This window comes from Acomys minous (genome assembly GCF_964271855.1).
Source record: "Acomys minous genome assembly, chromosome: 6".
Taxonomy (NCBI): Eukaryota; Metazoa; Chordata; class Mammalia; order Rodentia; family Muridae; genus Acomys; species Acomys minous.
Genome location: NC_140487.1, coordinates 49,498,926 through 49,571,014, shown reverse-complemented (window position 1 = coordinate 49,571,014; position 72,089 = coordinate 49,498,926). Strand labels below are relative to the sequence as shown.

General features: G+C 38.5%; 1 protein-coding gene across 1 annotated transcript; it reads left to right on the top strand.

The window, feature by feature from the left end:
- The first annotated feature begins 22,598 nt into the window (after positions 1 to 22,598).
- MMRN1 (multimerin 1) lies at positions 22,599 to 69,778 on the top strand. Its single transcript, XM_084786979.1, has 8 exons — positions 22,599 to 23,373; positions 32,716 to 32,835; positions 35,407 to 35,513; positions 46,636 to 46,737; positions 48,450 to 48,623; positions 54,705 to 56,681; positions 67,440 to 67,592; positions 68,607 to 69,778. Exons 1-8 carry the CDS (start codon positions 22,790 to 22,792, stop codon positions 69,026 to 69,028), a joined length of 3,639 nt encoding a protein of 1,212 aa, XP_084643105.1. The 5' UTR covers positions 22,599 to 22,789; the 3' UTR covers positions 69,029 to 69,778.
- The last annotated feature ends 2,311 nt before the right edge of the window (positions 69,779 to 72,089 follow it).

Below are 72,089 nucleotides of genomic sequence, written 5' to 3'. Positions count from 1 at the left end.
CCCGTCCCTCATCCTATCTCAGTCCCAACCTCCCACCCCCTTCTGCCTTTCCCCCTCCCCTTCTCAGAAAAGGTAAACTCCTACCCCCACCAACCAGCCCCATCACATCAAAGTCACGTCAGACCTAAGCACATCTTCTTCCACTGAGGCCAACAAGACAGACCAGCTAGGAGAGAATGAGCTAAGAGCAGGCAGCAGGGTCCATATCAGAGACAGCCCCTGCTCTAACTGCTAGGGGACTCTCAGGGAGACCAAGCTGCTCATCAGATACATATGTGTAGTGGACCTCTGTCCAGTAACTGCATGTTCATTGGTTGGTGGTTCAGTCTCTGTGAGCCCCCATGGGTGTATGTTATTTCATTCTATTGGTCTCATTTGTCAGGTTCTTGTCCTCTCCAGGTCCCTCCGTCCTTCCCTAACTCTTCCACAAGACTCCCCATGCTCTGCCTAATGTTTGGCTATGAATCTCTGCATCTGCTTCAATGGTGCTGCATGGAGCCTCTCAGAGGAGAGTTGTGCAAGTCTCCCGTCTGCAAGCACAGCAGAATATCATTAATAGCATCAGTGGTTGGCTCTCTCCCATGGGGTGGGTCGCCATGGGAGACTAGTTGGGCCAGGCATTGTTTGGCCCTTCCGTCAATCTCTGCTCCATCTTTATCTCTCTGGACACGTTGTTGGCAGAGTAAATTTGGGTGGAAGGTTTTGTGGGTACGATGGTTTCCCCCTCCCTCAACTGGGCCACTTCAGTCTTCAAATTCCCTGCTGCCGAGAGTCTCAGCTAGAGTCACACCCATATCCTCCTAGGAGCCTGCGCTACCATAGGTCTCCAGCCTGTCAGAGAAATGCCATTCTCATCAGTTTCCCTTTCCTCTCTAAGCCCTCTCACCCTCAACACTTGCTTTCCCCTGACCTGATACCCATCCCTGTACCACTTTCCACCCCCTCTCCCACCCAGTTCTGTCTGTACATCAAATGCTGAAGTCTATTTTATTTCCTCTTCTGAGGGAGAGTCACATATCCTACCTTGAGCCTTCCTTGTTACTTCATTGAGTCTGTGCATTGTAGTATGCCTATCCTGTACTATATGGCTAAAATCCACTTATATGTGAGCGCATACCACGTGTGTCTTTTTGAGTCTGGGTTAACTCACTTGGGATGATCTTTTCTAGTTCCATCCATTTGCCTTCAAATCATGATTATTTTGTTTTTAATAGCTGAGTAGTATTCCATTGTGTAAATGTACCACATTTTCTTCTGTGGTACATGTGTGCTCACATTATTCAGTTGAGGGACATCTAGGCCATTTCCAGTTTCTGGCTATTATGAATAAAGATGTTACAAACATAGTTGAACGGATATTGTTGTGAAATGGTGGAGCACTTTTTGCCATATGGCCAGGAGTGGTATAGCTATGTCATGAGATAGAACTATTCCTAATTTTCCGTGAAAGGACCAGATTAATTTTTAAAGTGGTTGTAAACATTTGCACTCCCACGAGGAGTGGAGGAGTGTTCCTCTTGCTCCAAGTCCTTGCTAGCATGTGCTCTCACTTAAGTTTTTGATCTTAGCTATTCTGATGGATATAAGGTAGAATCTTAGAGTCATTTTGATTTGCATTTCCCTGGTGACTAGGTACATTGAGCATTTCTGTAAGTGCTTCTCAGCCGTTCAAGTTTTCTCTGTTGATAATTCTTAATTTAGCTCTGTACCCCATTTTTTATATTGCATTATTTGTTTTGTTGGTGTTGGCTTTCTTGAGCTCTTTATATAGTTTGCATATTATCCCTTTGTTGGATGTAAAGTTAGTGAAAATCTTTTCCAGATCTGTATGCTGCCATGTTGTTCTATTAACAGTGTCCTTTGCCTTACAGAAGTTTTCCATTTCATGAGATCTCATTTATTATTTGTTGATCTTAGAGCCTGAGCTATTGGTGGGGTTTTTTGGTTCTGTTGTTTTGTTTTGTTTTGTTTTTGGGGAAGTTGTCTCCTGTGCCAATGAGTTCAAGGCTATTCCCCAATTTCCTTTCTATTAGATTTAGTTTTCTGGTTTTATGTTGAGGTCTTTGAACTACTTGGACTTGAGTTTTTTTCAGTGTGATAAATATGAATCTACTTTCATACTTGCACATGCAGACATCCAGATAGACCAGGACCATTTGTTGAAGATATTGTCTTTTTTCCATTGTATTGTTTTGGATTATTTTTGGCCAAAAATCAAGTGTCTGTAAGTGTCTGGTTTTATTTCTGGGTCTTCAGTTCTATTCCATTGATAAACCTATCTGTTTTTATTCTAATATCATGTGGTTTTTATTACTACTGCTTTATAGTAAAATAAGGGATTGTGATACCTCCAGAAATTCTTTTTTTGTATAGAATTGTTAAGTTATCCTGGGTTTTTAATTTTTCCATATGAAGTTGAGAATTGGTATTTCAAGGTCTGTAAAGAATTGCATTGGAATTTTGATAGGAACTGCATTGAATCTATAGATTGCTTTTGGTAAGATGGCCGTTAGTACTATGTTAATTCTACTGATCCATGGGCATGGAAGACCTTTCCACCTTCTAACATGATCTTCAATTTCTTTCTTCAAAGACTTCAAAGTTTCTGCCATACAGGTCTTTCTTTTGCTTGGTTAGAGATACACCAAGTTATTTTATATTGTTTTTCACTACTGTGAAGGGTATTGTATTACTAATTTCTTTCTCAGAGGATTAATCCTTTGTATAAAAGAGGGCTACTGGTTTTTTGGAGTTAATTTTTTATCCAGCCACTTTGCTGAATGTGTCTATCAGCAGTAGGAGTTCCCTGGTAGAATTTTGGGTGTCACTTATATATTCTATCATATCATCTGCTAATAGAGATACTTTGACTTCTTCCTTTCCAATTTGTATCCCTTTGATCTCCTTTAATTATCTTATTGAACTAGCTAGACCTTCAGTTACTATGTTGAATAGATATGGAGAGAGTTGACAACTTTGTCTTGTCCCGGATTTTAGGAGAATTGCTTTAGGTTTCTCCTATTTAATTTGATGCTTGATATTGCTTTGTTATATATTGCCTATATTGTGTTTAGGTATGGGCCTTGTATCCCTTATCTCTCCAAGACTTTTATCATGAAGATGTGTTGGATTTTATCAAAGGCTTTTTCAGCATCCAATGTGATGAGCTTGTTTTTTTTTTCTTTCGGCTTTTTTATATGGTGGATTACATTGATGGATTTTCATATGTTGAGCCATCCCTGCATCCCAGGTATGAGACCTACTTGATCATGACAGATGATATTTAAGATGAGTTCTTAGATTCAGCTTGCAAGTATTTTATTAAGTAGTTTTACATCAATGATCATGATGAATATTGGTCTGATTTTCTTTTTCTTGTTTGAATCTTGAAGTGCTTTAGGTATCAGGGTGATTGTAGATTCATAGAAAGAGCTTGGTAATGTTCTTTCTGTTTTATTTTGTAGAATAGTTTGAAGAATATTAGTATTAGCTTTTCTTTGAAAATATGGTACAATTCTGCATTAAAACCATTGGGTCCTATGATTTTTTTGGTTAGGAGGCTTTTAATGCCTGTGTCTATTTCCTTAATGGTTATAGGACTATTTATGTTGTTAATCTGATCTTGGCTTAACTTTAATAAGTGGAATCTATTAAGAAAATCATCCATTTCATTTAGATATTCCAGTTTAGTGGAGTACAGACTTTTGAGTAAGACCAAAGACTCTTTGGATTTCCTCAGTATCTGTTGTTATATTAAATCTTTCATTTCTGATTTTGCTAATTTGGATATTACCTCTCTGCCTTTTTGTTAGTTTGCTTAAGGGTTTGTCTGTCCTGTTGATTTTCTAAAATAACAAGCTGTTAATTTTATTGATTCTTTGTACTGTTCTTTTTGTTTCTAAATTGTTGATTTCTCCCCTAAGTTTGATTATTTCTTACCATCTATTCCTTTTGTGTGTGTTTGCTTCTTTTTGTTCTAGAGCTTTCAGATGTGCTATTAAGTTGCTAGAATAAAACTTCTCCAATTTCTAAATGAAGGCTCTTAGTGCTATGACCTTTCTTCTTAGCACTGCTTTCATTGTGTCCCATAAGTTTGGGTATGTTGTGCCTTCAGTTTCATTGAAATTTAGGAAGTCTTTAATTTTTTATTTCTTCCCTAAATCAATGGTCATTTTATAAAGAGTTCCCATGAGTTCCCATGAGTTTGTAGGCTTCCTGATGCTTCTATTATTGCTTTACTCCATGGAGATCTGATAAAACACAAGGGGTTATTTCAATATTATTTAATATTCAATATTTCAATATATCTTGTATCTCTTGAGGCTTGCTTTGTGTCCAAGCATATGGTCAATTTTGGAGATGGTTCTGTGTATTGCTGAGAAGAAGTTATATTCTTCTGTGTTTTGGTAAAATTTTCTGTAGATACCTGTTAGGTCTATTTGACTCATGATATCTGTTAGCTTCATTATTTCTCTGTTTAGTTTCTGTCTCTTTGACCTGTCCATAGGTGAGAGTGGGGTGTTTTCCTATGTTTCCTTGAGTATAGTCACCCACTATAAATTTATGGGGTCCAACGTATAATTTATTCTTTAACAATATTTCTTTTATGAATGAGGGTGGCCTTGACTTGGGCCATATATGTTCAGAATTGAGATGTCATCTTGGTGGGTTTTTCCTTTGATGAGTATGAAGTGTCTTTCCCCATCTCTTTTGATTACTTTTGCTTGAAAGTCTATTTTTATCAGATACTAAAATGGCTACTCCTGCTTGTTTCTTGGGTCAGTTTGCTTGGAAAACTTTTTTCTAGCCCTTTACTAAGAAGTCATGTCTATCTTTGGTGCTGAGATGTATGTCTTATATGCATCAGAATGATGGATGTTGTTTTTCATTCTATTACCTTGTATCTTTCAATTGGGAAATTAAGTCCATTGATGTTGAGAGATATTAATGACCAATGAATGCTGATTCCTGTAATTTTAATGTTTGTGATAGTAGTATGTATGTGTGTGATTTCCTTCTTTTGGTTTTGCTTGTGGAAAACTATTTCCTGTGTTTTCTTGGGGTGTACTTACCCTCCTTGTGTTGGAGTTTTCCTTCTAGTATTCTCTGTAGGTCTGGGATAGTGGAAAGATATTGTTTAAATTTGGTTTATTTCATATAATATATTTTTTTCTTCATGTATGGTGATTGAAAGTTTTGCTGGATGTCATAGTCTGGGCTGGCATTTGCAGTCTCTTAGGGTCTGCACATTATCTTCCCAGGTCCTTCTGCCTTTTAAAGTTTTTGCTGAGAAGTCTGAGGTAATTCTAATAGGTGTGTCTTTATGTTACTTGGCTGTTAGTATCCTTTCTTTGTCCTGCACCTTTAGTGCTTTGATTACTATGTGGTTGGAGGATTTTCTGTTTGATGTTCTTTAAGCTTCTTTTGCGTTTGTAGCCATTTCTTCCTTCAGGTTAGGGGAAGTTTTAAATATGAATTCATAGTCATTCCGGAGTAATGCATAAGACCTACGCAAGCTGGAGGAAAACAAAGTCTCAGTGTTGAGAAGGAAGGTGGGGCCAATGTTTGACCTTGAGTTAATGAGATATTTGAAACTGATGGCTGGTGGGAAGCGAAGGGTCATTTTTCTCTAAGAAGCCTGGATACTTATTTTCAACAGTGAATAATGAGCTCAGTTGGACAGTTTCAGTTTTCAGAGGAAATCAATGTACAAGAAAGCAAAATGCAGTGGAGAACTCAAACTGGAAACCAGGACTACCTTGATCTCCTGAAGGAAACAGAGAGTCATAAAATGGTTACTTGCTTTGTGAAAGGCCTGAAAGACCAGAATCTTAGTATTGAAAGAAAAAGTGCAACCCCATCCATCCCAACAGCTTCCAGATCAGTTTACTCAGCAAAATAACTGGCAAAGGTTGGACCAAGATCCAAAACAACTGCATGGGCTAACAAGATGGTGCAATGCCAGACATAGCAGAGAGGAGTAGGGGGGCAAGCGGGGGGAAGGGAGGAATGGGAGGATACAAGGGATGGGCTAACAACTGAGATGTAATATGAGTAAATTAATTTTTAAAAAAGATGGTGCAATGCTTAGAGTACTAGTTTCACTTCAGAAGACACAGGTTCAATTCTCAGCATCTACTTCTGTTCCAGAGGATCTGACACATAGACATACAAGCAGGAAAAACACCCATACACATAAAACAATAAATATCATAATAAATAACTTTTTAAAGTAACAGCAAAGGAATGTTACTGACAGAGCCCACGGAAATATCTCCAGGATTGAGCAACTAGCTTCCTACCTACTTAAACATGATCTATATGAAACAATAGCTGTTTCAAGATAGGGACATCAATTTTGGAGATTTTAATTGTGAGTGATGGCCACCATGGTAAGGCTTCAGGAATGTGACCCAGGGTTAGAATAACAAGTGTAAAACCCAGAGCTAGAGCTCTGGCATCTTCTATTTGTGTTACTCGCTCTCAATTGAGCAAAATCAATAACATAAATCTTAATATGTAAGACTTATATCTACTTTCAGTTCTTGCTCAAATGTTATTAACAAATCATACTATCAGGTTTGGGGGGAGGGGAATCTGCCAAGCCTTGAATTATTCTAAGCATGAGGCAGCCAAACCTTCAGTGTGGTAGAGACTCAGCCACACTGAAAGGACGTAGTGTGCCAGGTCAGTGCCTTCAGGCTTCCTGGTGTCTACATCTTTGCACTTCTTTGCTAGTCACTCACTGAAACAATAAAGGCAGCTCCTGAAACCACAAGTTCGCATCCCAGAAATTCCCCCTCTTTACTTCTGCAAATGAGTCAAAGCTTGAGGACAGCTGATAGAGAAAACTGCAGAGGTGGCTACTTGTCCACATCATTCTATATCCATTAACATTTTGCCTAATGTTTTAATAAAAATGTTCCATCATTTTTATAATAGGATTATGGGTCTATCATAAACAATAACCATTTGACATCTAATGAATACATGCAATGACTGCTTTAAAAACATTAATATTTGGCTGGGCATAGTGGCACACGCCTTTAATCCGAGCACTCAGGACGCAGAGGCAGGTGGGTCGCTATGAGTTCGAGGCCAGCCTGCTCTACAAAGTGAGTCCAGAACAGCCAAGGCTACACAGAGAGACCCTCTCATGAAATAAAATTAACATTCTTTAAAAGTGTATATTATTTGTAATCATGGAAAATATGTGCATCACTGATTTTCTGACAGAACTAAGGAGACATATTTGTGGTCTGAGGAGGCCCAAAGTGGTTATCAAGTCTTTTTGGCCTAGGGGACTTGAAGATGATAGGTTGGATCTAGTATTATACTAAATCAACAAAATTTGTACCATGCAACTTAATCTGGAGATGTGTACACTGTAAAAAGAAAGTTCAGAGTCATCGCCATGTCTCAGAGTTGTATTTTGGTTGAGGCGTTATAGCTTAAGGTCTGCTCAACTGATTGCTTAGCACAAACTCAGCTCAGAACAAGTTAACAATTACTACAACCCGAGTAGGTCCTGAGATGAGAGACACACTCTGAATAATTAGGATTCCAGTCTCTGTGATACAGAAGGCTTTCCGATGTAAGAATAAGAATAATTGCTGTGAGTAAGGAAGAAGTCCATGGACTGAGGGGATGGGTGTGTTCCAAGCCCTTGCAGAAGCAAAAAGAGGGAAAACACAATGATAGATATCTTGTCATTATCTTTTAAATGGAAAACAGGCCAGAAGTACTAAGTAAAGGCCTTTTGCGTTTTTGAAAGGTGTCAAGATGACCTGAAACTCTTTCTTAAAGTGAGTCCTGGACCGCATCAGTCGAGGCTCAGCTGTACTGCCTCAGAGGCTTACCTGTTATCTGGTGTAGAAGTAGATGGTCACCAATTCCTTGATGTCCTATCAAAGACTGTGTGCAGAGTCCTTTTGTATGTGGTCACCTTTCAATTTATGGCTGAACTTCTGAGAGCCAAAGACTAACTAATGAAAGAACAGTGAGTGGTGATATAGGTGTCAAACTCAGATTATTTTTGATGAAGGTGCGGTGCTTTGTAGGCTGTTTTATATAGTTTTAAAATCTGTAATACTAATTTTCAGCATCTGGGTTTTTTCTAAATTTAATACTAATGAGAATAGATCTAAAGAGAAAAGCTCTATATTTACACTGTGTCTGTGTAAATTTAATTATTAGCTGTCTTCTCATTTCTTTAGGTAAACAACTCAAAAAAGATGAATTTAGGCACAATCCTTTGTTAATAAAAGAATTATACTTTAATTTAGTTCTTATAACGCATTGCTTCGCTTCTTTCAGGTTTTTCTCTCTCAGATGGCTTTTGCCATTGTACTGGTTAGGGTATTTGTTTGTTTTTGTTTGTTTGTTTGTCTGTTTTTGGTGAAGGTGACACAAGATGCACTCACCTGGGAAGAGGAAATGTAAACTGAGAAAAAGCTACTCTCAGACTGGTCTGTAACAAATCCATGGGGGCATTTTTCTTGATTCTTTGTGATTGATTGGGAGGATTGAGTCCTCTGTAGGAGATGCCTACTCTGCTGTTGAGGCTCAAACCTGGGACAAATGGCTGAGCTGACTATTTAACATATCAAAGTAGACCTGGCCTCTAGGTTCTTCCAGCATCCCTCAGGCCCTACCTGTTACAGGGTGTGGCTGGCCTAACCATCCTACCCCCTCCTCAACCCCTGCCCTCTACCCTGGGACATCAATGCTGGTCTTCTGGCCTGAAAAACCAGCTATGATTACCAGGAGAGCAGCATCTATCTGGGAAGTATTTCCTGGGGTCAGCACACAGACCTTGTGGTTGAGAGGAGGCCAAGACTTTTTCTTGAGCTGGATGTAGAACTTGGTAGAGTCTCCCACATGGTGCTGGTTTTGTAAGCCTGGAAAGCCATGGAAAGCAGCTGAGGCCTGGCACCATGTGGCAGCGTTGGAGTCACTGAAGAGAAGCCAGGTGAAGCCACTAATAAAGGTGCAGCCTCAATGGCAGTGCAGGCTACAGGACAGTGAAGATTAGATAAGCCAGTTTCATCCCCGATTTTGACAGTGCCATTTTTGTGGAGCCCTACTACCCAGGCTTCCGGAGGGCCATCTCCACTACAGTTTTGATAAGACATTTGGCTGTAATTGCTTCACTTTGCTCGACTAACTAAATCTACTAAATAATCTTTTTCTTCATAGGATGCCATTTGGACAGCTCCTTTTGTGATGTGTCTTATTAGCGCTTTTGACTACCCACTAAGCGGACTAGTAGTGTGTTTGCATGCTGTTGATGGGGTAGTTTGTTCAAATCCTGCAGCTCCTGTTTTTCTGATTACTGATAAGCTTTTTCTTTTTCTTTTTTCTTTTTTTCAATACCAGCCTTAGCATGCCCAGCTGGGACCCAAGCATCTACACACCCAGCCCCAGACTGCTCATTTTACATTTTCCTTTCCTTGAACTGGTATTTTAAAATTTGCAATTGTTTAGTGTCCACTTTCCTAGTGTTTCGTGCAGTACATGTCTCACCAAGAAACTCTTTACCCACACAAAAATAATAGATCTGTTCTCTTCCTCGCTCTTAGGAGTTGGTGGTTTTCATTTTTATAGTCTGTGCAAATTAATTTTGGAGTTTGGAAGACACTAAACATGGAACACATTCCACACACAAATTCGTTTTTAAAACACATGTTTATTTGTTGAAGAGCTACTATATCATAGACCATCTTGCTGACTAAACAGACTTGATGCTTTTATCTAATATTGCAAATACTGCTTTGGTTATTATATGTAAGGGCTTAAAGTCAGATCATATGAGCTACCCACTTGTCTCTTGTGGTACTTATTTCCCAGCTTTAGATCTTTTGGGGATCTTCTGTATTTCATGTCAGGTGGTGGTTTGACATCACACTATAAGTATGGAGAACTCCGTGGAGAGCACACTTAGCAGCAGTGCTGTTTGCCCGCTTTTGACACAGTGCTGTTCTCCACTTGTTCCAGTGTTGTATTGATTCTTTGTTGATGTCTTGATTCATTGCTGAGTTTGTAACACAATTTGCTTTAGCTCTACTCTTAGCTTTGATGATCCTTTCGATGCTTCTTGGGCACTCAAAAAAACCATTGACATTTCTGTGGCTTGGTGCTAGTGTGTAGAAAAATTTAGATAGACTTAAAATTATATAGACTTATTCAAATGCATATAGACTTATTTTTCATGCGTTAATTTGCTCAAAATGTTTTATTAAGTAGTATTTGGAGGGTTAGTATCCAAAAGAACATTACATACCACATACTATACTTTCTTTCCCAACTATTCCACTCATTGCCTCGTTGCATTGGCTAACACTTCCACATGGAACTGGGCTGTCCTTCACATCAGGGAGCACAGCTTGTCATCACTGTGGACAATGCCAGCTGTATGTTATGGTGGCCTTTCTATGCCACTAACACAGACTGCAGTATGAACTAGTCTCTGATCTTGACCAATGCCTTTATCTACCTGGGACTATACACATGCATGTTTCCTTCCCTTTTTTTCTTTCTTTTCATTGATTCTATGTGGGAAGGTATGCTCTATATGCTAAGGTAAGCTAAGATTGAATTCTAGGACCAGCTCTCGGGGAATCAGACATATTAACCTTCTGCACACCCTATCATTCAGTTCACTGTTTTTGCTTTTATGCTAATGAAGGAAATATGCTAGTTACATCTCTGCCTCTGTGATAAAAACAGCAGAACAATAGCAACCTAAGGCAGCAGCATTATTTCAGCTTATGTATGGCTCCAGAGGGCTAAATTTCCATAGTAGTGGGAAATGCACAGCAGTAAAAGGCAGAAACTGACTGTGTCTCAACTGAACACAGGGAGAAGAGAGAACAAGCAGGGAGTAGGATAAGATTATACATTCTCAAACCTCACCCAGTGATGGATTTCCTCCAGCAAGACTCCATGGTAGCTTAATTTCATATCCTTCCAAACAGTACCACACACAGGGGACCAAGTGTTCACATATAGGAACATGTGCGGACACTCTTTATTCAAACCACCACAGGATGTGAGTCACAAAGTTTGGTTTGACTTTTAGGAGGTATTCCAGGATCTGTAGCCTCATAAATTTTAGTCAGCTATATTCTCTTGAATATTTAAAAAGAGTTTGGTAATGCTTATATGGTTGTCTCAATATTTGAGAAAATTCATACTAGTAAGTATGTGCCTGGAATTTTTTATTGGTACATTTTTCACTATGAATAAGACCTTTTAGGCTTTTTTTAAAATGTCACTTTCTGTCAGTGTTCTCAAAAATGAATGTGCCTATTTCATCTAAACTGTGAAACATAATGCCTTAAAATTATTCCCAATAGCCTCTTAACATTCAGCCTATAATCTCTTCATTATTTTCCCAATTTAATACCTAACATTAATAATCTCTGTCTCTTACTTGTTAGGGTTTAGATAATTAATTATAAATTACTTAGTACATATCATTATTCTGTGTTATATTTTCTACTAACATTTGCTATTGTATACTTGCATAATATATAGCATTGTATATGAATATATAAATATATTAACCTTGACATAATATCAGCTTTGAAAATTGTATTAAGTCCTATTATTTTCTCCTTTTATTAATTTGGAATAATTTGATCTCCAAATTAGACTTAGTTCATTCGATTTTACAGCAGAAACTTATCTTTTCTATTCCATCCCTTTCCTCTTCATGGGCGTATGCATTTGAAGTGATACAGTTATGTGCATAACTTACAATGTTATATAGTCCTTGTGTTTTTACCTCTGAGCTAGACTTAGAAGTGTGTTCTTTTTTTTTTTTAATACTTTAGCACTTTTGAGGGCTTAGCTTATTGTATAATACTTTAATGTTTATAACATATTTATGTTTTATTCTTTAAAATGTCCTGAGAAATTGTTTCTAAGGCAACACCCAAGCTAATTCAGTGTCTTCTGTATGTGTATTCTGAAAGCATGCATCCTTCCATTTTGGGTATCCTCTACATATTAATTAGGTAGCTGATTGGTGACTTTATTCAAATACTCTGTATTAACGATGGTTGTCTGTGTATGTCTAAGGGAGGGCTGCTAAGCTTGCTGCCTGTCATTATTCACTGGTCTCTTCCCACCTTCAGTTCTGCCAAGTTCTGCTTCATTTGTTTTGAAGATTTGCTAGACGTGTAAAATTCAATGTTGTTCCATATTTATAGTGAGCTATGTATTTGAAGAGATGATAACTTGTCAGTGAAAAGACTCTTTCTGAATGTCTTAAGTTGAACTAATTTTTAACTTGCATATCCCCTTTGCTTTAAATATGTTTCTGGAACAGTTATAATATGCATTTTCTTTTTTTTTTTAATTTAGTAATGTCTTTATTCATATTATAATCTTTCTTTTTTTTAACAGGATTTTCTATTTAATTAATTTATTCAGATTACATCGCAAGTATTTTTCCCTCACTTGTATGCATCCATTCCTCCCTCCTGCTTTCACCCTATTACCCTCCCTTGGGTCTATGACCAAAGGGGACCTCCTTACCCTATATGGTCATAGGCTATCGATCAAGTCTCATAAGGTGCATTTCTTTAACGCAAAAAAAAAAAAAATACTAGCACCTTGCCTTTTCTGTTGAGGTGTTTCTAACTCTGATAAGCACTGCCTTTTAACTGGGATAGTTACTCAATTTGTATTCATTGTTATTTTTATTCATTTTGCATTGAAGTTTTGTTTTTTTGTGACTCTTTGTCTCTATCTCCTGGTGGTTTTTAATCCTATTTTTCTAAACTGTTAATTCTCTCTTTTTTCTTCTCTTGCCCTTGTATGTGAATTGAGTACTTTTTAAATATTCAGTTTTAGAACTATTTATTGGCATTTTTGTATTTTCTTGCAATGGAGAAATGTACTTTCAAACATTACTTTCCTTTTCACAGGTAGCAGGTGTACTCCACAAATGTACAACTGTGTTTACGCTTCCTCAGAGTGCAGCCGTTACCCTGCACTTCCCTTACAAGTGCTCTGGCTAGCTCCACAGGAGCTGGGAAGTTGGTTCCAACATCCAAACATTTGGAAGCTCTTTCAAGCATTACACTTGGTTACGCAATTATGATACCATCCCCTGGTTTGGTGCACTTACACATGTCACTTTTCTGATTGCCATCACTCCTCCTGCTAGCCTGCCTTCCTTCTGGGGGGCACTTACTCTTTTAGCCTGATGAATTTCTTTGGTATGTCTCACAAGAGAAAATTTTTTTCTTAAGCATTCCTTGTCGGCATCTTCATTTCAACTATACTCAGGAAAGACAATTTTTAAGGATGCATATTTTTTAATTTATAAATTAGTTTTCCCCTTTAAGCCCTTAAAGGATATCATTTTGATATTTCTCCTCCCATTTGATTTAATAAAAATAAATCAACTTTGTTCAGTTCTCTATATCTTGTCACATTTTCCTAGGTATTTCTAATTTTTTTCTCTTACTTCTCAGACTGTGCCCTACAACTTGCCTAAGGATTACTTTGGAGGAATGGCTGGCGTTCTCTGTCTGTTACACAGATAAGCACGCCTGCTGAGACGTGAAGTTGTTCCACAGGTTCATGGACTTCGTACTCTTGCTATGTGTCTGCGGCTCCTTGTTTGCATTTGAACGATAGCTATTGAGCTAACTTCAAGTTAACTCCTCTTACTTCAAGTTAACTCCTCTTCTCCTTGTTGTAGCTCTCCTCCCAGCGGTCCTCTGGCTCAGCTGTTTGTCTTCAGATGCACTTAGGTGTGGTTAGTGTCTCATTTGCACACACATGTTCCAGATCTTCTCCCTCACATCCTAGAATAGCTTTTTAAAATTTTCCCTATACTTCTGATAGTGGGACTTTTTCTATAAATTTACTTAATGAGTGTAAATCACGTTTTCTACTGTCTTCATTTGCCTCATAATTTCTGACTCTGTGAAAGGCAAGTATGAGGTAAGGGGACAACAAAGATGTACTTTCAAGTTGACATGAAAGAACAACATTGCTAGTACTGGCTTCAAAGGTGTGCCTACCCTGTCACGTCCCATCTCTATGAGAGCTGAGTCACCCTAACTTGTAATCTACATCTAATCTCACTGAAATAACTACAGATTTAGTAACTTTGATCTTGCAAGAAACTTAAAGTACTTTGAAGTTACATTTCGAATTTCCCTTTCAATTATAGGCAAGGCTTTGGGGACCTATTTATTCTTTACTATACAAACAAACAAAACAAAAAAAGCCCCAGAAAACCCTGCGAGCTGGTGTGGTATGAGTGCTAAATTTAGCAATAACCCTTGCTTCTCTGACATCTGAAACTGAAGGACCTACAACAGCCTGACCACAAGATCCTTTCATCCCTTCTGCTCCTCAGGATAATGTCCCATGGCCCTTTTATCAAGAAGACCAGGCACAGTTCCCATGTGTCACCAAGGAGTGGCTTTTAGCAAGCTGTACGCATGCAAAGTTATTGAAGCAGGCTGAGCTCTCCCACTTGTGAGGATGGGTACTCTACTCTTGGTGTGAGCTGACCTTACCTGCCAGCGTGCAAATAGGAAGTGCTGTCACTTGCATCACCCACTGTTGGTTGTTAAGTGTTTATCCATCCCCAGGGCTTGAGAATGGGACTCCTCTTGTAAAAGTATGCGGTTTCTATGCAGGCTCAGAACCCGAATAATGACACAAAGACCTATTAATTCAGGCACTATATCTTGGCATAACTATTCTAACCTGACTGTACTGGCATGGTCTACTTCCTAGCCATGTGGCCAGTTACCTACCATCTTAGTCTCACTTTGACAACTCCTTCTTCATCTGTGTCCTGATCGTGACTTTCCTGGTCCCCATCTGAGACCTTCTTTAACCCCAGAAGTCTGCCTTTTCCTCTCCTGCCCAGCTATTGGCTGTTCAGCTCTTTACTTAACCAATCAGAAGGCGATGGAGAACAATGTTTACAACATGGGATCTGGTGCCTTCCTCTGCTCTCTGCAGGTATCCATATGCATGCACGCAAGGCATTCATACACATAAGATAAAAAACGATGAAAACATAAATAAATAAAATTTTAGGCAGGAAATTCTGTCTCTTAGCAAGAAATTGTCTTGTAAGTTTTCTAATCTTAGTGACTCACATTTGGGTATCTCTATTCTGACACATGTTCTTGCCTTGTATGATGCTTTTTTTTTCATTATTTGTCAACCTGAAAAAAGAGTTTAAATGGGGGACTGTCTACACTTGATTGGCCTATAGACATGTCTGTAGAGAATTGCCTCAATGAAGTTGATAGAGGGAATACCCAGCCCACTTTGGATCCTGGGGGTCCTGAACTTTAACAAGAGGGAAGAAATCAAGCTGAACACAAGTGCAAAAGCAATGCATGTGTTCCCTGTCTCTGATGCCACTGCTCTATCTTCCATACAGTAATTGGCAGGACCTGGCATTGTAAGGCAATAAACCCTTTGTAGTAGGAGGGCACAGTGGTTTTTGTACTGCCCTCATAGCTCTCTGGAAATAAAGACTCATGAGACTAAAAATATATTACAAACATATAGGTCATGTAGGAAGGCTCTTCTCTGACTAGCTCATAACTTAAAATAGCACACTTATATGAATTTAGATTCTGCCATGTGACTGGTTACCTGTGCTCAGGTACCATGTCCATCCTTCTCACATCTCGCCTGCTAACTGTTGTGTGCCTGGCTCTATCTCAGAATTTATCTCTGTCTGCCAGATATCCCACCTCCTATTTCTTGCCTCAGCTACAGGCCTTGAGATTTTTTTAGTTGACAAGTGTTGCCTCCATGCAATACACAAGAGATTCCTTCTACAACCTTTTCTCTCCTAAGCTGCTTTTTGTCAAGGTATCTATTGCAGCAATTAGAAATGACACGAAACTGGAACACCTTTTCTGTAGCCTTGTTCCTGTGTTCTTGGCATGCCTCACAGGCAACGTCAGTGCCATTCTCTTCATCTGCCTTTGGGAGCTATGACCATGAACTTAATATATCTCCTTGTTTCTTCTTTTTTTTCCTTCCCTTCCCTTTATTTCTTTTCTCCTTTTATTCCTTTCCTCCCTTCCTTCACCTTACGCTGGCCTTCAGCTGACAAGCCTTCTACATGAATCATCTCACCTGGCTAATAGTGTCTTCTTAATGATGACACTTCTTTTCTTCTCTGACACAACAACTCAGGAGAATAAGGCTTGTAAGGAGATATGTCTCTTTTTATGTCATCTTTACTAACATGGGTGTGTTTCACTCTGTATTGTTTGTTGGAATGAGTAAGAATAATCTCAACTTGTTTTGGTTTTGTTTTGTTTTGTTTTGTTTTGTTTTTGTTGTGGTGGTTTTTGTTTTGTTTTGTTTTGTTTTGTTTTTGAGACAGAGTCTTTCTGTGCAGCCTTGACTGTCCTGGATTTGCTCTGTAGACCAGGCTGGCCTCGAACTCACAGCGATCTGCCTGCCTCTACCTCCCAAGTGCTGGGATTAAAGGCGTGTGCCACCATGCCCCACTAATCTCAGCTTGTGTGTTTGTTTAATTTCTGTTTGGATTTTCCCCCTACTTGTTCAAGTTCCTTTATTTTCTTTAAGGTTTTTATTCCCCTATGATTCTAGTTTTCTACCTACAGCAATCATATACATGTTTGTGATGGGTATGTAGATTATATGTGATTAAGCATGTGCTATGTATCTGTGTATGTACATATGTGTGATATGTGTATATGTATGTATGGTGATGTGTGAATGTATATAAGGAGTTTGTGGGGTGTGTATGTGTGGTCATATATGTGATATGTATGGTGAGTGTGTATATGTGTGATATTTGTGGCATATTATGTGAACAAGTGTGTATGTGGATGTAACATATGTGTTTCTATGCATATACTGTGTGTGATTTGTGAGTATGTGTAGTATATGCATGTGAACATGTGTGTGTATGTATGTGATGTGTATATGTGTGTTTTGTATGTGCTATGAGTGTGACATATGTGAGTTTCTAGGTGTGGAGTACGTTTACATTGTTTTTGTATATGTATGTGTGTGATGTGTTTGTATGTACCATGTGTGTGCGTGTGTGTGTGTGTGAAAGAAAAAGAGAGACAGACAGACAGACAGACAGACAGACAGACAGAGGAGGGGAAGAGAGAGAGAGATGGAGAGTACGGAATGGAAGGGTGTTCATCTGTGATCTGTGTGAGTGGGGTATGTGTGTATGTCACGGGGTGCACATGGAACTTAGAGGACAACCTTGGCATAAGTCCTTACCCACCACCCTGTGTGAGACAGGGTCTTTACTTTGTTTTTCCTACTGCGCACATCAGGCTAGGCAGTGTATGAGCTTCCAGAAATTCTCTCAACTCACCATGGAGCACTGGGATTACACACATGTACTACCACTCTAGGTTTTGAGGATCTAAACTCAGATCCTCACACCACACACACTGGTTGTTGTTAGCAGATTCACTGCTTATAGATATTTATGTTTCTAGTTTTCAAATTCTCCAGTATTCAGCTATGGAGCTTTGAAGCTGAGAAACCAGAGGACTCCATGCTGTGTCCCATTTCAATCTTATTATGTTTGTTTTATAGATAACGCCTGGGGTTTTGAGATGTAATTGGAAGGAGAAACATGCCAATTTCACATTTCTAGGCATATTCACTAATGATATTATTTTGTTACAGATGTAAATGTCCACTGAGGAACAAAACTCACTCATTTCTAAAATGATCAAAATCGATAATCTTAAAGACTTTGAAACTGACTCTTTCAGTTTGCTCTTGTACTTAAATGACAAATAAAGAATAAGCAATAGTTTTAGAAACCATGTGTAGATTCTGTGCTAAGACCTGTGTGTAGTCATTATTGTCTAGTCTCCTGGCTTCCACGGCATTCAAACCTACACATCCAGGTTTGTAGAAAGCTCATTATGAATTGGTCAGGAAGGTCCCATAGACCCTCAAAATGACACAGGTCCTTGTTTGCTTGTTTGTTTGATGTATGTGAAACATGAAACATCTGCATGAAAGTCTGTGTACCACACAAGCATGTCGTGTCCACAGAGACCAGAAGAGGGCATCAGATTTCCCCTAGGACTGTAGTTGCAGATGGTTTTCAGCCTCCCTATAGGTGTTGGGAATTGCACCCTGGTCCTAAGAAAGAGCAGTCAGGGCTCCTAGTTTCTACCACATCTCTCCATCCCACAATGCAGTTTCTTCATTGGCCACCAGGACTAGATAAGATCTTGTTGCTAAAGACATGGCATACTTTAGTTGCAAGACAAAGAGAAACCAAGCTGAAACCAAGCTAGACACTTCTTCCCTTTCTATCTAGCTTTCATAGTGCTGGTAGGTGCTATGCAGGCTACAGAGGAAGAAAAGTAATCAGCTTTACTGAAGTGTGATCCATCTGAACACCAAAACCAACGAAGATGGTACAATAGCATGGCTGTTATGGGGGCAATCAGTTGATTTCTAATGGGATTTTAGACCCATTCTACAGAAGTAAATGATATCTGGTATTATAGCTGGTCAAAATCCATACTATAAAGATCATAGGCCCCTTGGAGGAACTTACTACTACTGTTTTGTTAGATGAACATGGTGACTGTCATAGGACAATGGTGACACAAAGCTTGTGGGAGTAACTAACCAATATATAATTTGACTTAAGGCCTATTCCACAAGATAGAACCTAAAACCAACACTGCTTTAGTGACCAGCAACCTGGGACTGCCTGGCCCAGGGAACTAGGGTAAATGAAATACTACTGTCCTTAAAAGTACCCCATAGGCTTGCTTACTGCTCAGCCTTCTGGAGGCAATGTCTCAATTGAAGGTCTCTCCTCTCAGATGTATCTAGGTTGTATCCACTTGACATAAAACTAGTCATCACAGTGTCCAGCTGTCTTCTAGATATTTGTAATTATATTAATAGATTAGTGCTGCCTTCAACCTTGGTCAGAAAAGCTTCTGTTTACAGTGGGTGATGGCTTCTACAAAGACACCATTAGGCCGTGTGCTATGAGTGCTTAGTCCTAAATCGAACATCCTTATCACCCCTCCAAGGTTCCGGGAACACGAAGGAGCAGGAATCAGAAAGGAAGTAAGTGTCAGAAGATGGGAAGGAACATTAGAAAATGCTGTCTTCTAAACAGATGTGGCAGTTGTGCCCTTGAACTCACAGCAACATTTACTGCCTGCAGAAGACCCATCCCAAACTGATCCCATCAACAATCCATTGTGGATGGAGGAGACGCTCAGAAGGCTCTACCCCTACCTAAGGAGTTGTAGGCAGTTAGTGGTTGCCGGGGTAGGCTGCACTGATTGAATCCTATTTCTTGATAAATGTACATGTGCCATTGCAAAGGCATATCAGCTATCAGGGTAAATGTTAACAGTTTTGTCTTGCCTGAGTTGGAGGTTTTTTCTTTTGGAGATTTCTATTAAATGGTATGGGTGGACATATTATGCTTCTCGTTAGTTACTAATGCATCAGCTTATACATCGTTTAAGTTAAGTTTAATTTCCTGTAGCAAACTTACTCTTTATGCCTTTACTGTATAACTCTCTTTGTTCATATGTAAGTTTAATAGGTTTTTAATATTTTCAACTAATGAAAAATTGTAGAAAGCTGAGAACTCTGGTATCTTCCCTGATTCTTTACAGTTCCAATTTACAGAGGAAGAGTGTAATAAAATTTTATTTAAAATCTTTAAACTATTTTATGAAAATGAACCTCATGAAAAGCAAAACATCTGCTGAGCCCTGTTAGCCTGTTGGGAGCTATTCCTGCAGACATGAGACGGCTTCAGACAACACATGGCACAAGCTGCAACTGTGCCCGCCATGTAAGAGTTTCCTTAACCCACCCTGTATTTTGTTCTAATTTAATAAATGTTTTACCTTATTTTCTTTTGATTAGAAGACTAACTCATGTAGATTATGGTAGATAAAATAAAACAAAACAGGTTGATTATCTCATGACCTAGAGACGGGACATTTTACAGTCTATTTAATGTCAGTGTTAGTGATGAAATGCCAAAGAATATTCAGAAAGCACAAAACAGTCTCCTGTTTCAACTCTAATAAAATGTCAAAATGAATTAAGTTGGTAACATGATATAGCAATATAAATGTTGCAGTGGCAACGGGGTATATGTTGGGGTCCCAATAACAGTATTACTTAACTTATAAATCATTTAATTTATTTTATTTCTTGAGTGCATACAAAACAATGGGTTTTATTATGAACTTCATCCCACTGTTCTCTCCTGTTCTCATTGCTACCTTCCTGTTGGGACCTTTTCTTCTCTCAAATATCTTCCCCTTCTGCTTTTGTGCTCTTATTCCGCCCCCCACACATCTCTCTCTCTCTCTCTCTCTCTCTATATATATATATATATATATATATATATATATATATATGTGTGTGTGTGTGTGTGTGTGTGTGTGTGTGTGTGTGTGTGTGTGTGTCCCCTTCTCTCTTTCCTTCCCTTTCTCCCTCTTTTCTCTTTCTTACTCTCCTCTTTTTACTCTCCTTCCCTTTCCCCCTCTCTCTCCCGGCCGCCCTCCCTCCTCTTCTCCCTCTCTTTTTGCCTCCTTCTCCCTCCCTCCCTCCCTCCCTGAGCAGGCCATTGATGGTTTATGTAGTATAGGTATTGTGTGAGTAACCATACACCAGCAAGGCATACTCAAGGGATTTACATAACAGCAGGGCTTAGCAGATCAGTAATGACATATGGAACCTTTAACCTATTGATCACAAGGTTGCTTGTAAGCCTACATGGGAACAAGCACGCGTGTTATATTGGTCAATATTTCACAACAGGCTAAATGCATTGCACATTACTATTCAATCTTACGACCATTTGTTAGCTAGTTGGTATCATGTTTAGAGCCAGGAAATTAATTCTTTACCATGAACATTCACTGACTGTTCCTAGGATTTGGTGGTATTTTACACCACAGAAACAAAAATAAAATAAGAAAATGAAAGGAAACAGCATGTCACAGGTCTGTTTTTCAAGTGTTTGGAACTGTCTGTTTACAGATTCTTGCACCATGGGCATTAAATTGTGCTTTAATTAGAAATGCTTTCCTGGAGGGTTTCTGAGTTACCGCCCTGCTATAAACTAAGCCTGCTTCCTCCTGTCTGTTCTAAGCAAGGCTTCTATAAAGTCGGCTTCTTATGACTGAGAACCATGTTCATAGGGTAAACTTTTGCTGGTTTGGGCCCTTTTGCTTCTGGGATCTCCACTCAGTACTTTGCTCTTACAGAAAGAGTTTCTACATTATTCTGTCCCAAAGCCTATGTCAGAGCCAGAGCTGCAGGTTCCTACGTCTTGGTATAAATCACATCGCATCTTACACTCTCAAGGGGATCAATAATGTGATTATATAAATCAATGGCAAATTGAAGGCTGGAAAAATGTTCCCAGGCTAGTATTTGGTCAATCAGAGAAAATTAAGGCTTATTTTAAACCGTGGGGTCCTGTGTTCCTAATTAGCAACAACAGCACATAGCTGTAATGATTGATAGCAAGTATGCAGCAGATCTCCAGTTTCCTAGTCTTAAACAAATATATTCTATGATCAACAGTGTAACCGACCCCACATAAAGTGGCACTGGTTAGCATCATCTAAGAGGAAGTCCCTCCCACGGACTTGGAGCCTCACAAATGATTGAATGAATGCGTGAGTGACACCGAGTGTGACAATGTCAATCTGTCTAGGGTTTGTTGCAGAGGACAGAATTTAGTTGAAGCTTAATGAGAGACTGCAGGAAAACTGCACTCACATTTCATAAAGTATTTCTACTAGAAAACAGCCTTAGAAAATATTTTTCAAACTTGACTTTCTGTTCCTAAAACTCTTCTGTTTTTTGGTTTATCGCAGTATTATGGCATTACCTATGACCCCATTTTAAATGACTTCATTGTTTCTTCACCCATTTCTATACACATGATCAGAGCTTTAAAAAGTACAGAGACTAACTCCTGATTATTAATTCTGTTATTGGTGTCACTGATAAAAAAAAATTTTACGATCACAACTTTAAATTGATTGCTCATATGCCTTTATATTTTTGAGTTTTAAACTTTTGTTCTTACTTATAGTTATTGATATTAACTTTAGGTAATTACCCAACTGTTGCATATTCCCAGTGGTACAGGAAAGGGCACACAGTGCTAACTGTGTGTGCATGTGTATGTGTGAGTGTGTGTGTGTGTATGTGTGTGTGTGTGTGTGTGTGTGTGTGTGTGTGTGTGTGTGTGTGTACATGGGACAGCGTGGCTCTCTGGGTATGGCACACTGTGAAGAAGATCATCACAAAATCTTTTCTTGCTTTCCTGATGCATTAGAACAAAACATTAAGCTCATTCCTGTAGCCTAAGGAAATTCCACTCCCCACTGCCAGTGGAAAGTTTCTTTTCAAAAGTGGAGAGCCTTGAGGATACCTGGGAAATGGAAAGTTGCCTCATGGGCTCTCCTGGCTTTTCCTGGTGATAATGGCCCGTGTTTCCCCTGTCCCCTTAGCTTCTTAGAGGTCCTTCACCACATCCATTGATCCATCCTGGGAGGGTCACAGATCTCAGAACAACTACAGAAACAGGAAAACGCGCTTCCTGAGTACACTGCAAACACAGAAACCTGTTTCCTCTGTACGTATCAAATGGTCAAAAGCCAGTTTTAGCACGGTCAGTGCTAAAGTGGCTCTCAGGAAAGCTGGAAGGACTTTGTCTCTCACTTTCACATGAATTTCTGTGCTTAAAGCTGCTACAATGCAGAGACTAAAGTTGCTTGTCCTGCTTTCCAGTTTGTGGAGCGGGGTTTTTGGGCTTAACTACACCCAGCGTTCCTGGACTGCACCTGAGGATGAAGAGTCCATTCCGATTCTGAACTCCACCTCAGCCTCTGTAAGTGAAGTACTGAGCCTCCAACTGCTCTCTGCCACTCAGAATCCCTCGGCTAAGGCAGCTGCGGTTCCTGAGAGACCTTCTGAAGACTCTCTTCTACAGTCAACACCTCTGCCCTCTGAGACAAGCACCCCTCCTGAGGGGACGGGAAACCAAACGCCCACAGCCCTAGAGAAGACAGAGGCAGAAGCGGTATCGCTGCCTTTTTCTCTCCAGAGGAAACCCACGATCAAGGCCAGCTCCGGAGCAGGGCCGGTGATGCTTGCTAATGCCACGCTGAAATTCCTTCAGAGTTTTTCCAAAAAGTCCAGTCAACAAGCAATCTCCCCTAAGTCTGCTGGAGACACAGGAAACAGGCCTCCAAGGGAAACACACCTCAGCAGACGTGACAGCAGTGGAAATCAAAGAACCAGCTATCAGAAACCCAGTTTTGAAACAACTAGAGGAAAGTAAGAACCCTTCTGTTCTTGTTCTGTCTCTGACTGTAACGTCTATACGAGTAAATGCTAGAAGTCTGAAGTCGCTCGTGCTCACAGAGTTCTTAGTAACATCAGGTTGTGGTAGTGGTTTCAAAATAGCAGGCATAGCCTTCGGGAAGAGATGAGAGAAGAACAAATGGTTGACATCTCTTCACTTTTTCCAATTGCTGTTGTTCAGGATCAGGAACAAAGTGGCAGCACCAAGGCAGTGAGAACCGCGAAAGGTTATCGTGAAATTTTCAGTTAGGAGAACTTAGCTGTAGAGGCTCATAGAACAGGTGCCCAGCAAGCCATATTTAAGTTGTCCCCTAGGTTACCTAGTCAGAAGTATGAGAGATCAGAACGCCAGCTTGATTTCAGCCTGATCTAAAGCGACAGCGATTTGAATTGTTGAAGTAAGATAAGCCTAAGTTTAAGTGAACATTGTAAGAAGTCTCAAGTGGACCCAATAATGAAACACAGAGCAGACGCATACCTAAGCAAGTGAGTCTTTTATTCACATATGAATTGGTCATCTGTATTTCAAGGCATAAGTCAACCTTGTAAATAATTGAAATAGCTTTGCGTCTAAATTGAGTTAGGCATATCAGTAGTAGAATAAAATTTAACTTAAAAATAGTAGTTCACACCTGCTGTGTGAACAGTGTTTTGAGCAAGCCGTTGACTAGATAACATGAGGAGCAAGAGGCAAGGAAAGTAAGGCCAGCACAGCTGAGTGCCTGAGTTCTATTAGTTAGGTCTGGTTATTTATAGAATTTCAAGGTTATAAACCTTTAAAAATATAAACATGATTTTTAGCTAAAAATTCACTTAGACTTTGGAATAACCCACGTTAACTGTGAGACAAGTACCACCTACCAGTCATGTTTAACTTGGATGAGTAGACTTTATGTACAGCTGCTAACACATCCTACTTAGTAAGAAGTTTACTATTAAATAAAAATGACAAATGGTAGCTATTGAGAATCTTTTCTAAATTGCTTTCATGTATCATTTCTATTTACCATGTTTTATTAATGCCTGTAATTCAATTATCTTTAATTGCAATAGAACTCCTGAACATTCATAGGAAATGATTGTGAGCTTTTCATCTGTCTGCAATTAGGAGAGTGCATGTAATACGACAGGAAGCCAATAAAGCAAATGAAAAGATAATTAAGCTAAAGAAACACTTACATAAGAAGTATGTATTGGGCTGTAGATATGACTCAGCCATTAAAGGCTATGCTCACAATGAAAATTAAGACATATCATTGTATCGTAATTAAAATTACTATTTAACCATTTTATAAATAAATATTAGGCTTGACATTACAATAGCATTAGATTTTGAACTGACACTAGTTATATTAGCTAAGGCCCTTGCTCTCAACACTTAGAAAGCCTTTTTTATTTGTCCATTATTTATGAATGCCCACGATGTGCATGGAACTCTGCAAGGCTTTGGACACATAAAGAATTTGAATGTCCTACCTATATGAAATATTTACTGCAAAAAGTAAGGATTAATATACATATTGAATTTCTCAAAATTCAATGTGTTTCAAGGAAATCACATATGAAATCAACTAGCTGGGGGCTAGAGAGATGGCTCAGAGGTTAAGAACAGTGGCTGCTCCTCTAATGGTCCTGAGTTCAATTCCAAGCAAATGCATGGTGGCTCACAATCATCTATAATGAAATCTGATGCCCTTTTCTGGCCTGCAGTTATACCAGTTATACATGCAAGCCGAACACTGTATATATAATAAATAGATAAAATAAATAAATAAATAAATAAATAAATAAATAAATAAATAAATAAATCTATCTTTTAAAAAAGAAAAAGAAATACAACTAGCTGAGCAGCACTTTACCTTATGGGTTCCCTGATAAGAATAATCTTCAATTGTCTGTATAGTAAAGTAACAATTGATTTAGAGATTCTATTGTTTTCAGTCCTGGAGAACCTGGGGTCTCTAGTAATTTTCTCGACTCCATCTAAGATATGCTACTCATTAAACCATCCAAATGACAGTATTGTGAGAGAAAAGCCAGGTCTAGAGAGAAAAGCCACGACACAAAGATCCCTAGAAGACTTGAATTTTAAAAAGTTTTTCAGGTTTTTATTTGCTTAATAATAACAACAGCAAGCACTTATATGGTGTGTGTGTGTGTGTGTGTGTGTGTGTGTGTGTGTGTGTGTGTGCATGCATGCGCACACCTGTGACCCAGTTAACCATTACATATAAAAATAACTCCACAAAGGGAAGATTCTCTCTTTCTGGAGAGGTTAAATAATTAACATTCAGTCATTTAGTTACTATATGTCAGGGCAGAAATGAGCTGGCTTCAGAGCTGGGCAGCTGGCTCCTCTAGTGCACTCCCTTAGCAGGAGAGAGGCCATCATTGCGAGTGGGAGGACAGAGTGATCTCATCTCTCCGCCTGGGAATCTGCAAAGGCTCGTGGCTACCTGCAGAATACATTTCAGATTTCTTGCCCAGTTACTCACACAACCTTGTACATTGTCTTCAGCCTCGTATTTTACCACTTTCTACCTATCCAAATTTTGATTCTTTGATCCACAATATATTGAACCTTCCTTTCTTCTTTGTCTAGATGGTATGGTCTTTTCCTCTTATCTGTTCCCTTTGCACACAAGGGCAGCCTTCTTCGGCTGTTAGGCAGCCCTTCTAATGCACTCTGTGGCTCACCATCTTCTATCACTGCACTTACAACAGAGAATTCTTTCTTTCTTTCTTTCTTTCTTTCTTTCTTTCTTTCTTTCTTTCTTTCTTTCTGTGATGTTTGAGACAGGGTCTGTCTATGTAGCCCTGGCTGCCCATTATGTAAACCAGGCTGGCCTCAAGCTCACAGAGCTCCATTTGCCTCTGCCTCCGATTTTGAGGATTAAAGATGTGTGCCACTATGCCTGGCTCAAAGAAGAATTCTTACAAAGAACTCATGATCTCTTTAGATATACGGACCCACCCTTAGTGTTATTTAAATCTCTGGTCTATCAGGTGCATGATGATAAATAATCCAGCCTGGGTGATATGGGGTATGTAGGGAAATGAAAAAGGGAATGTGAAATGTGAGGGTTCACGTGTGAGTAGAGCTATTCCCAAAAAGTATTTCTCTGTGCAAATAAGCACTTGTTTGTCTGGAATAAGCATATCATACCTTTATCATTCTGTCTCATGTTTGAAATTTAATAATAGTACTTAGTATAAAGGAATTATTGTGCCTATGATAGGTTCTTTTCTTCAACATTCTTCTGGATTATTTGCATCTGACTTGGTTCCCTTTTAGCGCTCTGGGGGCTGTCAGCTACATCAGATCTGGGGTTTCCTGTCTGGCAGAAGGAGTATTTGTAAATGACTGAGCACATTAAAATAGGCACAAAAAGATGGAATTAGAACTAGGGCACTTATATGTAGGACAGACGTTTGCTAGAGAGCCAACATGTCCTCAGCATTGTGATCATGGAAAAGCTTAGTTACCAAGAATTCCTCCATGCTGCGCCCTCATAAGGCCCGGGGCTAGGATGACAGGCATGAGGAGGAAATCTAGTCAGTTGTAACAGTGTCAAATGTAACATGTGTGTGAATGAAGCCAAGGAGAGTGAATTGGGGTAAATAGGCGAACTATTCTGAATAGGGCCAGTAAGCCTTGACTGAGGATAAGAGATGCAATGAGGGGCAGAGCAATCCAGCTACCTGTTTAACTTGTCACCAACCTGATCCGCTACATACAAGAATCTCTATTGCAGTGATCCTAGGGAATCAGGCTGCTTCTGTAATGGAGGCCTCGGTAGATTCTCTACATGTTCCTCTCCGTACAAACTCACTCTGATCTACAAGCAAGACTCTTCTCACTCTATTATGTTCTGGGTCGCTCTGCTTCTCCTCATCCTGTCCTCACCCTGGCCTCCTAAGTCACTGGGATACCACACATTGGTATCCCAGTCCTGCAACCCATGAAAATCAAGCTAATGCTCACTGTACATACTGATTCCCTTTATGATGCCTAAAATGAATATTTTAAGTATTGACATGAAAGGGGGATTGGGTCAGACTTTCTTGGAATTTGTTTATCATGTCACACTTTTGTAAACTTTAAATGACAAAGAAATGAAAGTGCCTTAAATAATGTATTGGCAATAGTTACTGGCTAGTCAACTGTGCACTTCAAAACACATTCTGAATTTTCAAAGAAGTCTTTCTCAAAATCTGGGGGCATTTGCAGTCTTACCATCCCCCTTCAAGCTCACTTTGAGTCCTCTGAGCTCAGTTGCTCCTAGACTGAACAAATTCTCATCATTGTGCAAAGATCTCAGAGGATTTTTCCTGAAGTCTTCCTCCATTTAGTATTTAGAATGAAGGACTACTCCTCCTCTTTCAACTTTGATTTTGACATCACCTCTTCAAAGAGACCATCTCTGACAGCCTGACATTGGCCCTCTGGATCACTGTCCCCTTCTTATCTCATTGAGATTTTCCTTTATAATACTCACGTATATCTTCAGACAGCTGAGCACTTTTTGCTTTTCATGAAAGCGGGAATTTTGCCCGTCAGACTGTAATTCTATTCACTGCTTGGAACAGAGAGAACAGGATAGAGAAAGAATTCAAGGAAGCTAGAAGGAAAATGGATTTTTGCGTGGTCTGAGAGCTCAGATGGGCAATGAAAACTTGGTTCAGAGAAGTATTTCAAGTGATGGATGTGAGTGGTACTGAAGGAGGGGTCTAGAACTGAGGAAAGCATCTGGGTGGAAAGGGGAGGGGCTTATGTATCTCAGGCTGGCTTGCAACTTGCCATGCTGGCAAGGTTGATCTTGAATTCCTGGGTCTCATAGGCCAAGTACTGGGCTGGCGGGTGTGTGTCATCACACCCAATGCAACTGGAGAAATTCCTGCGTTTAGTAATCTAATCATGGCAGAGGCCTGCAGTACAACCTTTTACTGAAGGACCACAGAGTCCCACTTAGTGGGAGAAAAAAAAAAGTCATGAATACTGTTTTTAAACGGAGTAAAATACGACCTGTAATGAGCTCCTTGCTCCAGGCTGAGTTTCCTGGCCTGTGAGGGATGATGGGAAATAAGATGATAGTTATTGCAGGAGTGGGAATGGGGGAGGGTAGACATAAAACTTTGTCCAGACAAGTCTCTCTTTTTCCTGATGTCCTAAATCCACACAGTACTTGAAAAGTGACAGTTAAGTCTAAGGACATTCAGACATGCAAAGATGATTCCACATTGCAAAATCCAAAAAGCATCTTTATACTAAATAAAGTTTTCATCTTGCAGACATACAGATGTTTCCACTGTGCTACTGTCAGGGGAAACAAACACTAGAGTGCTTTCTGCATTTTAATATCTCCCATTGATCATGGACTTTTTTTTTTTTTTTTTTTTTTTTGCTATTTCTTGTCATGGCTACTACAAATATGTAAATTTATAGTGCTAGAATTTGACATGTGTTTATTCAGACAAGGTAAATCAGTGAGAAACTTCTGCATTTCCACACCTTTTGCTTTTCTAACTATAAAGCTATAAGTTAAAAATATATTATTTAAGAAGACGTGTTAAAAGAGTCCGTTGGCAGGAGGGAACCAGTCAGTTAGGCTGAAAAGCAGACATCACACATCTAACCTGTGCTGTCTGCTGCCTGGGAAAGCCTGACACCTGCTGGATCAGAAGCTGTCTGCGACACTCTGCGGAGGTCACAGTCTAAAGAAAACCAGAGTAAAAGAAAAATAAAGCTCGGCAAATTATTTTAAAAGATCACTGCACAGTTTGACCACAAGTGCATGTGTGTGCGTCACTTGTCTATGATTCTGTTTGCCACAATTTAATACCACTTTTTCTTGATTAAAAATTAGAAAATAAGCCCAGGTGTATAGTGGAATGGGTCCAGTGTCACTGTCTTCTCACATCACATGGCAAATACTGTACACAGCACCTGTCACCACCCAAGAACACTGCACATGGCAAGTTCTGCCACATCAAGAACATCACACACAGTGACTGAGACCCTGGAGGCTGTGTGCCATCATCATCTGTCGGTGAAAATGTGATGGAAGTCACCATTCTACCATCCTGTTCCACTCCAGAGAGCATGGTTATGGTGCTAATCACGAATCTTAACTGCAAACGTGGATGGGAAAGAGGTGCCTTCTTTTGGGAGTTGGGGTGGGAGTGTAAGGGGGAGACGTTCAAAACCAGATTTCTCTGTGTAACAGCTCTGTCTGTTCTAGACCTTGCTTTGTAGACCAGGCTGTCCTTGAACTCACTGAGAACTACCTTCTTCTGCCTCTGGAGTGCTGTGACATGTGCCACCACACCTGGCTGAGGTGTTTCTCCTTAAAGTCTGAATTAACTGCAAAATTAAAGACTCACTATAAGTTTAATATCCATAAAATTTTGTAAACCATTTTAAACTATACTTATATAAACTATATGGAAGAAACATGAACAGAAATTATTATTCATGCCCGGAAATAAAACATTCATTTACAGAAGAAGATAGGAGTTGAAATGTGATGCTGTTTTGGCGTATAGACACAGCTGATTATAATAATAAGTCTAAAGTTTTAAGTGTAATCATGATCATCTTATTAGGTGTAAATCCGTGTTTTTCACTTTTACTATTTCTTTTGTTCATACTACGTGAAATTCTTTGACTTTCATTAATATATAGTAAACAACATGCCATTTCACTCTTTCAAGGTCAGATTTGATAAAAGACTTCTTTGACTCAATGTTATCAAATATAACCCTTACAAAATTTCATATAACATGTTAAGAATAATTGTGTGCATGGTTCCTCATGATTATAAAGATTTTTTGAATACTGTGGCAGTTCCTGAGAGATGCCCTTTGTCATTTGAATCAACAATAACTGATGATGACAGCCTTCTGTACTGTTTTCTGGAAATTATTGATTTGGAACACAGAAACAATCATAGATAAGAGGGACTTATCAGGTCATTAGAAAAGAATCTATACTTATTTTCATATAGTACATGTAGTGTGTGCATATATACTATACTATAGTAAATAACCTATAGTATACCATAGGTTAGCTTATTTAGTCTTACCATACTGTGACACAGGTCACATTGTTAAGCTTTCTTTCCTGAAAACAAAGCTACGTTGAACAGATACAATAATACATAGTAGGCTTTAGAATTAAATGTTTTACAAAAATCTTTTGTATTTATTAAGACTTCTTTTATGGAATAAAATGTGATCTGCTTTAGAATGAGTTCTGGAAAAATGTACAATCTACAGCTGTAAGTGCCTATAATATCCATTTGGTCTATTGGATAGTTTTACTTTGAATTTTCTTTCTTGGTTTTCAGTCAGGATGACTTACCTAACACTTTCTTGCCCTATATTTCAGAAGTTTTATGATATGATTTTTTTTCTTTTCTTATGGATTTTCATTGTTGGTCTCTTGAAAGTGTTCTGGAATTCTTAGAAATAATGTTTATCTCATTGTTTTACTTATTATTTACTGACATGTAAACACAGTATTTTCTCAACATTGTCTAACCTGCACAAGAAGGTTAGATTTTAAGTTACAATAGAATTCCTGTCCCACGACATTTTCCTGTATTCAGCAAGCTAAGCTTTTGCTCATGGCCAAAGGTGTCCACTTTTCCCTAAAGGAAATCTTTTGCCTACTCACTTGGAAAATACAAGTTTAACTACTGCTTCTAATTCCACCCGTGGCATCTAGGATTTCCTTAACCTTTTCTACTTCCTAGAGTTTTGCGGTATATATTGTCCCTACTCTCTTCCTGCTATTATTCTGGGTTCGCTCATTTGTCCCTATGCTAAGCAATAGATACTGTTACTATAGATTCCAGGCTCTGTTGTCAGGCATAAGAGCACCTGCTGACTCTCATTTTGGCATTTCTCCCTCATCCCTCATTGTATGAATCCTCCACACATATCTAACCATTTCTTAACAAAAACCTCATTCTGTTCCATTCTGAAGCTGTTCTCCCTTTGTGGACACAACCTCTTATGCTATGGTTTGAAAACTGCACCCAGTGAAACACTAGACTGTTGTGTTTATGTCACATGCTAAGGAGCACACGACTATATAGTCCACTATACAACATCCAGAAACATGCTTTTTATAGATAGACACATCCCATAAAACATATATATTTTATAAATAAATGCATATCATCTGAGACTCTGATGTGGCAGGGGGAAAAACACTATGCAGCTAGCTTAGAGGATACTATATCTGGTTTAAGACCTCATAGAAAGCTTGTGTTTTATTAAGTAAAATCCCTGCCATTATAAATAATTGTGACATATTTACATTGTATTTCTTCATGAATTACGATGACCAGATGATTTCCCTTCATGCTAAATCTTAGACTGCTTCTGTTGGCTTATTTGGAAGCACATTTTTCTTATTATTTGCTATTTCGAATAGGATAATTTTATTTTTTGTTTTATTTTTATTTATTTTTTTTCTCCTTTATTAATTTATTCTTGTTACATCTCAATGGTTATCCCATCCCTTGTATCCTCCCATTCTTCCCTCCACTTGCTGTTGGTGCATAGATGTGTAACTGTTTTGTATTAGTGAACTATTAAGTTAATTTGCAATAAATTATAAAAATTTTGATGAACTTAATTATCTTGCTCGATTTAAATTTTGTTTTTGTTTTTGTTTTTTGTTTGTTTGTTTTTTGAGACAGAGTTTCTCTTGTAGACCAGACTAGCCTCAAACTCACAGAAATCTGCATGTCTTTGCTTCCCAAGTTCTGGGATTATAGGCACGCACCACCACAGCCAGCCAAAAAAAAAAAAAAATTATCTAGAGTATTTTGTTTCTTATTTCCAGTATATCATTGGGTGATAACAGTCTCATTTCCTGTATTTGTATTTTCACCATTTATTAATTGTTTCTGTCTTTCTACACATGATTCCATTTGTTTGCTTCTATCTTATTACACCGAGCCCAAAGTAACAGACCTAGATCTGAGACTTTGTGTTCAGTACAAACACTTACATTGGATATAAGAGCAGTCTTGGATTTTTGTCTTAAAGTAACAAAATGCAGGCTCTAACTTAGTTCTGATTATTTTCATCATATAATGTTTCTTTAAATCTCCTTGGGTTCAGAAATCAATGATCATTTTCTTTTCTGTGTGGATATTAAAAATGAGACAAGCACATTTAAAAGCACTTTTCAAAGTACCTTATTGATATATTTGTCAAAATACATAAAAGTCTATGAAAATTATGTTGACAAAAATACTAACAGTGAGTTTTTTCTGCCAACGATGTTTGCTCCCTCAGGAACTGGTGCGCTTACGTACATACCAGGTTATCCCCCACCGTGATACTGGACACTCATGGCTCTTATGGACCGCATGCAAGAGGATCCTGTGGCTGGCCCAGTGGACGCTGTTCCCAGAGGTATGAAATGCTTTCATGTTGGCTGGTAGACTGGAAATATGTAGAGATGGCAATCTTAGACATAGCATGGCCAGGTGGAAGACATGCATATTAGACACATGACCTTTAGTAAATGCACATGTGGTGACTAATAATCCTTGTGCTGTCTATTTGCTTTAGGAACCATGTGAGCTACTGCAGTCATATACTTAGCTTACTGCCTGATACCCAGTGTTTAGGGAGTGTGAAACTTCTTGTTCCATAGTCACTGTTATATCAGTTGTGTAACCTAGTCAACAACCCTGGGCTTAGATCCTTCTGATATGCATAAAAAATTTAAAAGATTTAGTAATTTTTTTTTTGTTCTAGGTAAGAAAGTAGCTCATACATAACTTTAAACTGTATTTAAAATAGAGACAGACATTACCGGCCTTGTGTGTGGGGAAGCAGCTCTTCTTTTGTCTACCTTAGTCACCACATTGTTCATTACATGTATGAATATATTATATGTACATTATATAATATATAATAATACATACACACACCACTGTCATAAAATGTAAGGCTGAGCTGTTGGTAACTTCTCTGAACCCATAGAGTGACTCTGGCATGACTAAAGATGTTCACAAAGGACCTGCAATAAAAACTAGCTATGCAAGCCCTGAGACTAAAGCTACACAAATGATCATACAAATAACTCAGGAAACAAAAGCTGACGACACAGCAGCAACCTGGAACCATGCACAGTAAGGACACATAAAATCCAGGTGTCCCTGAGTCCTTTGAGGACTGGGATTCCTGCTCCAGAGAACTAAGTACTTCTTAGGGATTTGTGAGAGCTAAATCATGACCCTGCTTTCAGCTAGCGTTCCCTTTGTGATAATTTTCTTGTCATGGAAGGCACAAAGAACATATTGTTAATTCTTTGATAATGAAAATATTACCATAGGAACCCTTGTCATATTGTTTCTGGGTTCAAGGTGAGTTCCTCCCCCCCCCCGCCCATCTCTTCTCTCTTCTGAACCCAGCTACATTATGTTTGTCCCTCTCTCTTACAGTGTGCGTCCATTTGAGTGGGTTTTTCCACTTATCCGCAACCCTAGCATTTATACAATAGTTGTCTGTTTTTCCTTTATTGTATCATCATGGCATGCAACAAACATTCCGTTTGCCCCAGAGCAGGAACATTTGCCCTAAGCACGATTCAAGAAAGTTCTAAGTTATAGAGTCAACGCCACAAACTAAATAAAGCCATCTTCATTTCTTACTTTGCTTCAGCAGTTGGGCTGGAGATGGTGGTTCCTCCAACTGAAATATTTATTCTGTGTAGTTTATTAAAGTACATGTAGACGGATGACTTAGCATGCTTTTAAGGCAGGGAGGAATCTTGTAGCTTATTCCCCTACTGAGGAGCAACCTCTGACACAGGGACCTACCTGTCATGCTACAGCAGAAGCAAAAATCCGAAGGATGCAGTTCCTCCTCACACAGTTCTTAAACAGGTCACAAGGGTTTAGGTGACAAATTTCAGTAGCATGGCCCTCACTTATATAAGTCATATTAAAACTCCAGTTCCATCAGTTTTACATATGAAAAATTTAGCAAGTTATTTATGTCTCTATTATTCATGATCCTCAGTAAATCAGAGTAATAACATCGTTGTTATAGAATTAAAGTGATTATGAAGTAGGTTTATGTCTACTTGTATATATAATACACCTATTTGGTAAATAATACCTGTACAGTGGAGTCTTGTGTTTAATGGTAATATATTATACTTATAACTTTGACTCACATATATACAGAGCCGATAATTGGGTGCCATTTATGAATTATTTCATCTGTTTTATTCAAATGTTATAATTTTGAATCTTGGAAAATTAAAATATAAAAGTTGAAATGACAGCAGCATGAAATTATCCTAATTTCAATTTAATCACCAATATAACTTATTTCATATGGCCTGATTTCTTTGCTGGAAATGGACATCTTATTAACTATAACCATTTAGGAAGTAATAGGAATGGAAATAGATAAAATATTTTAATATTATGCTTTAAAGCTGGAGTTAACATAAGTTCTAACACTTCTTAGCAGAAAACATAATGCAAAAAAACTATTGTGTCTTTAGAAAACACAATGACATATTAATTTAAAATACTAGTAATAAAACCACTTATGGTTTTTGTTGCATATTCAAAGCAACTCTATTGGCCGTTTTGAATATAATGTTGATGATAGGCTTATGATTCTATAATAGTACCAAGACTAAATGGTTATTGCATTTCAGAAAGTATTCTAAAGACTTACTTTTATAGTTCTTGTTCTATCTTTTAAAAAATATATTTTATTAATATATTCATATTATATCTAAATTGTTATCCCACCCCTTGTATCCTCCCATTCCTCCCTCTCTCCCATTTTACCCTTACTCCCCTCCCCTATGACTGTGACTAGGGGGACTTCCTCCTCCTGTATATGCTCATAGGGTATCAAGTCTCTTCTTGGTAGCCTGCTATTCTTCCTCTGAGTGCCACCAGGTCTCCCCATACAGGGGACGTGAAGCAAATAATTTGTTGCTCTTCTCTTCAGATCTCAGAAGACCTCCAATGCTGTCTATAGGATGCAGCATAAGATTGTCACCTCATTAGAATGGAGATGCTGTCCTGGATACATAGGGCCAAACTGCCAGATCAAAGGTATCTGCCAATAAGAACATCATAATAACAGATTCAGAGAAATAAGTAATTGAATTGATCAATTATGAGCCAAGGAAAATTAGTAAGAAGCCAGTTGTTTTAAAGCTTCCTAAGTGGGAATCGCATAACCTGCCTTTTCATTGTCCTCTTAGTCTTTGTATTGGTTTTAGAAGTGAAAGCTCACTCTTTTACTTACTCTTAATTAAAGCTACAAAGACAAGCCTTCTTGAGATATTATTGCAAATTATAATTTTATACTCTAAGTACATATGACCCATATAAAATAACTATAAAACCCGCTGGTTTTGCTTCAGTTCACCTATATGATATGATGGGACTGTGAATGAAAGTTCATATTAAAAAATATACCATGTATACTATGAATAACTAGATTTTTTTATCTTAAAGGAGACAACTTTTTTCTAAAGCTAAGGTTTTAAGAATGTTCTGGTAGAAGGCTAATCAAACACACAGTCACCTGCTGTGGCCTAACATTTATGCAACTATTATTTTGTTTTTTACTTTAAACAGGCTTTTTTTGAAAAATAAGACTTGGCATCTGCATTTATATTTTAAGTGAATGAATATTACAAGAAAGTCCATTAGCTGTGCTGAAGAATTCAATCAACAGTGTAGGAGATTGTGATTAAAAATTAATGGAACTGTGGAGAAACCATTATGAGTCACATTAAGAAACAGCAAATCCTGTAAGGGAGCTCTAAGAATCACACAGTTTAGTCAGCAGCATTATCCATGGCTGGCCAGCCCATGCATGCAGCAAGGATCTGTGGGCAAATCTTCCATACCTTTGTTTTCTTTGGGCCTGGTTTAAATTTTACAGAAAACATAAACACGTCCAACACATTTTGAGATGGTAGCATGGATGTTTTGCCTTTTACAGAAATCATTACCCACACTAAAAATATTTGGAAATGAAGTGATACAAAATGTTTGAAAAAGATCCAAATGTGGCATTGCTTTCAAATAATTTGTTTTTAGAAGGAATGCAAACATATTCACAATGTTACAGTACATTTGTTTCTAACCTACTTTTTTTTGATATTTTAAAATCTTAACAATATTTGGAATTGTGTTTAAGGTTTTTATTTCTCCTCTTATATAGAAAGCATTTTAGGAATATTAACCCTATGATTATTTCCTACAGATTAAAATATTGGCTTGCAAAGTGTCCTTTCAGAAATGTAGGCTGTCATTACACACTCCGTTGCACAGAACGGCTGACTGCAGGTGGCAGGGAGCAAAGCAATATGTCAAAGCACGTCCCAGGCCCAACTGCTGAGAGCTGTGCGTGCCCCACATTCAGCCTCCTGTACTTGCTAATCAATTCTTAATCATTATGGCAGACTGCATACATGTAGATGGAAAAGAAGCTACAGAATCCAGTGTTAAATATAACCACAAGAAACAAAGCCAAGTGATAATTTGCATATCTGTTCTGCATGGCCAGTCCCTTCTTATGAGGATTACCAAGTGTTTAAGTGTAAGTGGTTTATATTCCTGTGGTCAATGGCACCTCAGATTCTTCCTAGAAGCCATCTATGGATATCTTTAATATTAAACTTTCAGTTTGCTGTTTCAATACATGTTGGGGGAAAAAAGTCTCAGAAAAACTTCATTGATGACCTCCAGTCATAGTCACCTAATTAAAGCAACACAAAAGGCCGGTGTCTGCTGATTAGGATGTTATGAGGAGGCATCTTTCCTATTGAAATATATGTGAGAATAAGCCTACGATGACAGGTTTGCCCAATTATTTCAAGTTGTCATATAGTCGATTCTAATGGAGATTTGATTCCAACAGAATGTCATGTTGCTCAAACAGAATCCTAGCCATTTGTCTCTTACTTTATTGTAGTCCACCAAGCACTTGAAATTTTTATAAGTGAAATTGATACTGGTAGCATCAAGAGCCACTGCCTCATGTAGTCCCTGAACCATTAATTCATTAGTTCTGTCCTGGTTTACTTTGTCCTTTGCATCTTTCCATTCTGATACTTACCTAATGACATCTCAAGCTGTCCCTCAACCCATTGTACTTAATAAATATGCCGTCAGCTTTTCATTCTTATACAGTGGATCAAACTGTCCCCATAAGTATATAGAGTTTGGCAGCACAGCCTTTGAGGTTTCGTGTGGCAGGCTGTCTCAGAGCAAGAATGATCTGTCTGGTTGATCCATTCTTTTAAACCTCTGCTGAGACCTCTAGAGTCTGTTTATGTAGGTACTGATTGTGTAGGTACAATAGCAATTACTTCAGGCCTCGTCCCTCAAAGTATCATGGGATTATTTATTCATAGAAAATGTGTAAAGTACCACACACATTTCACAAATCTCTGCTTCCCAAATTAGTTTCATCTCCAGAAACAAAATTAATTTCATTCTGTAGACATGATGATTTCCTTTGAATTTGATTACAGCAAAGAAATGGCACGGTGAACTAAAACACGTGATAAGTATCAGAAAGTCTGTTGGCAGCTGGAATGTTCTCCTCATCCTTCCCCAAATGTATCCATCTCTTCCCAGCTCTTCTTCTGCTTCTTTCTGAACTCCATTTGCTGGATGTTGGCAAGAGATGCCGGCTCATCAATCCTGTGGATGTTTCTTCTTGCCTCCTAGTCCAGTGTGCTCATCTGCTGGCCATGTACCTGAGCACACATAATCAGAACACTTGGCTTCTAGTCGTAGCGTACCTACTAAAATAGAAGAGTACCAAAAGGGATTTTTACATTTTGTGGCCGGAACTTTGGGAAAGAAAGAAAGAAAGAAAGAAAGAAAGAAAGAAAGAAAGAAAGAAAGAAAGGGAGGGAAGGGGAGGAGGAGAGAAAGATTAGGTCAAGCATCAAAGCAATAGTTTTCACTTGGTTATGGCTTCAGGTACTGGTCACAAATATTTCATCTTTCCCTTTAGGAGGATACATATTTTATTTGCAATGCCCTATTAGAGACAATTGTTTTAATGTCTGTAGCAACACTCAACTTAAACCCAGGAGATAAAATTTGCAATTGCATACCTCTCCAGTAGATGTCTCTAAAATATTCTGAAGTGAGACAAAGAAATTATGGTTTGCTATTCCATAATAAAAGAAAGCAATTTATGTTCAATTGGTGTTAGATTAGAGAGGATCCTTTTGCAAATCTGCTAAACATTAGAGCCTACACAGATTTTCTGAAAAGAAAAAAAGTACATAAAATTACATTTTACAATATCTATCACAGACAGTATGAATACTGAAAAGATATGTACAGATATGGAATAAGTTGACATCATTATACATTATAAACATGTGCCAAATATTTTATTTTTTCAAATGTGAGAATATCCAATAAGTTATAAAACAACTGCTTGAATTTACATTTTAAATACAAGCTTTCTATAGTGAAATTATGTTAAAATGCATTCCAAATTCATCATGCTGAATTTTATCCTACCTAAAGGAGGAAAAATATGTGTTTCTTGTATTTTTATAAAGCAGCTTCTTCCCAACATTGTCCAATGAGCATCTTGCTTCCTAACACTATGTGACTTTTGGCTGAAGGATGTTGACTTTCAGAGTCTTTATAAGCCACACTGCCTACTTCATCTTCAGGAGCATGCTGAGCACCCACCCTGCTCCTGTGCCTGATGCTGCAGGATCAGCTGGATGTGTCTTGTCTGGCAATAAGCAGGAAAGGGAGAGCGGCCTCATTACTGACTTACCACTAATGACTTCCTCCATATGGCTCAAAGGGCTTAAGGAAAATACCTTTTACAAATTTACAAATAAAACCTGTCTAATTAAAGAGGAAGAAAAAAAAACCTAACAAGAAAATTGTAACTTTGCATTGCAGGATGAAACCAAAGACTAAAGGAGAAAGAGAGGGAGGGAGGGGGGAGGGAGAGAGAGAGAGGACCCTAAGTTGCCTAGGTTGCCTTTTAAAAATAAGTACTCATGGTCTTTACAGTGTATTGGATTAAGCTATTGCTTTTCTGTACCTGCATCTGTCACATAAGGAGAACAAGGGAAAGAGACCTAGAAATCTGTACTCCACAGGACCGAACAGTCTGTATTTGTGTAAAAGGGAAGATAGATTACCAGGACAACCTCAGCAGTCCTTGTGGAAGGGTATACATTGGGGGATACAGAAAGATTTCTAAATGAAAAACAATAAATGGACATCAATCACCCAAGCCTCTCATCACAGGAGAGTAACTGACTGCCTGTCAGATATCCTATCGGCTCTCTGCAGCTACTGGTCAAAATTCTAGAAGATAAATTGGGATGAAGGGCAGTGCTGAACTCTGGTTGACAAACACAGTCAGGAAAATATAGCATCAATTATTGAATTTGTGAAGCAGGCAATTCAAGTTTTTAATAACCTTGGCAGGGACCTCAGCAAATAAGTTCCAGAGCAGAGAGGTTCATGGGACAACCAGATCCCAAGGACCTTTGTGTGGTGTTAAATGCCCCGCAATTTGTAGGACAATTTCCTCACCTAGTTTATACGGGCACGCACATGCATAAGAACATTTGAAATTTATGGCTTAATTGTATTTTTCATTCATAGCAGTCTTCTTAAAACTTCACCAAGCTGTGAAAAAGGGTTCAATTCTCCACCATATATGTCTTAATCATCAAAGAGTAGAGTGTGGTAAGAAACAGGGTTTTGAGGTAAGGTGCCCCATGGTCAAGCTTGGGCAAGAGCCTGTAGGCAGACCACCTCACCAGTGCTGACTGATTTCTTTTTCTCTTCCACTTGTCATTCACTGAAATATGTCCTTGTGCTTCTCAGTTCCTGTTTCCAGACTTCTGACTTCTTTAGTCTTCTTTTTAAGGGTTCATGAATGTTATTTTATGCCTTTTTACTATAAGGTTAATAGAAAATTAGACTTTGGTGTTCAGCGCCGTCTTCCTTTCTGTTCCTCACTTTACCTCATAGCTGGGCTTCTTACCACCTGAAGAAGATACAGGGTTGGTCTAAACTGGTTAGTACAGGGACAACTATGATGCTAGAGAAAGTCCTTCCACACAAATCTCAAACAGCTCTCCTTGATCCATATAGAGTACTTGTGGCAGTCTAAATAATAAGAGCCCTGATGAACCCATATATTTGTATGTTTAGTCACCAGGGAGTGGAAGTGTTTGGAAGAACTAGAAGATTAGAAGGTGTGGGCTTGTTGGATGAAGTGTGTCACTGAGACACCAGGCCCAGTCCCCGCCCCCACCCCACCCCACTGGTGGATGTAAAGTTCTCAGCTGCTTTTCCAGCACCATATGTGCCACCATAGTCCCCACCACGATGATGACAGATTAACCCCAGAAACTGTAAGCAGGCCCCCAGTTAAACACTCTCTTTTTTGTGAGAGTTGCCTTGGTTGTAGTGTTTCTTCACAGCAGTAGAATAGTGATGAAGACAGTGTGCATGTATTATTATGTAGTGTTTGTATCAGATATAAGTCTCCCAGCTTCCCAATCCTAGAAAGATGCTAAGTGAAATGTTATAACCTTCGCAATAAAATATATGGCATGCCATACTTTATAAGAAATGAAAGCCAGGCGTGATGGCACATGTCTGTAATCCCAGCACTCGGGAGGCAGAGGCAGGCGGATCACTGTGAGTTCGAGACCAGACTGGTCTACAAAGTAAGTCCAGGACAGCCAAGGCTAACATAGAGAGACCTTGTCTCAAAAAAACAAAACAAAACAACAACAACAACAAAAAAAGATCAACAATTACTAAAAAGAAACCTCATGAAACTGAAAAGCTTCTGTAAGGCAAAGGACCCTGTCAACAGAACAAAACAGCAGCCTCCACACTAGGAAAAAGCATTATTTATTTTCTTAAATTAACATATATATTAGCCATAATAAATTAGCCACATGCCAAGTCGCAGAAGTCATAAACATAAGCCATCCATACTCTAATAATCCCTAATGACTTGCTGATGCCTCCTGGTTACTGCATGCTTTTTCACTGGTCATGGTTGACACCAACAAATAGTCCTTTTCAGAGAAATCATCAAACATAGGAGACTACTATGAATTTCTCTGAAGAGTTCCCACTCAGATCCAGAGCTATTTGGTTTCACAAGGTCTGTGCACATTTGTAATGTCGATTAACATCAGTGCTCTTGATGTCCTGCTCTGCTGCCCTATATGAAAGAGAAGTGATCGTATTCATGTTTTGTGATCTGTAAAAGCTATGTGCTTTTAAATGTTGCCCCTCATCCTTACCAGCTACATCATGAAAATTCCTAGAACAATTTGAAATGTAGGTACCTCTATCTAAAAGCTGTGTAAGCACCATTTGGTTATAGTTGGGGCAACTTAAATGAAGGAGCATTTTTAATTTTATAGTTCTGTCACATACATTCCATTTATTTAAAATGATCTACTTATTTTTCTCAAGAAACTGATCATATTATATTTGGTTTCAAATAATACATGTATAAATATTTCAAATAACATGTTTCAAATAGCATCTGTTTCAAATAGAGGTGTTTTCATATCACATCTATGTGAAATTATTTATGAGAAAAAAATGATTTTAAAATGGCTTCTTAGCCTTGGTTCCAGCAGGTACTTCTGAAGTTTAAACATTCTTGCAGTGTTTCATGTTTGAACCTGTAACACAAGCTCTCTCTGGCTTTCTGTCCCTCTTCTGTATTTAGACTGTCATGAATTTGCTACATTATAGGAAATTCAGTGTTCATACTTGAACGCTGGCACAACCTAGATGCTTGGTGACAGATACCATATTCATCTTATCATCTCCACTGTTGACAGCAGGACCATATCTGCAGCTGTGCTTGCGTTTCTAGGCTGACTTTCTTACTCTTGTTGTATTGCCCTATTGTTCTTTGTTTTCCAACAGCGGTGGGTTTTTTGTTTTGTTGTTGTTGTTGTTGTTAGTGACAGAGTTTCTCTTTAGCCCAGGCTGGCCTGTAACTCTTAGCATCCTTTCAAGCATTGGAATTACAGCTGTAAATCACCTGGCTTGGCTACATTTTCACAATCATAATTCACAGAAAATTTTTTTCTTGAGTGTTACTATATATGACTATTAATAATATTAAAGATGTTTTACCTTCCATTTTTCTGAGATGAAGCTATTAACTTCAGTCAAATTCATGATAGTCACATTTTAGTTAACTTACAAGAATAGTTATGTATAAAAGATATTTACTTCACTAATAAAATTTAAAATTTTATTTAATTGACTGTTGGTTTCCTAAACATTATTTTTCATTTCATTAGATATTTATTTCAGAAAGAATAGTAGCATAAAATTGATTTGCCATGATATCTCTACTTTAGAATTGTTATCATACTATATGACATAGGAAATAGTTTTGAGATGGTCCTGGGATAGGAATTTCATTCATCTCATATGCTTACTAATATATCCTTTATTCTTTATCACATATGCACAATTAACTTGAAATAAGTTAATATCACAGTTTTAAGATGAATTATATCAATTATTATATAATATTATTATGTGTTTTCTGAAAGATGTGGTTCATAATTGTTAATGTTTTGACAGTTAATAAGCCATATCACTTCATCCTCGCTAGAACCTGGGGTGGGGAGCATGTGTACGGCTGGCTAGGAATGAAGATTGACAGCCTAGCATCAGAGTCTAAGGCTGAACAATCAGTAGCTTCTAGATGTGACAGCTAGGGGGACAACAAAAACATCTTTCATGTTCTGCAAGCCATTTGCTGGGCCTTACCACCTAAGCCACAGGGAGAATGTGTGCATGAAGGAACGGAGAGGCCGTGAGCAGGGCCCGCAAATGCCACTTTCTATAATGGCCCACATCTTTATGGAATGATGGACACGTGATGTTCACTCATTAGACTCATAATAAATCATACCTTTAAAACGTGTTCTGGTCATAACTGGGACTGTATTTAAAGATCTGTGAGGACTTTTGTATTTTAGTTTTGCTGTGAAAATAGAAAATGTTTCTGTCTCGTAACAATAAATTTTATTTGATTTAGAAAATCTTTCAGTTCTTTTAATTTTTTACTTAATTTTTATTTTTTTAATAGTTTATTCAGATTACATCCCGATTGTTATCCCCTCACTTGTATCTTCCTATTCCCACCCCCTCCCCCTTTTATTCTATTTCCCTCCCCTAGACATCTGACTGAGGGGACCTCCTGCCCCACCATATGACCACAGCCGATCAGGTCTCATCTGGACAGCCTGCTTCCCTTTCTTCTGAGTGCCACCAGGCCTCCACACCAAGGGGAAGTGGTCAACTTGAGGGCACCAGAGTTCGTGTCAAAGGCACTCCCCGCTCTACCCACAACCATGGAGAATGAGCTGTCCATTGGCTAGATCTGAATAAGAGGTCTAGGTTTACTGCAAGCATTGTCCTGGTTGGTACAGGAGTTTGTGCAGCCCCCACTGGGTCTAGTTCCGCCAGTCCTGGTGGTCTTCTTGTATCCTCTCATTCTTGCAAACCACTCTCACCTGGAGTCCAGGAGCGAGTCCCAGCATCTGTCCACCCCTGGGTGGAGTCTCTCAGAGGACATCTATGTGGGGCTAATATGCACTTATAAGTGAGTATATACTATGTGCGTCTGTCTGAGTCTGGGTTAACTCACTCAGGATGATCATTTCTAGTTCCATCCATTTGCCTGCAAATTTCAAGATTTCATTTGTTTGTTGTTTTGTTTTGTCTTTTGTTGTTGTTTTTGGTTTGGTTTGGTTTGGTTTGGTTTGGTTTGGTTTGGTTTGGTTTTTTGAGACAGGGTCTCTCTGTGTTAGCCTTGGCTGACCTGGACTCACTTTGTAGACTAGGCTGCCCTCAAACTCACAGCAATCCACCTGATTCTATCTCCTGAGTGCTGGGATTAAAGGTGCGCACCACCACGCCCAGCTGATTTCCTTATTTGTAATAGCTGAGTAGTATTCCATTGTGTAAATGTGCCACAGTTTCTTTACCCATTCTTTGCTTGAATGACATCTAGGTTGTTTCCAGATTTGGCTATCAATTCTTTTCTAAATTAGTGGCTCTTAACCAGAGCCATTAATCAAAATCACCTAAAGACTTCAAAAAATTTAAATACACATGTGCCCAGTTGTCTAACGACCCAGGATCCTGGGAGTGTGAAAAGCAGGGATTATTTAGTATTTCCAAGTCAGTAGGGACATCTAGTTTTTATCTATAGTACAATTAAACAAACAAAGAAAGAAAAAACTAACAGTACTCTTAAACAGTAGAAAGTAACAAAGATGCATGGTATGTATAAAAAACAGAGTGAGAAAGTCCCATGGCAATTAGCTCAGATCACACTGCCATGGCCCAGGCCACTCCGAACCTGCTTTGCTTCCAGATACACAGCCTCACTCCTATTTATTTATTTATTTATTTATTTATTTAAGCTGATTTAGTCCTTTTTATTTTTAGTGAAACCACAGTTGGATTACAATATCACCTGGCTTCCTTACTCACTTTTAAATGCACTACTGCTTTTTTTCTCTCTGTGGTCTAGCTCCAGAAAGTAAGCAATAGGAAAAGGCCATTGTTACCCTGTTACTGCCATTTGTTTTTTCTGCCATCAGTACTTATGGTTAGGGTCCGAGCTCTCCCTGCTCAGAAAAACAGGCTGCGTGGTACGGTTGGCTTGCAGAGGACTTTAATCCAGTGGTTTGGGAGATTTAACATGCATTAGAACCATGTGACCAGCTTGGTAAAAGAGAGATTGCTGTCCCAGAGTTCTTTAAATCGGGGTGGGGTTCTGGCGATGCAGGTTCACATTTTCCCGGGGAATGTTTTCATGGTTTCTGCAGAGACTACAATTGGCTAACCATTAATTTACTCTTTAGCCATGGGCTGGAGTGGACAGAGATGCAATTGGCAAGAACATGCCTTATTACCCCATCCATAGAGAAGTGGCAGGAGAGTTACCCAGTTATTTCATAGATACTTTTGCATGAATCAATTTGAATTTAGAACCTTATTGCCCGGGCATAACAGGAGAGTAATCTTCCCCCTCCTTATCCTAATTCCCAAAGCACTGTATTTCTTCTCTCTAGGCTTTACATCACTTTCTTCCACTAAATAACTAATCAGTTATGGTGGGAGGGGATGTCAAGACAAACTGTACACAAGTAGGAATTCATTGATTTAGCCCAAAGCCTTGAAGAACATTACTGCAAAAATTCAACTTAACAATGGAGACAATTCCGAATTCATGGCAAATATTGGGCATGTTTTAGGGAGTAGGAAAACTTAAAGATTGTCAGCATAGCCACATGAGCATCAGGGGGTCATTAGCATGCACAAGTGCAGTTTCATTGTTGTAGAATTTCATAGGGATTGAAATCCAGCTAGAAATCTAATATGTATTTTCATATGTCTGTGTGCAGTCATCAATGAATAGATCTGTTCGTTCAGAATATGTAAATTAAAGATGTATTATTTGAGGTGCTGAATATTTCAAATGACTCTCTCAAAATATTTCCCAGATAAATATATAAATATTTTAAATATTGAGCTTGTAAGAAATAGGATTTCTTAAAAATAGATACAACTGTTTCTGTTTTGATGCAATTTCACTGATATTATGGGGTAAGCTCCTTGGAAATATGCCTGTAATTGTTTAATTACACTATTAGTTTATTAGATGTATTATTTTTTAAATCTTAGAACAACGTATTTAAATGGCACTATTAATTAAATAGCTGATTTGGGTTCATGCAGCTTTCACTCCTTCCAGCAGTCACCAGTTGGGAAATACGTTATTGAGAAATCAGTCCACTTACAAAGCTGTTGTCGCTTTTACCATAATGGATTGTAAATTCCAGGCAGTGTCATAGGCTGCATCTGCAAAGGCTTGCATCGATCTCTCACCCACATGAATTCTGAATTTTGTTTGTTTGTTTGTTTGTTTGTTTGTTTGTTTTTTGAGGCAGAATTAGCGTCTTAACTTGCATGTGGCGTTTCACTGTCCCACGGATGGGGCGGAGCAGTTCGCTCTGCAGTGAGCCACATCATCAAGCCTCAGTACACAGGAAAATGAGCATCAGCCCCGTTATCACTGAGAGCTGGAAAACAGGAGGCCCTTCCAATGCTAACACTCTATGCTCTCTCTCCTTCTGTCTAGCTGAAGAACAGCAGCAACTGGCACACAGTAACCAGGCTGAAAGTCACACAGCTGTTGAACAAGGAACAGCCCAGCAACAGAAGCAAGACTGTGGCGACCCAGGTCTCAGACTGTGATCACTGTCACCTTCAACACAGTTATTGCCAACACCATATCAGTGGTGATGGACTAACACACTTCTCAGTCCTGTTCTGTTTTGCGAATTGTTTGGGTTATGAAAATGCTGCCATCACACATCCAGGGAAACAGAATGGTTTTCCAAAAACAAAATCAGCTTTTGTTTTACAAACAGTTCAATCATTGAAGAATTTTGATGTTGAGGAACAACTTGACTCTGTTAAGGCAGCTAGGAAGGCTGTTTTGGCTAGTAAAAGACCCCAAATGGGTGCTAATAATTTGGAAAAAGGGTTATTTATGCCTAAGACCTTGTGTTGATGAAAAGTCAGCCTGAGGCAGGTTTTCTATCCTAATTCAATACTTTGCCATTTTAGGCTTAACTTTAACCCCAAAACAAGGTCAGATAACGCATATAGCACCTCTTTAAGACTATGTTTGGCATGGATTCTGGTAAACAGGCATTCATTTGAGAATTGGGATTTAAAAAGATCTCATTTTTAAAAATGCAAGAGATCATCATGTTAAGAGCAATAAACCAGACTCAGAAAAACAAACATCATGTTTTCTCTCAGATGTGAAATCTAGATTTGTCTATATTCACATATAGTGTAAATATGGAGAAGATGTATATCATATACATATAACAGAAAAGTTTTTACTGTCATGCCTTCTGATATATACATATTTATTTGGCAATATATATATATATATATAATCATATGATATATCAGGAAATATCATATATGACATATATATTAGAAACCATGACAGTAGGGGAACTCATTTGGGAGGAGAAAGGAGAGAACTTGAAGGATAATAATGTCAAGAAAGCAGATAATGAATGTTGAATATGAATGAAAAATGATGATAAATATGTAAGAAATGCCATAATGAAATATGTTATTTTGGATGATAACTCAAATAATCAATTTTAAAAAGTGAATTTGGGTAATGTACCTGGAAATTGTTCTTTAATTTATATTGTGACTCAGTAAAACATTGGCAAGTCTTTGAGTCAGTACAATGCATAGGTAAAGTAGTAAATATTGTTGTCCGGAGTGACTCCCTCTAAATTGGCATCTGCTTCTCATTGAGGGATATTTCAGTCAGCATTGAAACACTTGGATAACTGCAATGCCATGCATATGTAAAACCACATACACTGAAAGCTGGGACATGGTTTAAGAGTAGAAATGAGCTATTAGCTGGGTGATGACAAGCTCATTACTTTGGCTTTCCACTCCTTGTTTGTTTGTTCTTATTTCAAGACAGGCTTTCTCTGAATAGCCTTGGCTGTCCTGGATTTGCTTTGTAGACCAGGCTGGCCTCGAACTCAGAGTGATCCACCTGCCTCTGCTTCCCAAGTGCTGGGATTAAAGGCGTGCTCCACCACGCCCAGCAGCACTCAATACTATTTACTCATTCAGAATGCTATGACAAGTCTAAGATTTTTTTAATAAGACAAATTATAAAAATTTTAAAATATAAAAATTAAAAATTTTATAATACTTTTGTAAATGTATCTCCTGAAGTTGCCACTGAAATGTAGCCTATATTTCTAAAATCTATAAGCATCTGTGATCTATTATAATCTATAATCTATATAATCTATTTTGTATAAATCCTCATACAACATAAATTTTGACATGTTTTAAGCCTATGCTTTTAATGGTCCTGACTCTCTCTCCTATATGCAGCTGTGATTCAAAAAATGGCAGAGCAAACGAGCCAGCAGGAGAGGAAGCTTTTGCTTCTGCAGAAGAAGATTGACAATGTTTCTCTGGCTGCAAATGACATGAAGAATGCATATCTCTCCCTAGAAGAGAAACTCGATGGAGACAATGGCAGAGACTTTCAGTCTATTCTAAAAGGTAAAAATAAATAAAATATAAAATTCATTCAGTTAAGACCCAAAACAAGTTTCTTCTTGATATTTTTCTCCTCCTGTCATCTAAGATATTTGCTTTAGATTGGATAGTGAAGAAATAGATATTTTTAAGAATGTAATTTTTTTTAATGTAACTTTAAAATAATTGGAAGTTGTGCATTGAGATATATTTTCATATACTCACTTGATGGGTATTTGATACCGAGGTACAGTGTTGTGTTTAGATGTATATGTAGAATGAGCCCCCAAGTTTGTCACAGTTGTTAGAAAAGTGTGCCTGTGGTGTTGCACAAAGAAACACATAAGAAGGGAAAATGTAACTATATTGTAATCTAAAACTTTTAAAGGATTGAATATTAACAACAACAACAACAACAACAACAATGATATCTAAGTTACATGAAACAAGTAGAGTTTGGAGAGCTATCTCACACAGGTATTAACAGGAAGATGGTGACATGTTTTTGCAAATTCAGAAACTTAGGCAAGTGTTTTCTTACCAAGGAGTCGTAGAAATTCAGATGGAAAAAAAATGTTATAAGGAAACATGATTTTGAGATAATGTTTGGGTTGGTGTCTTTCCAAACAGTGCTACGGTTTTGAGATTTCCTCTGGGATTCACCCCAGTGATGTCCTAAAGAATGAAAGCTAAGGAGCCAACTATGTTTGCGTCTTGTCCTAACGTCCTTCAGTAAATTCCGTACTGACCTTGTCTACGCATAGTGTACCTAGCTTGTCAATCATACTCTGACCTCCAGATCATGTCATTTTTGATAGTTGAAATTAAGCACTATCAGCAATTTTTGGAGCTAGATAATTCAATAAGGAGGTAAAGGCCAGCTTCCACAGGTCAGGGTAAACTGAGGCAGGGTGGGGAGTCAGTGATTGATCACTCAGCAACCTTTTCTCTGATGGAATGAAGCTTGATTCATTGGGATCAGCAAAGTACTCCCTATGGCTGGTGAGAAGCACACACACAAAGATAAATACATAATACATATATACATACATACATACATACATACATACATATACACATACATATACACATACACACACACACACACACACACACACACACACACACACACACACACACACTTGGTTGATGGAACAAAGCTGCAACAATTTTTTTTCTCCCAGAGCTTATATATCCCAGCAAAAAGAAAATTACAGTGTGGTTACATGTTATTTTTTTCTAGTGAATTATTACAATGAGTATATGAAAATGTGTTCCCCAATATCTCACATGATCACATGCTTTATGTATTATATATGAAAATCAAATTGTTCTCAATAACCACATATATTTGTAACTAAGCAAATTGTTATAGGTCAACAAAGTGTAAGCAAGCAAGTTCATTTTCTCAGCCAGTTTCTCTTACTGGCAGACTACAATTTGGTGGTACAAAGAAAGGATCAATTATTTTATTATTTATCTTAAAAAGCAATTTTATAAAAACAATCTTAAAAGAATCACAAATATAAACTTTTAAATATAAAAAATCAGTCATTTCTACTTTAAATCCTCAGGGTGCACATCCACTCATTATCAATTTTGTATTCAATCACATCAGAAAGCTAAGAGTAAAAATGGGTTCAAGAAATTGATCACCATCTTGGTTACCATCCCTACATTAGCAGGAGAGTCCTGTCAGCCAATGATACAGGCTTACCATTGTTCTTCTTCCCTGAGCCCAAAATATCCCTCGTTAAGAGTATAGCTTTCTGGAGTTACTCTAACTAAGCAAGTGAAGGACCTGTTTGAAAAAAATTTCAAAACCCTAAAGAAAGAGATTGAAGATGACATGAGAAGATGGAAGGATCTACCTTGCTCATGGATAGGGAGAATTAACATAATAAAAATGGCCATCCTACCAAAAGCAATCTACAGATTCAATGCAATCCCTATCAAAATACCTACACAATTTTTTAAAGACATTGAAAGTTCAATTCTGAACTTCATATGGAAAAACAAAAAACCCAGAATAGCTAAAACAATCTTGTACAATAAAAGGTGCTCTGGAGGAGTCTCCATACCTGATCTCAAACTGTACTATAAAGCAATAGTAATTAAAACAGCATGGTACTGGCACAGCAACAGGCTGGTTGATCAGTGGAATCGAATCGAAGACCCAGATATGAATCCACACACATATGGTCATTTGATTTTTGACAAAGAAGCTAAATCCATTCGATGGAAAAGGGATAGCATCTTCAACAAATGGTGCTGGTCTAACTGGATGTCTATGTGTAAAAAAATGCAACTGGACCCATATTTGTCACCTTGTACAAAACTCAAATCCAAGTGGATTAAAGACCTCAACATAAAACCAGAGACACTAAGTCACTTAGAAGAAAAAATGGGAAAGAGCTTGGAACATATTGGCACAGGAGACAACTTCCTGAACAGAACACCAACAGCCCAGACATTAATGTCAACAATTAATAAATGGGACCTCATGAGGCTGAGAAGCTTCTGTAAGGCAGGAGACACTGTAAAGAGAACAAAGCGACAGTCTACAGACTGGGAAAAGATCTTCACCAACCCTAAGTCTGACAAAGGTCTAATATCCAAAATATATAAGGAACTCAAGAAATTAAATACCACCAAACCAAATAACCCAATCGAGAAATGGGGCATGGAACTAAACAGAGAATTCTCAACAGAGGAATATCAAATGGCTGAGAAACACTTAAAGAAATGCTCAACCTCCTTAGTCATCAGGGAAATGCAAATCAAAACAACTCTGAGATTCCATCTTACACCCATCAGAATGGCTAAGATCAAAAATTCAAGCGACACCACATGCTGGCGAGGATGTGGGGAGAGAGGAACACTCCTTCATTGCTGGTGGGAATGCAAACTAGTACAACCACTTTGGAAATCTATCTGGTGCTATCTCAGAAAAATGGGAATAGGGCTTCCTCAAGACCCAGCTATTCCACTCCTTGGAATATATCCAGAAGATGCTCCAGCACACAACAAGAAAATTTGCTCAACCATGTTCATAGCAGCCTTATTCATAATAGCCAGAACATGGAAACAGCCGAAATGTCCCTCAATAGAAGAATGGATAAAGAAACTGTGGTACATATACACTATGGAATACTATTCAGCTATTAAAAACAAGGACTTCCCGAAATTTGTGGATAAATGGATTGAGCTAGAAATGATCATAATGAGTGAGTTAACCCAGAAGCAGAAAGACTCAAATGGTATATACTCACTTATATCTGCATATTAGCCCAAGGGGCATGTCCCACGAAAGCCTTCACTTACCAGGAAACTGAGACAGAGGAGAGGACATTCTAGTGGGATTCTAGATGAGAGAATCATGGGAGAAAGGCAAAGTAGAAGGACCCAGAGGGTCCTAGAAGCCTACAAGTAGAACATTATGATAGGCAGATTTGGGCATAGGGGTCCCGCTCAAACTAAGGCACCAGCCAAGGACAATACAGGCGGTAAACCTTAAACCCCTACCCAGATCTAGCCAATGGACGGAACACTCTCCACAGTAGAGTGGAGAGTGGGATATTACTTTCTCACATACTCTGGTGCCTCACCTTTGACCATGTCCCCTGGAGGGGGAGACCTGATGGCACTCAGAGGAAGGACAGCAGGTTACCAAGAAGAGACTTGATACCCTATGAACATATAGAGGGGGAGGTAATCCCCCTCAGGAACAGTCATAGGGGTGGGGAGTAAGGGGAAAATGGGAGGGAGGGAAGAACGGGAGGATACAAGGGAAGGGATAACCATTGAGATGTAACAAGAATAAATTAATAAAAAAAAAAAAAAAAAAAAAAAAAAAAAAGAGTATAGCTTTCTGAACTTCAAATGGTACCCTAAGATTTTCTACATCAAAGCCACTAATGGAAAGATCTTAACCTAACTTTGCTAACAATCTACTTTTCAAGTTCTTCCTAAGGGGGTGGGGGTGGGGTCATTGCTAACAATTTACATCTCTGAGTTCTTTCCACGTGTGGTGATTGAATCATTAATCTGCTCCAGCAGCAATGCTTGAACAAGATCACTCACTATTATTCTAATCGCCAGTGACACTGCCTGGTGAGGGGCTGGAAGCCCCTTAGAGTTTTCATAGAAGTCCTAGATTATGAGGGACAGGGTGACATTAAGACAACAGGCAGAGCAAAACTCCACAACAGCAATGAAGTCTTCAGGCACACCTATGGCGGTGGTGCTGACCAGTGGACCACATTCCGTGAGTTCTAAAGTTGCTTTGCTGTTCCTCCTGCATGATACCAAGAAATAACGCTTAAATTTTATTTTTCGTCATCAATCTTCAAAGCACTGTGGGTGCCTAATATGAAGTTGCAGATTTAAAGAACTAATCCTCAGAGAGTCATATATTTGATTGTACATTATCAAGTTTTGGAAGCTGTGAGAATTAAAAATTATTTCAACAGGAACTAGCTAAATAATTCTGTAGAATGTACAGGCATCTTTGTACCATGAAATAGTGCCTTAAAACTGCCTTACACTTTAAGTTGTCAGATTTTGCTATCTACATAGAATATACAAACGTATTCACAAAATATTCCTTAAAGAAATGTGTAACTGGCAAAATTCTAGCCAACACTTATGGCTTGTTAGTAAATAAAAAGAAAATGAAACTGTTTTTCTGTCATTTCTCTCTATTGTGGCTCTTCACATTTTTCTAATTTAGTGTTTCTTCATAGTTTTCTGACATGTATTAGTGAATCATATTTCATGGTTTTTTTTATTCTTTTCTGATTGACTGTATTTAGCAACCATAAGTTGCTTTGGAGAAATAGTTCCAGAAATACTGTTCATAAGGTTTTTTGGTAGCAAAATAATTAATAAGATGTTCAAGGAAGACATTTTCTTCTTCTAAAAATTTCTGGTTTACCATACTTTTTATGTAAATATTCATGTGTGCTATGTACTTTTAAAAACATGGGGCCATGCAACCCGTTCACCAGCTTTGTGTACTGGCTGCATGATAGCTACGCCTTCTGTGGTGGCTGACGGCCTACTGTGCACAACTTTCTTTTTAAAATTCCTTTGCTGCCTGAATCTCATATTATGATCATTGTGCTTTTTTTTTGGAGGTAAATTTTAATGAACATCTCTTTCATTTGTAAATCTTTATAGGTAGGCTTTATAAGTACGTATTTCATTTTTCCTATTGTTTCTTTATGAGCTAGTGTTTTTCTTTTGCTTTGATTTGTTTATTTGTTTTTGTTTTAAACTTTTCAAATATTTACTTTCTACTTAAGTCAGTTGGAATAACCCAAGCCATTTTCTTTCCCCATCCTTTTTCTTTCCCCAACCCCATGTATCTATCTGTCTGTCTATCTGTCTGTCTATCTATCTATCTATCTATCTATCTATCTATCTATCTATTGCTTCATGCAACCTCAGTGTTTCCAAATGTTAGAAACACTATCCTATGGTCATTTCATCTTCCTTTTATGGCAAAAGTTAATGTCATGTTATAAATATACCTTACATTTCTATTTTAATATGAGTCTCACTCATTTTATAAAAATTATTAATTTCAGTACTTGTTATTGTAAGCCATTTTAAGTCTTACATATATCAATATTTTCCTTCAACTGGTTTTTCTCTGCGATTTAGTAGCATTCATGAGTTTACAATGGAAGCACTACACCTCATTACTAGACATTTGACAATAGTCATATTCTAACGACAGGTATTGACTCAGACAAAGCCCAGCACCATTTATTTTCTTTCACAACTAGACCTAGGATTACTGTAGAGTGATGTCTGTCACTGCAGTCAATAGCAGTTCTTTTTTGCCTATAAAACCATTGGTTTATGGTGTTAATTTGTTCTTCATGGTAATTTATTTTTCCTGTCAGATTTATCTGTCAGTATGTGTTTATCTATTAAGAATCCTAACAATGTTTTCAAATGTATACAAGTGAATACAAGGTAGAATTATTTTCATTCATATATGTAAGTTAGTGTTTGGTCTTAAAACTTTAAACTCTTTAGAGATATATCTTTTGATTAAACATTATTTATTTTTACTTTTTATTATCTTGTTGGTAGCTCTAAAATCAAAAAGCATCACTGATCTGCTAAGGAATATAGTAAAAGAACAGTTGAAAGTCTTCCAAGATGACATACAGGAGACCACTGCCCAGCTCTTCAAGACTGTGTCAAGCCTATCAGAGGACCTGGAAAGTACCAGGCAGGCAGTTCTACAAGTGAACCAGTCCTTGGTTTCTGTAACAGCACAGCAAAAGTCTGCCTTAATGCAAGAAAAACAGCCCACATGGAAGGACATCACTGATCTAAAGGACAGCATCACAAATATCAGGCAGGAAATGACCTTGACCTGTGAGAAACCTGTCAAGGAGCTGGAAGCAAAGCAAGCTCATTTGGAAGGAGCTCTAGGACAGGAGCACTCACAGCTTGTTCGGTACCACCAATCCCTCAATGAAACTCTCTCTAAAATGCAGGAAGCACATACTCAGCTCTTATCAGTTCAACAAGCATCAGGAACAGGGAATGTTGTCACTGAGGAACTGGGCAGCAGTAATGTCAGTAAGTATATATCTGTGCTACATGAGACAGCAAGCAAGCAAGGTCTGATGCTGCTGCAGATGCTCAGTGATTTGCGCGTCCAAGAGAGCAAGCTCAGCAACCTCACCATCCTTTTGGAGATGGAGAAAGAATCAGTCAGGGGAGAATGTGAAGAGATGCTGTCTAAATGCAGACATGACTTTAAATTTCAGCTTAAGGACACAGAGGAGAATCTGCATGTGTTAAACCAAACGTTGGCTGAGGTCATCTTTCCCATGGACCTCAAGGTGGATAAAATGAGCGAGCAGCTGAATGACCTGACATACGACATGGAGATCCTCCAGCCTTTGCTAGAGCAGAGGTCATCACTTCGACAGCAGGCTACCCAGGAGCCAAAGGAGTCCACAGTTACCCGTAGAGAGATGCAAAGCCTGATTGTCGCCATCAACCGCCTGAATGTTCTTACCAAAGAACTTACAAAAAGACATAACTTACTCAGGAGTGAAGTGCAGAGCCATGACGAAGCCTTTGAAAGACGCATCAGTGACCACGCTTTGGAAACAGAAGATGCCCTAAATAAGACAATGACTGTTATAAACAATGCCATCGATTTTGTTCAAGATAACTACGTGCTAAAGGAGACTTTAAGTGCAATGACGTATAATCCCAAGGTTCATGAGTGTAACCAAAATATGGACACCATTTTGACATTTATTTCTGAGTTCCAGCACTTGAATGATTCTATTCAGACTTTGGTCAATGACAATCAGAAGTATAATTTTGCTTTGCAAGTTGCTAAAGCCCTTACAGCTGTTCCTAAAGATGAGAAACTAAGTCAGTTAAACTTTCAAAAGATTTATCAAATCTTTAATGAAACCGTTTCCCAGGTGAGCAAATGGCAGCAAAATATGAGTTACTTAGAAAAAAATATACTCTTGATAACAAAAAGTGCCAAAGAGTTTGAAACCAGATTGCAAGGTGTTGAATCTAAAGTGACCAACACACTCATACCTTACTATGTTTCATTTAAAAAAGGTGGCACGGCATCAAATGAGAGAGATACTAATCTTCAGCTGAAGGTATTAAATTCCAGATTCAAGGCACTGGAAGCAAAATCCATCCATCTCTCAGTGGGTTTCTCTTTGCTTAACAAAACTGTCTGTGAGCTTTCAATGGCATGCCATAATGCTTCTATAAGTACCTATGGACAGAATGCTCCCATACCCATGTGGACCAAAGGCCTCCTGAAAGAGAGTCAGAGTTCTCAGAAATATCTGGCCGAACTTGTAGAATCAATAGTAGAAGTAAAAACTCAAGCCGCCCTATCTAATTTAACTTGGAATGTTGACCGATTGTTGTCTGATAGTCTGGCAAATATTGCCAAGGCTCAGAAGCAGGTAAAACTGCAGAAGAAACCCAACACACTTAAGAAAGCAGTGAACATGACAACCATCCTGATAGGCCGGACGCAACGGAACACGGACAGCATTACGCTCTCTGGTAAGCAGAAATTGAAGAACAACTTTAAACCTCTTTCTTGCTATAGGTTACATGATATTGACTAGATTCTACTGTATACCCAGGCAGGAGACATGGAGGAGAGTTTTTTGAGCTTGGGCAGCATAGGGTAATGCAAGGTGACTGATGCACTCTATTGTATCCGATTGAACATAAACTAGGTGTAGATGCATAGCTGAACTCGAGTAGACATCCTGTCTACAAGTTTCAACTCTTTCTTACCAGAACAGCATTTTAAAAAAATCAAACTTTCTTCTATAAAACAGCTCTCTATATAGCTGTCTAAAGAAACTTGTTATACAATGAGTTTCATAAATAAGGCTATAAATTAATTAGGGCTTTAGTGGGTACAATACAAAGTAAGTTCTCAATAAATATCTCCAAAAGACTGCCTTAAGGAACTATTCAAGAATTGAATTTGAGTAGGCCACAGAAATCCATGACTTTGAAAATAACTGCACTTAGATACCATTTTCTAAAGAGTGAGATATCTTTACAGTGGTTTGGGTAAGGTGACATTGTGCTTCAGAACCATGAAGCTGATTTACTGCTAACAAGCATTGTCACACAGACTAACACTAGGACACAAGTTAGGACCTTGCTAACTAAATGTGGACCAACACGGTGATGGTAAGAAGTAAGAAGAGATGGCTGAAAGCGGAGTTGGAAACTGCTGTGAGGATGTAGTCAACAGAAGATAGGAGCATTGGAATGGGTGAGGACCTAAGAGTCAGGTCTTGATTCTGGTCCTCACTGTAACAGCAAGTACTTTAGTTAGTAACCTTCAAACAAAATAGGACATAACAAAACAAAAAAATTTCCTCTCTCAGCCTCTATTTCTTCTGCTGAAATTATGAGATGTCATTAGGTAATTTACTGGGAGAAACGTACTACAGTGTATCACTGTGAGAAGCACCACCGTTCACAGCCCAGATGCAAGGCATTTGCGGAGGAGAGAAATGTACTCTAAAGCTTTGAACCTGGGTAGTGGGGATAGCAGTGCTACCCACAGATGTTGCTGACTGCGCTTCCTTCAGTGATTGGCTTGATATTTGACATAAGGGGCTGATAGGAAATAACACAGCTCTGAGTTTTGTTTTTCTGATGGTGCCTTGGTAAAATTCCTTCCTATTTATTTACTTATGCATCCATCAATCAAATCTTTTAGTCCTATCTACCGAAGTTAATCATTAAAATTTCTTTATTGCACGTCAGCGCAATGGCACCAATAGTGATGCCAAGACGACAAAGAGGCCTTGGCCTAATTTCAAGTGCAGTGTAGAAATCACTTTCAGGGAATTCAGTTTCTAAAGAACGGATCCTTTCAAGTAGATGAGCAATCGCTCATCCATTAACCTGGCCCTGCTGCTGTGGGCTATAAACTGGTAGGGATAAGGAAGGACTATATAAGGTAATGAAGGCAGACATGCTGAGGAGATGTAGAGATGGTTCAGAGGGTAAGGCATTGCTATGAAAGCCTGTGGCCCCGAGTGCAGAGCCCCAGAGCCTATAGAAAAGGCCAGGCATGGCTGTGAAAATCTGTAACTCCAGTACAGTGGACCAGAGACAGATGGATCCCTAGACCTCACTGGCCAACAAGTTGATATCCAGGTTCAGGGAAAAGACCCTGTCTCCGAGAATAAGATTATGAGCCATTGAGGAAGACATGTGATACCAATCCCCTGGCTCATTCACAGGAATATACTCAGATACACACAAGCACACAAATGCATGTGTATACTACATAACACACATGGAGACACACAGATAGAGCACACATAAAAGCAAATAAATAAAGTCATTATAAAATAAAACACTTCATCTGATGCACCTTCTTATCAGCTGTGCTACACACCAGCCAGCACACTGGCTGAATTCAGCTCTATCTTTTACACTTGCTCTTAGCCAAAAGAGCAAGAAATAACAAATGTCACTATGTCCTTTGACTTTTGATATTGTAAGGTAAAACCCAGAGTTACATTTTCTTCTACATAACTAAAACCAGGGAATAACAGCACCATTTCTAGAACTACCTTGTCATATCATTTGTATGCTAGCAATATTTACAAAATGTGACTTTTTAGAGTATTTCAGTTTTAATATTAATAAGTGATAACTTACTTTGAGACCTAGCATCAATACTATTTTACAAGTTACTTATTAACATTCACTAACTCCAGGCTTTGTAGATATAGTGGATAACACTGATTCATTCAACAAAACCTACGAGACAGGTGTTGCCATTCTACTTCGAAGAACCAGGGATAGTCAGAGAGATTAGCCAAAGTATCCTCCAGCTGTCCAGTGCCCTGATCTACTGCCTCAGACTCCGCCCTCAGTTCTCAAGTGCAGAGATGGGGCAAGGCATTCATGTGTCTTCTTCCTTCTGCTTCTCTCCTTGCATCACATGCTCTTCAGAGTGTGGCTATGACTGAGCATTTCATGTGGTCAAAGTTGATATCCAAGGGAGTTTCCATTGCCAAGGATTTAAAGACTATATCAACTGTCCTGCAAACCAAGGTACTGATTTCAGTTTGACTTTCCTATGTCCTGGCCACGGGCAGTTATGGGAAGTCTTTTCAGTTATTCATAAAAACTGCCTTTACCTGATGTAGTAAAAGGCAAAGCCTACGTTCACTCATGTTAACTATGGTGTCTATCAGACCAACGCTAAGAAGTTATTCTGGTTTAGCTGCTAAATAGTTTATTTATTTCTAAACAATACTCAAATAGATACCAAAGATTTTTGCTTTTTGTTTTAATTTCACATTTAAGGGTTTGTTTGAATAGCAAGTGGCTGACACTATTGTCAATCCTCTACAAAGTCTTTAAAGGATGGTTTCCTTTAAGAAAAATTTTTATTTATATGACTTTCTACATTACTTAAAATAGAATCTTTAAGTACACTTTATGGTAAGGTATATTTGACAAAGATGACCTCTGTATAAAATGACTAACTGTAAGGCACTGCAGTTATGAACCCTGATTGAATTTAGAACTCATCATCAATAAATACAATGTGAACTTCTTTGATTTAGCCTTAAGAGGCATCAGCAGGCCAATCTTGTTTTGAAATTTTTGGTGTGGTTAAAAATAAAGCAGGTGAAAATGCAAGTGACCAAGTGTGCCAGAAGAGGGGCAGGGGCAGGAAGAGCACGCTTAGTAGATGCTGATGAGGAAATGCTGCTTACATTCCGGGAGTTGCTAAGTTTGCTTTCTTTTATTACCCAGGACCAACTGCCAGGGTGTGGCACTGCCCATAGTGGATTAAGCCCTCCCACATCAATTATTAATCAAGAAAATGCCCACTAACAAATCTGGTAGGGACATTTTCTTTTCCCATGGGATTTTAGTTTGTTTCGACTTTACTTAAACTAAGTACAATCTATACTTTTTTTTTTTTAATCTTAAACCACTGTAGGCACTGGCAACCATGATCAGCTTTCTTTTCTATATTACCTTGTAGATGATATTAAGTAATACAAGCATTCTTTTGAATCTGACTTATTTCACTTAGTGTACTATGTTGGAATCTATCTGTGTTTCTACATTCATAATTGTTTGCTACTGGTTGGTAGTCTACTATATAGTCACTACAGTTACCTAACAGTTGAATACTTACTTGGGTTGTTTTCATTTTGAGATGACCAACACAAAGCTGCTCAAAACAGTCACGCATTGTTTTCTCTTGCATTAATGAACAGTAGCACCATAGCTTGCTTATGAGGGAAATCTAGGTTTAACTTTAGGGGCCCCACTGGAACATCCATATTATATGGTAACCTTTTAATTTGGTATACATTCTTGCTACCATATTACCTTGTAAATTTTAATGGGTGTTAGTTTAGTGTGTAAAACAAGCCGTTTCTTGTTTATTTTGCATCTTTCTTGTGACTCAGGACTTAAGACACTGTTTTAATGTATCAGCAGAGAGCACTTTCAATTATTTTGATTGAAGGTTATGAGTCTAAAGAAAATATTGGTAATATCAGATGAAACATCTAATTTGCTAGGTCATCCCTTAGGATAACAGAGTATTTTTATCAAAAGTTAGAATAGATCTTCTGAGGCATGGGTGACACTTGACAAAGATTGCATATATAATTAAATGTTCTTTAAAACATTTGAAGAGTTACAAAAAGGAGGAGCAAAGAAAATATCAAGAACAACAGATATAATATAAAAGGAAAATAGCATAAATCTGAATACTGAATATAAGCATACATTTGGACACTTTCAAGACTTCTCAGGAAGGGAATGTGAACTCTTCCTAGAACAATGGAAGGATAAGTCTTACATAATCAGTGGGGAAGCAAAACGACCCTGAAATATGCCTGTAATCATGAGAGTGCAAGGATTCCTCACTGGAATCAGGATGAAATAGAAAGAAAAGTGAGAGTGTGAGAGCAGCCACTTAGGAGCAGAGTTACACAGTGACTGGCAAGCTGCTTTCACCTGTTGTTGTGAGGCTGTGGAGGGGCAGCAGGGCAGGTCCTCTCACTAGTCTCTTTGACACTCTACTGTGGCACGAGTAGGGATCACAGTTATTGGCCCTTTGCTATCTTATTGTTTAAATCAGTATTTCTCAACCTCCCTAAAGCTGTGACCCTTTAATATGGTTCCTCATATTGTTGTGATCCACAACCATAAAATTATTTTCATTGCTACTTAATAACTATAATTTTACTACTGCTGTGAATCGTAATGTAAATTTCAGACATGCAGGATATCTGATATGTGACCCTGTGAAAGGGTCATTCAGTCCCCAAAAGGGGTCAACAACACACAGCTTGAGAACTACTAGCTCTTTTCCTCCCTCCACCCCCCTCCCCCGAGACAGAGTTCCACTGCATAGCCTTGGCTGTCCTGGACTCACTTTGTAGACCAAGCTGACCTTGAATTCACAGAGATCTACCTGTCTCTCCGTCCCCAGAGAACTTCTGCCTTAATGAAGAAATACAAACTAAGATATTGATGCCAAAACAGGTATATAATGAAATCAAAAAGTAAAATAATAACAATAACTTGTTTTATAAATTACATACTATATTGCATATGGAATAAGTAAATTAACAATAAAGTAAAAGAACACAGTATGCTAGTTCAGTCATGAAATTCCCAATAAGTTCTGATTAAGTGCTGAGAAAAACTAAGTAGATGGGGTTTAAGTTTCAAGTCAGTGTTGGTCTTAATGCACCTCACACATGGAGCAGGCAGTCATAGTCATGAACAGCAAGTGTTTCTAAAGGCAAGGTGCTCTGTGAAGGAAGGAGCTCTCTAATTTGTTCAAATTAGTACAGACCTTTAATGAAATGTAATAAGAGGATGAAAGCGAGACTGGAGTACATATTAGAGCACAGAATGCAGGGGCAAGAACAAATTGAAACTCCCTAACTATGCCAAGACAATAGAAAATTAATTTTAGTCACATTCTATGTAGGGAAATTAGCTCTGAAAGATTATCCATGCTACTTGCACAAGATAGCAGAATATTGAGTTGGTAAAACTGCTTGACTAATTGTAATGATCTCCATCACACCCCATGTGATCTTTTTGAAACTGTGAGGACAGAATTTGGATAAGGAGCTAACCAGAATTCAAACTTTCATTAACTTGTTCATTCATCCTTTGATGTTTTGCCATTTTGTACATGTCACACACTGTGTGAATTTATAATGATGTGTTTAAGGAGTAAACTGTGAGCCTGATGCCATAAAGTGTGACATCTGTTGGAACAAAAGACACATGAGCAGCTATAGTCAGGTGTGGTAAGTTCTGTAAGGGAACACATACAATATCGTCCAGTTAGTGAGAGAGTGAGGTGTAATAGAAGGGATGGGAGAAGGGAACAAAATTGTTTTATTGGAGTTTGTTTTTGTGTTAGTTGAAGAACAAATTGCTGATTGAACACTTCACCATTCAAAAGTCACTATATAAATAAAGGAGAACAATGTGAGTCATAGGATGTGTGAAAGTCAAGTCATAGCAAGCTATATGCAACCCCAACTACCATACTGTTATCAACCATGCTTGCCTGTCTGTGAGGCAATGTACCTGACAGGAAGTCCTGACATGTTTCAGCACTGATTGAATAAACACACAACATAAATGTAGAAATACTGTCAAAGCTGGCATGAGTTGCTGACTCACACAAAATGAAACAAGGCATGGTTTCTATGGCCAAAGATGGTCAGTCAGTACTACTCGTAATCACACATTGAAATAAATTAATGTAGACATTTACAGCCCTTCAATGACATCAGAGTATAGACGGCCTGTTATGACAAAGGTTGAGACAGATGCAAAGCTATATAAGACCTATGACTTATTTTGCATTGGAAGAAATGTGAAATCTCTTCAGACAGGGCAATTAGCAATTGTCACTGTAGTCTCTACCACCAAGACTCAGTTAGCATAAAGTGTCCAGTCCTGTATCTCATGGACATTACATGCTAAAATGTGAGTTATTCTGTCCACAACTTGACGGCCAGAAATACCTTAAGCAGCAACTGAGCCAAAGAATTAAACATGAAAGAGAAACCTTGTAAACAAAATGCAATGAGTCATCCTGGGTATATGATTAAGCACAAGGCAGAAGCCCTGGTAGGCAATTGTATATGGTCACAAGAATTTTGGACTACTGCAGTAAGAGGATAAAATTCAGATCCTCAACTAGACAGAATTGGGTCCTTATTGCAGATCAGTTGACTCCACAAAATATCAGATGAAGGGTAGGCAATGTGCTCTGCAATGCTAAGAGATGAGAGCAGAGTGACACTCCATCACAGAAAGTAATGGGACAGAAAGAGGACAGCTAAGTGTACACCTAGACACAAACACCAAGGAGAAATCTTTTGTTGTTTTGTTTTGTTTTTAGAGACAGGGTTTCTCTGTGTAGCCTTGGATGTCCTAGACTCTTTGTAGACCAGGCTGGACTTGAACTCACAGTGATCTGCCTGTCTCTGCCTCCTGAGTGCTGGGATTAAAGGTGTGCACCACCATGCTCACCCTGAACAGAAATCTTGAAGAGATGAATGGAACTGATAGCAAGGGAGAGAAAGCCATCATTTCACACTGCCTTGATTATTTTCTCCCTGGAGTAGGTTTGATGTCTTCACTGACTGAGTCTATAAGTAGGATTGACTTTCTCATCTGGGAAAGTTAGAATTATAGAGCTGATCAAGTTGCAGAAATAATTCATTATCCTGCAACTCTATTGTGTGATCGACTCCATCCTAGTGAAGCTCATTAATGGAGCAGTCTCCCAGGAGCGAATCGTGGTGCTAGGTGGGAGAATAGGAAGACAATGGAGCTGGGGCTTTGCAGTCAAGAATTCATATTTCACAGCCAGTGATCCCCAGCTAAACTTTGAACCCCTAGCCAGATCTAGCCAATGGACAGGACATTCTTCACAGTTGAGTGGAGAGTAGGATCTGATCTCTGGTGCCCCATATTTGACTACGTACCATGGATGGGGAGGCCTAGTGGCACTCCGAGGAAGGAAAGCAGGCTACCGAGAAGAGACTTGATACCCTATGAGCATATACAGGGGGAGGAGGTCCCCCTCAGTCACAGACATAGGGGACAATGGGAGGGAGGGAGGAATGGGAGAATACAAGGGATGGGATAACCATTGAGATGTAATATGAATAAATTAATAAAATATATTTTAAAAATTCATATTTCAGCAAGCAAAGGAGACTTGCTGGTAGTTTTCAAGCTGGCAAATAGGCTATGTTCTAGCTGGAGAGCTAAATGCAAGTGAAAGGCTAGAACGAATGACTCAAGGGGCAAAAGTAGTCAACAAACTCAGGCCAGTTTACAATATTGCATGTTGTGTGTGTGTGTGCGTGTGTGTGTGTGTGTGTGTGTGTGTGTGTGTGTGTATGAAATATATTACCTAAATTGTTCAAACACTTTTCTAGATTAGAAAAGAAGCTTGTAGAGAGTATGTCGTAAAAATTAAAATTATTTTGGGACTTTCAAGGGACATAATAATATAATCTCTTTAAAAAAAACATTAAATAATACAGGCATGAAGGTTGACCACATTTTTAATAAACTGCCAATACACAATTAGAAACAGATACTACACAGATACACAAAACAATTATTAAACAAAAGAGAGCATGCAGTTTTAGAAGCCAGCTGGAGAGGTACCTCATTTCATCCATCCATTCAACTGCAGGTTGAGCTCTATAGAGCTTGTGTTGTTCCCTTTTCTGATACTCCTTCTAATCTAGCAAAGTTCAGTGTTAATACATTTAAAAACCACCCTGCATCTCAGCACTTTTTCACATATCTATTTTACTGTGTGTGTACATCTGTTGTGTATATGTGTGCATTTTGTCTGTGTATATGTCTGTATACATGAGTGTATATGTGCATCTGTTTGTCTTTAAAGTATATATGTATGCATGTGTATATATGCATTTCTATGTATGTATTTTATGTATTTATAGGTATGCATTTGTGGTTTTATATATGTATTTTGTGTGTATATATATATATATATATATATATCAACATGCATTTGTTGAACACATATATATGCATGTGTGTACATATATTTGTGTCTTTATGTAAATATGTGTACATAAAAAATATGGTGTCTGCAATGTATGAGACTCAGTAAATAAAGTGCCCATGATACAAGCATGAGGACCTGAGTTCAGATCCCCAGCACCTGTAAATAGCCTGGCATAGCAGCTTGCGTTTGTAGTCTCATAATCGGGAAGGAGAAGGCATGAAGATTGTGGGACTATTGGCCAGCCAAGTAGCCAAATCAGTGAGATACGGGTTTAATTAAAACTCATGTCAAAAAATCAGGTAGAGAGTGATCAAGGAAGACATTGGACATGAGCCTCTGTCCTGCACACACCCACACACCCACACACCCACGCACAAACACCACACAGAAAAATGTTTTATGTACACATACAATGAAAGTCTATTTAATTGTAAAATAATAATAACAATGATAATGATAATAATAATAATAATAATAATTTCGTGTGTAGAAAACTAAATGGAACTGGATGTCATTAAGGTGAGTAGAACAATACAGACTCACATAAATGTAATTTTCCTCACATGTGAGTCCAGCCCTTATACATAAGGACAGAGTGGGGCTATGCAGGATCCAAAATTTAAGTGATCTGTGATCACAAAATTTGAAATGAGTCAATTCTAAATTTACATTACTGCCACAAGGTGGTGCCATAACAGTAACTGTGGCAAAGACAGAAGGATTCTTCCAGCATTTTCTCTGAATTTACATAATTTTGCACTATGTTGATAACTGCTATTGTAACTTGAGGTTCGAGCAAAAGTAAGTATTTTGTGTGTACTGTACAAACTCCCACCTCTCCCACAGGAAACTCAGTGTGATGAAGTCCTAGCACTTTCTTTAGCTGCTGCTACTTCTCTTCTTGTAGCGTCATACTGTGAGTCACTGACTACGAAGCTGTATTTTAATTTTTGAGATTAAATTAAATTAAAATGGAAATAATATTATAAAAAGCCCCTTTGAGCATTGATCTTTGTGTACATAGACAAGGGTGTCTAGCATAAGCATATTCTCTCAGAGGAGATGTATAGATCTAAGCAAATGAGTCCTATAAGGCGGGTGAGAACGGCCGAATTGCCCAGTTAAAAGATATGGCTATTTAATGATCAATCAGCACTATTAAATTCCACATTTTGTCAAATCATTGTATCTGAATACTTTGTCATTTTAAAAACGTTGCTGCCTGACATAAACATGCTTTTATTATGGCTAAATTTACTATTACTTACTAGCAGTAAGTCAGGGATCAAAGCAATATTGAAGATGTTTACAAACCTGCAGAGTTGTCACGGTTTTAGTTCAGTGAGTTGTCAGCTCGTGTCATTGATCATTTTTTCCACTTTTTTTTATGGAAATATTCTTACATTGTGTGTTATCATCAGAAACGTTCGTGAACTATAAATACAAGTCATTACATTTGTGTGTTAAGATTGTTCTCTTTAATTTGTCAGCCATGAGTATTTTAATTTTCAAATTCAGGTGGTCAAATATGAGAAGTTTTTATATATATATATATATTTTTGTTTTGTTTCTTTTAATGTTGAAAAGGTATAGCGGGAAGGATGGCTCAGAAGACAAGAGCACGTATTGCTCCTGTAGAGAACACTGGTTCTGTCCGCAGCACGCATGCCAAGCAGCTCAAAATGCCTGTAACTCCAGTCCCAGGGAATCCAAATCCCTCTGCTGACATGAATGGGATCTTCACACACACAGCACACATAAGTTCACTCAGGTGTGCACACAAACACATAAATGTTCTAAAGAATAACACACCCTTAAGAAAATAAAAAGGTGTCTCTCTTCTCTAATGATTTGAAACCTTGACCTTGTTTGTTCTTTTTTTTTTTTCTAGTTCAAATATAATTAGTCCTGTATTTGGATAGTCATATCTTTTCCAAAGGTAACCCAAAGTTTAATATACTCACATACACTTGGTCACAAAATTATCCTTGCATCCCAAAATGGGGTCATACTTGAGGGTTTTGCATAAAGTCCCATGCCCACCCTGATTAGTTTCAGAGATAAGAGATCTGCACTAAGTCCCACTACGCCCGCCCTGGTGAGTGGCTTCCACCTAAGGACTCAAATTCAGCATTTCCACTATCCTGCAGCACAACTCTGGTTCGAGACAAAAAAATAGATGATCCTGCTTTGCGGTGATTCCTTTTCAGGAGCACAGGAACATTCTAGCTGCAGCCGCTTCCCCTGCCAGAATGGGGGCACGTGCATCAGTGTGGGAACCAGCTTCATCTGCGCCTGCCGACACCCCTTCATGGGGGACACCTGCACTGTGAAGATGGAGGATGAAAATGCCGTAGCACCAGGTACAACCATTCTCTTCCTATGCCTCTCGGTGTCACACAAACACATGCTGGACATGTTTGTGAAAGGCTGTTTGTGCCTTGTTAGCTTGTCTTTCACATTTTCCTCACCTCTGTCGATTGGTAGTGCTGTACAATTATTGTGAGAATGTAGCACCCCTGTCCCTGAGGCTGCTCAGCAAGAACAGGTCCTGGAGGGCAGCAGCTGACACCTGCATTTGATGCTCACATCACACAGGGAAAGGGGAGAATTAACTCCTGGAAGCTGTTCTAAGGCCTAAACACACACACACATGCACACCACACACACACACACACACACACACACACACACACACACACACACACACACTACACATACAATAATAACAAATTTCAATGCAGGACTCCTGACTTTTAAATAAGAAAACATGTGCAGCAATTAAAATATACTATCTTTAGTGGTCACAGCATATTTCAAATCAGGCCTTTGTTTATTTCCTGCATGCAAGAATACATTTTAGTCCATTGTAAATCTTTTCTAAGTGTTTGTGGCATTAATTACACAGTAACTCAATTTTGCCTGCTTCTCCTTCGTGAGCATGGCTTTGTTTCACTCCAGTCTGCGCCTCTAAAATTTATCATGGAAACTTGACTCTCCATCCTGGAGGCTTCTGTTCCTGCAGGACATTCTGGTATCCCATAATAACCGTACAGTATTATGAATTCCTTTATCATCTCCAGGGAGAGCAAAACAGTATGCAAATGACCTTTTAGGCATTTCTACAAGAGACTTGCCTATTGCCTCAATCAACCCTCATCTCAATGGAGAAACTGAGGCTCCAGGAGACTGAGTGTTTCCACATTAGTTAGCTCACAGTGGGGGCAGGCACCCCAACACATGGCCATTGTTCAGTTTGACAGAGAGCTTGGTGCTTCTGCTGAGACTGTGTGGCTGAGATAAAAATGAGAACTCTAGGAAGAAAAACTAGATAAAAACCTGAAAACTAACGCATGCCATGTTTTTTCCTTGAACAGATTTTTCCAAAGGATCTTACAGATATGCTCCGATGGTGGCGTTTTTCGTATCTCACACTCACGGAATGACAGCACCGGGTCCTATCCTGTTTAATGATCTAGGTGTCAATTATGGGGCCTCCTATAACCCAAGCACTGGCAAGTTCAGAATTCCGTACCTTGGAGTGTACATATTCAAATACACTATTGAGTCATTCAGTCCTCATATCTCAGGGTTTTTAGTGGTTGATGGAGTAGACAAGCTTAGATTTGAGTCTGAAAATCCTGACAATGAAATACACTGTGATCGAGTTTTGACCGGGGATGCCTTATTTGAACTAAATTATGGGCAGGAAGTGTGGCTGCGTCTTGTAAAAGGGACAATTCCAATCAAATATCCCCCTGTGACCACATTTAGTGGTTACTTGTTATACCGCACCTAAGTATGGCCGAGAGGGAGACTGTCAACTCCTCTCCAGTGCTGCCTCCCTGTTTATTTATCCCTGCATGCACATCGGCTCTGCTGTGGTATTTCTACACTAGGCAAGACATGTCATTTAAGAACCTGAGCGTTTGTTTCATGAAGTGATTTGGATGGCCTGTGCAGGAAGGGGTCCTTTCTCCTAAGGAAATGTAGAGGCACAGAAACCAAATGTGCATGCTCCTGTAAGCATGCCTACCCATGCTCCTTCACCGTAAGTCTTCCCAGTGTAGAATAAGATGTCAACCACATGCTATGGCCAGTCCCAGAAGACTTCTCAAAGAATCTTTTGTTATATTTTCTGTATTTAACAGTAGAAAAGAATAACAACTCCAGTAAATAATTCAAAGTTTTTACCAAAAAAACCCTCATTTTTTTAACTTTCATTTTTGCTTTACTGCTGGGCTAGTCAGTTCTATATACTAACATTTGCATTTGTGTTCAAAATTAAGAAAAGTGAATTAGAAATATATGATATGCTGATATGCTTAAGTAGTGTCTTGTGAAAACTGGAAGATGGAGACATAACTGACACTCTCTGGACATTTATACCTAGCTATTTAGATTCCGACATGCACGACTTCTCTGCCTCCATTATATAACACCCACAAAGAGACAAGTAGAATGCTTTTTGATTCTATTATGGTGTCGTGGGAAATTTCAGGTCTCCTTTTGTGGACTGTTATGGTTAATAAAGGAATTTAAAGATGGACTCTGAAGAAAGTGGAATTTCTTTAAAGTTTGAGAAAAAAGTAACAGCTGTACATTTGGGTAGCTGCAACTGCCAGGTAGAAAAAGACAGAGAAGAAAAAAGGAAAAAATCATGCATTTTTTCTTCTTTTTTCATCTGTCTCTGTCTCTGTCTCTGTCTCTGTCTCTGTCTCTGTCTCTCTCTCTCTCTCTCTCTCTCTCTCTCTCTCTCTCTGTGTGTGTGTGTGTGTGTGTGTGTGTGTGTGTGTGTTTCTGCACATGGGTCAGCATGCATGTGGAGGCCCTAGGTTGGTGTTGGGATTCACCCTTGATCACTTTTCCAATTTATTCTTTGAGGTGATTTCCACAATACTCATCTGTGAGACTTTGGTAGAATGTGAAGGTTTGCTTTCAGACCTAGGTCGTCCTTATCACTGTGAGCAACATTTGGCTGGATTACAATTGATAAGGGATAGAAATGCAGGGTAAAATTACTGTAAAGAAGGTCAAGTTTCTTTTGAGAGTCTCACTCAATGTCTTGTGAAAGAAGTGAGCACTGCTTTGGGGAAAAGGTTTAAGGAAATATAAGTGCCTTATCCCATTAGGGAAATAATTATTCCTATCATGTAAAGGCATGTCTTTTCTGAGTCACTCTCCTGTGGGGGGGTCTCCTAACAAGGTGATTTGCAGCCTGTGTGGAATAATTCTTAAAGGAGGGCGCAATAATGTTGGTAATGTTCTAATCTTTGAGGCAGATCCTGTTTCCACCTGGGGCCAAAGGTAGAATTCATATTTCATTCTTTTGACATGAGAAGCAGCTTTCCCTTAATAGGCCTCAGCAAAGCCCTGACACCACCATCCTTCCATATGATATGCTCAATCCTTGAGGGGGGAGGGGGAGGGGGAGGGGGGAGGGGCAGAGGTTGAGATGTTTTCCTTCTCAAGTTACTAGGGAAGTAGGAAATGGGAACTACAGCTGATTATGAGAGAGATTCATGCCCAAGGGACTTTAAGGCTGCTAATCCTTATTCAGCTACCTAAACTAGAGCATGCAGACCCACCCCTATTCTTAAAAGGGTAACTACTATTCTGTATGATGCAATGGATTCTGGGATGGTTATTATGTTGTCTTCCAAAGAATATGAGTGCATAGACAGTCTCCACATGACACGTAGAAAGGTGTCACGTCAGCAGCAGTGAAGCTACGATTATTTTTAGAATAATATTTTTAAAATAACGTATCCTGTTCTTAGTTAACAAAGGATTTCTGAATATATTCTCATGAATAGTAATAAAAATAATGAGAACATTTTTTATATTGCCATCATTTATCATGAATGAATTTTTATTGTCACTATACCTTCATTAATTATATATTAATCTATCGAATACATATTATGTGTTGCCATCCTCTTTCTGCCCATGAGAAACAGAGGCACACAGAAGCTTAGAGGTTTTTCCAGTATAGGAAAGGATGAATGTCTGGATAGATGATAAACATTTTTTAATTTCAATAAGTACTAACAAGTTAACCTTTAAGTATTTCTACCAACCTCTAGTGCATTGATATAAAACTGCCTTACATGCCCTCATCAAAGCTTTACAGCTTTAAAATGAAAATATCATTTTCATATAATAGACACTTGAAATATTTTCATATTTATCAAAAATTAGAAGCATATTTCTATATCGGGAATACAGACAAATGTTCATGGCAGCTTTATTCATGGTAGCTCAAAGCAGTGTGTCACCCATGTGTCCAACAGACAAATAAAAATCTATTTATCCATACAGTGGACAAATAAAAAAGAAATCCTTAGACAAACACATTGCAGCACCTATGACCAATGAAAGAGTGATGCAGAATGCTGCGAGCTGTAGCCAATACTGCAAGTGAGCCTTGCGCACATGGAGGCCCTAGACATACTCAGAGCAGATTGGGGATATAGGGGCGAGAGTGTGACTTAGAAGCTGAACCAGAAAAGCTTCGCTGATTTCTCTCTGATTGCGTATCAATCAGTGATGTTTAAGAAAATTCAGGAAATAAATACTTTCCATAGTCCCTGAATAAAAATTTGCCATAATTAAGATGTTGTTTATTGTTTCTTCAAATAGTGAGTAAATATACTTTTTTCACCCTTTTCCACATGCATTTTCAGTGTCTGTGTCAGTAGTGTCAGTGCTCTACTTTTCTGAACTGGAAAGCAAAGAAGGAAAGCGCTCAACAGGCCCTATTGAGCCGTGAGTTCTCTAATTAAGTAACTGACTTGTAGCATTAGCTGGGGCATGGGTGTTTGGAATTTTAAGGATTAAAATTCATTTTTGTTTACATA

Coding starts and splice junctions, on each gene's coding strand:
- MMRN1 (XM_084786979.1), top strand. CDS start 22,790: ATGCAGAGACTAAAGTTGCTTGTCCTGCTTTCCAGTTTGTGGAGCGGG. Junction 46,738..48,449: donor GCAAGACTGTGGCGACCCAG/GTCTCAGACTGT, acceptor TCCTATATGCAG/CTGTGATTCAAAAAATGGCA. Junction 67,593..68,606: donor TGAAAATGCCGTAGCACCAG/GTACAACCATTC, acceptor TTCCTTGAACAG/ATTTTTCCAAAGGATCTTAC.